This window comes from Dermacentor albipictus, chromosome 8, assembly GCF_038994185.2.
Source record: "Dermacentor albipictus isolate Rhodes 1998 colony chromosome 8, USDA_Dalb.pri_finalv2, whole genome shotgun sequence".
Taxonomy (NCBI): Eukaryota; Metazoa; Arthropoda; class Arachnida; order Ixodida; family Ixodidae; genus Dermacentor; species Dermacentor albipictus.
Genome location: NC_091828.1, coordinates 118044752 through 118116840, shown reverse-complemented (window position 1 = coordinate 118116840; position 72089 = coordinate 118044752). Strand labels below are relative to the sequence as shown.

The 72089-nt window shown below is 42.4% G+C and overlaps 2 long non-coding RNA genes across 2 annotated transcripts; both read left to right on the top strand.

Moving 5' to 3' along the window:
* The first annotated feature begins 5565 nt into the window (after positions 1-5565).
* On the top strand, positions 5566-7939 carry LOC135910281 (uncharacterized). The gene is made up of 2 exons (XR_010566988.2): positions 5566-5777; positions 7753-7939. It is a non-coding gene; the product is annotated as an uncharacterized lncRNA (long non-coding RNA).
* A 28593-nt stretch (positions 7940-36532) lies between these two features.
* Positions 36533-56493, top strand: LOC135910282 (uncharacterized). The gene is made up of 3 exons (XR_010566989.2): positions 36533-36723; positions 55172-55232; positions 56372-56493. It is a non-coding gene; the product is annotated as an uncharacterized lncRNA (long non-coding RNA).
* Positions 56494-72089: the final 15596 nt, after the last annotated feature.

Sequence of the window (72089 nt, the reverse complement as noted above, 5' to 3'; positions counted from 1 at the left end):
AGGGCGGTGCACTTAGCCCCGTGTTATTTAATCTAACACTAATTGCTCTCCTTGAGCACGTGCCAGCCACAGTCAGGCTATCAATGTACGCGGATGACATCTGCATATGGACATCTGCAGTAACACGCCTACAGCTGCGAGCGAGAATTCAGAAAGCCGCGACACAAACTGCTGTCTACCTCCGTAATCGAGGCCTGGAAATTTCCTCCGAGAAATGCGCACTAGTGCCATTTACGCGCAAACCCATGGCAAACTACAGTGTAACGATAAATGGCCAAGTAATACGACGGGTCCGATCGTACAAGTTTCTAGGTGTCATAATCGACAGGGACTTGTCATGGAGCCCACACATATCTTACGTGAAAAAACGGTTGACAGGCATTTGCCACCTGTTCAAATTTTTCGCTGGCAAGACCTGGGGAATGTCGCCTAGTGCCATGTTACAACTGTACAGGGTGCTTTTTCTGGGATTTCTGCGATACAGCTTGCCAGCAATAAACAACACAGGCAAAACGAATCTACGCACTATACAAAGTCTTCAGGGTCAAGTGCTCCGAATCTGTCTAGGCCTGCCTCAGAGTGCTTCAACAGTGGCTGCGATAGCAATCGCTAGAGACCACCTTGTCAAGACCCACATTGAAATTGAAGTACTCAGGACCCATATAAGGCATCTAGCCAGAACTCCTCGTCACCATTTAGCCTCTCTACCAGCGGACAGGCCACACACATATTACAGCCAAACGATAACTGCATATGATGAATCATTGCCAGCTTGTTTCACTCCGGCTGCGAGACCTTCGATCCCTCCATGGTGCCTCGCTCAGCCGAAAATCAACCTCGCAATACCTGGTATCTCGAAAAAAGCTGATCTGTCATCACCAGCCCTTAGACAGCTCACGCTACTATATTTGTACGAGAACTACCGTGACTCTACGCATATTTACACTGACGGATCTGTCCTTCCAAGCAGCTCCGCGGCGGCAATCGTCATACCAGCGAAAGCTACAACAATCAAATTTAAGACGACCCACCCGACAACATCGACAGCAGCAGAGCTCGCAGCGCTCTTTACTGCTCTTCATCACATTGGTGATGAACCGCCACACAAATGGACAATATTCTGTGACTCGAAGGCGGCACTGCAGTCTCTACTGTCACCTTTACGACGCGGACCGCACGAACAACTAATATTCCATATTACAGAGACATTACACCATATAAGTGATGCAGGCCACGACATAACCTTTCAGTGGCTTCCAAGTCACTGCGGGATTGTCGGCAATGAACGGGCGGATCACGCTGCCCGCTCAGCCCATACTGAGGAGCGCCAGGTCCCCATTCCTCTTTCTAGAACTGACGCTGCACGGAAGCTCCGCCTACTTGCTCGGCAGTGCACCGCGTCGCAATGGAATGAGCCACATTTAAGAAATCCGCGACTGCACTCACTTGATCCAACATTAAGTCTTCGAGCGCCATCACAGCTTCGCCGTAGAGACGCCTCGCTTTTATATCGACTTTGGTTGGGCGTTGCCTTTACTAAAGCCTATGCCTTCCGCATAGGGATGACCGACACCCCAACCTGTGACCACTGCGGCCATGAAGAATCAATTGGCCATATTTTGTGCACCTGCCCGCAGTACAGTCCACAGAGGGCATGCCTCAGCCAGGAACTAGACCAACTGGACGACCAACCGCTATCCGAAAAAAGAATTCTGCAACATCGAAAGGACCTACCGTCACAAAGAAGGCCGTGCAAGCGCTTTTGCGCTTCTTGCGATCTACCGGCCTGTGTGAACGACTTTAACTGGAACGCCTTTTGTGTGTGTGTCTCCATGTGTGCGCGTTTTTTTTTGCGTTTCCCTCTCTGTCATCTTTCTAACCCCTATCCCCCATCCCCAGTGTAGGGTAGCAAACCGGAGACTCATATCTGGTTAACCTCCCTGCCTTTCCTCTTCATTCTCTCTCTCTCCGGCCAGAGATTCGAGAGGCAATGTGCCGCAACAGTGAAGCCGTTTCCTTATTAGTTAGAAAGGTGTTTCCGGAAATTGTACGCTGATGGCCTTGAATGAAGCTAGTACGTCTGATCTGCCTACCAGCTTGGTAGTGCTTTTGAAAAAAAAAATCAGATTCATGACCAGTTTCTGTCTAATCTCTTCATGATATGCCAAGTGGAAGGTCGAGTGCTTTCAGAGGGCCTCTTCTCGCATCTCAAAAACCGAACGCAGCAAGCAGGCGCCATGCCGTAGCATGAGTCTTTTAACCATGAGTCCAACTTCTTACACTTTGCCTACGCTGAATAGCTGCGTTTACAAGCAGTAGCATTAAGCTATTGGTTCTTTACGTGGTAGGTTGTGTAGCATACGAACCTCGCACACCACCTTGTGTGTAAAAGAGATTGATGTTCTAATCATTTCGAATTGATGAAGAGTAGTGCAGAAGATGTAATAAGTCCTTGCAGACCTACTGGAATTGAGCGTATGACAGCCACTCTGAAGGCCAGCGTTCTAAAACATCCACCACGATGTCACTTTGCAAAAACTGCCGTCTGGGAAAAATAGAACTTGCTGTCAGAAAGATTTCATGGGCTAGGCGACATGTGGTTATAATTCTGATCATCTATCGCATTATGAATGCTGCCTTTTGTATTAACGTGCATTGCTAACTTGACCTACATTTGTTCCAAACAACGGCGTCATCTAAAACGCTGTCCCTTTGTTGCAGTGAGAATTGTGAATGTTTCAAGGTTAACTGTTGTGTCAAATTTTTTTATTTCCTCGGAATTTCACTTGGGCGAGATGGAGGAAGCTGTTGCATTGTTAAAAATTGTGACGCAACCTGTAACTGTAAAAGCAGTGCAAGTGCAAGTTCGAAAAGGTGCACCGCTAAAAGAAGCAATTTTCACAAAGGTTTATATTTCGTCATTTTGATAACGTCCGACTATTGTGTGCAATATAGCGCTTGCGTCGATAGGACGCGGAATTCCTGTTCATCCACTCTTACTTTAGCACCTTGAATACAATGTTACATGCATATAATTTTATGACGAAAACTCAAGGATTCTCTGAAATAGCTCATGTAGCTAAGTGCATAGGTCTCCATGTCGCAGAGAGTAGGTTAAGAGCAAGATGGGATGAGAAAGAATATACAATGGCGATGAGCGCTCTCTATATTCAAGTTGAACTTACTGCTTCACGGTTTGTGTTAGTAATAGAGGCTCATAGACTTCTCAAGGAATTCAACCTCTCAAAATCTTCGACCGCATTTATTTGAAACTGCAACAAGCTGTCTTAAGAATTCTGCGACTTGCATAGGCACAGCATGTGAACTATTAGAAGTGTTTCCCACAAAAGAAAAAAAAAGTGGTACATGTGTTAGCCAGGCTTCTGTTGTTTTGTACATCGCGGAGCTCACTTTCTTTAGATCTACAAAATGATCTTGCTAGCTCTGATAATCGTCATTCGTAGTGGCGGGTGCGCTTGTGTGTTGAGAACAATATATATGCTCTATCTCGCTGTTTTTCGACTAAAGTTGTTAGTAGCACCTGTGACGTGTATCTACTCCTCTTGTCTGTAATGGTACCTTCACAGCGCATTAGGTCGGTAAAAAAACACCAACTATCCGGACAACAATTCCAGCTTACAGTAATGTCTGGATTTGAAAGACTTATTAATTTGATATGACAAATGCATGAAAGTGTTTATTATATAGAAAACTGATGAAGTTTTCGATACGTGTGTCGAAGAAGACAAAAAAGGCAGGCATTTTTCCCCAGCTAATTGCCTAGCGAAAGTGTTTTGTGTAGTTCGTTTATAGCTGTTTAATTGAAATTCTTGGGTTCTTATTCTCGAAAGAGCTCCGTTTTCAATTCAACAATTTTTTTTGAACTCCTGCTCGGCCCGTGGTTCAGCTGACCGCATTTCTGAAGTGCGGCTATGAAAACCACGTAACATATGTATGGCGTGACGTCATATAGTCGTTATGGCATTACAGATGTTCAGAAGCACACCTTCGAGACAGCATGATGAGGACATGATGCAAAATGAATCATTTCATCGGGCACGTACGTCGAATAAATAGCCTCAGAGCACTGGTTCAATGCGGTGTCGTGTGCAAAAAGCCATGGAGCTGAAAATGTCGAAATTGACAGTGCGGACTTTAAAATACTTGGGCTTCACTTCTTCAGTCAGCTTAAGGTGCAATAAAGCTCAACGAGCGGTCTAATCATGGCACCCCGCGAGAGGCTACGCGACAAGCAGTTGTAGAGGATAGCTGCAATGAATATAGGCAATAGAGGGCAGTGTTTGCTTTGTTGATAAAAGGGCTGAAGTGAGCACTCGTACTAATGTGCGCATGTCTAGCGGTGATACTAAGGAGGACCGGCTTTGTGCTGCACAAGGTTTACCAACGGATAGTAGCCACATGGGCATTGCGCATATTGAAGTGCTGCAATAGCTCATTAAAAGGTGATGTCTGCCTGGGCGACTAACGAGGAGGGGTCAGGAGTGAGCACGCGCGTACGTATGTGTGGTGTGTCGAAGGTTCGCGTGGTCTGAATATTTGAATGCTAAAAAATTACTGAAATTAGTGAGACGCCATGGCCACGACACCAGCAAGTAGTGTTCCCAAAGTATCATTCGTAGAATGGAAGCGATGTACGTAATTCTTGCCGAAATTACAGACACAGGCGCTCTCTTACTTGTCGCTATACTACGTCAATATATATGCAAAACAACGAAAGGAAGAATTGAGCTTGTCCTACTTGTTGTCGAATATTGGTCAATAGCAGCGCCTAAAGCAATATTGCATAATGATTATTTTTAGTTATTCATAATACCCTTAGAGTCTCTCAATCGAGCGTGATACATCTGGGTGGGAGAGGGGGGGTTGAGCACAGTGCTTACGTCCGTTTCTTCTGTCCGTCCACAGCCTGCTGGTCTGCTATTCTTTACATGGTGTAAAGATTACACTTTTAGGATAATTCGTTAGAGATGAGTGCTTTGCCGACTCTTAAAATGGACGAACTGTGGCCTGTTAGTAACCATTCAGCATTACGCTGGCACAAAAGCAAAGAATATGCTTTCCCGTGAATTAGCATAACTGTTTAGTAAAGCAGGGGACAGGGCTAGCTGGTTCCCAGTGAATATTGCGTTGCATTTACTATTACACTGACCGCAGAACTAAGGAAGGAAATTATATCAACAATAAAAATAGGCCATACGTGACACAAGTAGGTGCAGTTTTCGTTTTATATGTTCTTTTTTCACTTATGTGAGCGTACAACGAAGAGCAATACAATCCTGAATAGCACATCTCCATCCAGCACAGGGAAATTTTACCGAGTGGCACTTTTCCTCTCGCACATTGACGTCATTTATGCTCTACAGCTATATAAGCTGTCTTTGTTCTGAGAAATGCAGTATACTTAAATGCAATAAAATGATCACAAAAGAACATTTGGATTTACATAAAGAAGAGCTAAAGTTACACAACTTCCTCTTTGTGCATTGTGATGTTATAAATATATAAAGGCATGACACAGAGAAGCTAAGCTCATCTCCCTCTACACAGCCTTACGATGACCAAGGCATACAGCGTGAATTTTTTTCTGGCTCTTTTGACACTTGTCTTCATTCTGTGCAAAATCAGCGAATCTGGTGGGGTTTCTGTTCTTGCCAAACACCATAAAGTATTTATTGAGGCAAGGGTGTTTGTATTCCGTCCCCCAACCACCACTCGTCGACCTCCTTCTACGACAACACGTCGCCCAGATGGGCTCGGTAAGCAAAAGCTCTTTTCTTTTTTACAAAAAAATTTAATTCCTTCTGTGGCCGCCATGTCGCATGTGTGAATGTGGTGCGAAGTCGCAATACGTACATGATTTAAACAGCAGTGTGCTTTGATTTCCTCCTTACAAAATTAGGAGTTCGAAATTGCTGCCTAATTTTGTTATTCAAACATCCTGGACTTATTTCACTTCTTGTCTCGCTCTTCACCACTAGAGTAAGAAGTGCAGGCAGTATATCGGTAAGCGTTAAGCACGCAAATAAATAGCAGAACTGAATGGAGCACTGATTGATTTTCACACTTTTTTCTTCTTACCCTGTATTTGATTTGGTTTTGCCAGCAGCTTTCAAGCTTAAATTTTCTTTCTTGTGTAAAGACACTGCTCGATTTCTTTATGGCTCTTTAAAATGTGCAGTGCTATTGTTTATGACTCCTAAAGCCATTGTGTTACTGCAATGAGTAACACATATTACATTTGGCACTATTCTAGCTTTCGTTTTGCTTATTAGGTGATGAGCAAGTGGCAAAATTGGCTGCCTATGCCAATCATTAGCAAAAATATCCAGGGACTTAGGACATTACGCAACGAGGGAGAAGAATTTAAAGTAGGGAAAAAGAAAGACGAAGAAAAGGTAGCACAAAATAGCGAACATTAATACCTATGGCAGCTTAGCCTCCTATTGGATATAAAACGCGTTGCATGAGTGGCTTGCCGTGATTAAATCACAATCGAGCGTTACCAAAGCAGCCTCGGCCTGGAATGTCAGGGCACCAACTAGGAAAACACATCGAAGAATAAATAACGCCAAAAATTATGAAAGTTGTCACAGCAATGCATAAAGTAATATAGTGAACGTGTTCAAAAGCAATAACCTTTGAATGAGGTCGCATAAAATCGCTATCGTTGAGAACGTGCCGAAGACATCTGGGATATTGTTTTTTTAATGTCTAGAGAAGATGAGGAATGGTGGACTTTGTCTGGAGTTAAAGGGTGCATATTCACTCTGTTACAGCGGCTCTTCTGGGCGGTCGTATTGGCAATGCTCAATTAGCACATGTTGAAGGTTGAAGGTTGAAGGTTGAAGGTTTATTTCCGCAACTGGTGTTGCGAGGACAGCCAGGGAAAAAGCTGTATAGACAGCTTGAGAGGTCCTGGCTTCCTCTTACAGTGCAGCATTGACGGCGGCGGAGTACAACAAACAAAACGTGAGGAGAAAAACAAAAAAAGCAAAAAAAACACGTACGTTTGGTACAGAGAATGAGACATGCACGTTCAGTACGCACTACATTGTACTTGTACAGTACAAAACTACACGAACATTTGGGGCAATTCTTTCAGAGAAATATTATATAAATCAATATTCTCGTAGCAGTACAAATGATTCAGAAGTGTCGGTAAGGTATGCTGCAACATTTGTTTGCCATAGTTTGTGCGGCATTTCTTAACATTCCAAGGTTCTGTTGTGCGGGTATCATACACAGTTCTGCTCTGCTCTAACCCAGCAAGTCTAAGCAAGGAGTCATCATTTTTCATCATGGCGAGTTTATATTTATAGCACAGTCTGTAGTTATACATGGACTTCATCTGTATAATGTTGTGTTGATGGAAAAGGCCTGCAGTGTGGAAGAAATACGGCACTTTACATGCAATGCGTATAATACGTTTTTGTAAGACAGATGTAAGATGTAAGATGTAAGATTTTTAACAGACACATCCGGTGTGTTAGAGAGGATCTAAGCAACAAAGGATCTCTTCTTGCACTCTGCAAGCTGTATTCCTCGTGGGCTTCTAAGCGAAGTCGATGTGCGAACGTATGAAAGGTGTGATGAATCCGTTGGCATGTGATGAATCCGTTGTTGTATGCAAAATAATTAAAAGGACAATGCTATTCGTGTTTTTTAACGATGGCTGTCTGTTTTGCCAATAACAGAATTACGTAGTTTCGACCTATTACACTTTTCATGCAGGTCGTCGTATCACTGGATATAAACCAGGATAACCCATGCTTTCACGCAATACATGGTCGCGTGAGCCATCAGAAATGCCACTGCACATTACTGGCCTGTACGCCGTCGTGCAAAATAAGGATTCTTCATGTGGTTGATCAGACATATAGCGAACTCTGAATAAACGTGTTTCCTCTCTACGCATCAAGGAGTCGAGGTTTTTTGGTACCTTGATGCCTCTGTCTCGTATTCTATTCCTTATGTTTGATGTCAGCCCCAATCTGTTTATTGTTGAATTGGTGGAAACAGTAAAGTATTAGCTCATTCAAAACGGGGTATGTAAAAGGTAACATAAGAAATGAGCTGATGCTTTTAGGAGAGCTGATTATTTCAGTGTAAACAAACATAGGGCCAATGACCAAGGCAGCTACATTCTGATGTTAAACTTCAGATATGTTAATATCTGATGTTAACTTCGATATAGATGCGCGTTGCAGAAACCAAGGTGGCCGAAATTACTAGGGCATCCTGCACCTATGGTCGGCGTTAGTCAGATGTTGATTTTGTCATGTAGATCCCGAGAATATGGATATTTTGCGTGTTTCCAAATCCCCAAAAGGATACCTGTCTTGCATGCAGCAAAAATAAAATCTACCTTAGCCTACTAGGGCAGACATAAGCAGCTAAATCACCATTTTTGCGAATTATATTACTGTAAATGACGACACTAGGCGGGGCGGAAAAAGTGAGGCTTGCGAGCTTAAACTTAGGAGGCTGCGTAAGTAATTTTTATTGCCCATGTATTAGCCATAAGTATAAATCAATGCACTGACAATGGTGCCTGTAAAATGTAAACCTGATTTATTTAGCCCAAAACCCATGAATGACAAACGAACGTCACAAGTCACAAGAAGCTGCGTCATGCTTCCAAACCAAGTGTCGAAACTTTCAGCTACCAGTCCAGTGGTGCACCACCAGGGAGGTGCAGCGCCAGGTGCGCCCCCTGGAAGGCGGCGCACCTAGAGGTCACCACCTTCCAGGACAAAGCTGAAAAAGACTTAAGGGTTTCCCGCGAAAAACAAGCTTTGCGGAACCGACAGTAGGTTTGTGTCGTGTTGGTGTTAAAGAAAAGATAGGAAAAGCATGGAGCGCTGAAGCGTTGTCAGCGCTTTCGGCAGAGATAACGAAAAATGTAGATGAGAATTGTGCTTTGATATTACTCGGTCGGCTAGCACCAACCCAGTTATTCAAATATCGATTTTCTCCGTGCCTACAATAAGGTAGTTCAGACCTGCTGGAGGAAATGCTGTCGCTATAATTGCCAGGTAACAAAATCAACTCGGCAAAATCAGACTCGTCGCACTAGAAGACTTCCAAGACATTTTATTAGAACGAAGTGACTACAAATTCGATCGACACAAAGCAATTCACAAACATGGGACTAACGCTGTCCTCAAGTTTCTTTCATATTTTTGGGGGCAACAGCACGTAAGTAAAACTCTTGCTTGGGCTAGTTGGTTCATGCTTGAAATAGTAAAGGCAAGGCACAGAAGACCAGGACTTAGGAAGAAGAACACAAACGACAAGTGGCGCCGGTCTTGTCGTTTGTGTTCTTCTTCCTAAGTCCTGGTCTTCTGCGCCTTGCATTTACTATTGCAAGCACGTAAGTGCTTGAAATGCTAGTAGCAAGATAAATTAATGTTTTCTTGTCCTTGCCGTCCGTCCATCCGTTTAGATTCGTGACGCTGAAAGCTGTCCTCATCGATCATGCATTACGATTTTTATCACCGTTAAGCCACCTTGTCATCATCGCCCTCCATCATCATGGGGTGAAGAAAAAGCAACTGTATCCACAACAGGCATACGTGAAATTAGAACCAATGTGCGGCAATGTGAAAGTCGGAGTAAGGCGCGTTCGACGCAGCGCTATCACGTAACTTTATTTCGTGGCACAAGGTAATAATACATGTTTCAGCCTGTGCGAATGCAGACTGGCAAGACATTCATTACGTTTATGCAAAGCAAACTAAATAAAAAAATTCAAAAAATTTCTTCTACGTCACCAGCTTCGCGTCGTCTGTCACCTTAAAGGACTCCGCTATTGTAATGTGCAATTCCACGCTTTCTAGGTACTTTTCCACACAATTCAGTGCTATATGGCCTGGGAACGCTGTCCTCGTCTGGCCAAGGTACATTTAAGAATAAATTCGCAATGACACACGCCATCACGCAACAATAGCGCTGAGCAATGACTACAAGAGATCGTACTCCACGTAGGCTCAGAGAAATGTGGTACCTCTGTGTGCATTTCGGCAGCCAAACAAGCAATAGATTAGTGGTTGAGGTGAGCGTTATCTGTCTCACATAGAAACTCAGCATTGAAGAACGTCAGTGTGTCGACGAGTACTCCTTAGTTGTCATGCTCATGAAAACATGATTGGCTGCTCGAAGGAGGCGTCGATGGGAGTGATGATGCACAGCTTTAATCATGCCAGTTACAAATTAAGCAGTTGGAGGTCACAATAATGAACGCATCGATTGTGCCAATGCCAACAAAGACTTTGCGGCACAAAAACTACGCAGTTTACTCATTAGGGCGTCGCTATGGTGAGGGGGCCCGTCATAATACTGCGTACGCTATTAGACGGTCCCCTTCATCGTTTCGTTGCTAGAGTGAGGGCGCCCCGTTTTATTCAATTGCATGTTATGTGCACTAGGGTCGAGGATTGGGCGAGTTGGTATTGTATTCAAAAACTGGTGCAGCGCAACATAGAAAGAAAGAAGCAAGCCGAGCCGCCCAGTTGAAAACGTTCTGTTCTTTCACCTGGCCGGCTGGGCTTGTTTGGCCCTTCTCACATGGGTCACACAGTAAACGCGTCAAGATGTGTTAAAAATAGAAACTATGTGGCCGCTAAGGCGGCATCTACCTAAGGCACCCACCCCATCGCTCTCGGCTTCACAAGGGACTGCTTCACTCCCATGGAAAGGAGGGATCCGTGTTCAGCACGGTGGGGAAGCAAAGAGAACAAGAACCAGTTCGGCAGAGGGAAAACGATAAATATAATAATGCAGCAGCGTTATAAAAAATGCCACGATGCTATTTGACTAGGGACCCTGCAATCATTTGGCGAACGATTTTCTGTAGCGCCATATAACCAGACGGAAAACTACGCTGCACCAGATTGTGGATTGATTGCTGATACTGCCTTAATGTGTATTATACAAAAAATCAGGGCCGCCTCACTACAGTTCCTTCCTACTCACAAACTCTCCGCTTTGGCCACCGCCAAGGACGAATTATATATAAAAAAATGTAGCCTAATGCCCGCAATTCCCACTGCTCAATTGCTCTCGTGACATCAGTGCTAACACTAAATTCTGGCATTAAATTTGATTATTCCACATCGGGGGTCTCTATAACGACCCTTGAATCCCGGTAAGCAATTGAGATGCTTTTGACACAGCAATCACGTCATTATCTCTTGTCTAATCACTGATTCACACAAATGTTTAATCTCAGAACTGGTTTTAGAAAACTCTATATTCACAGGCCGTTTCAAATACCATGCTTGCAAAGGTCGGTCAGGTTAGTGCTTTGTTGTTGCCCTACTGAATTATGTAAATTGCAAATGTGACAACTCTATACAAGTTCCCGACAATTGTACCTCTGGTCACAGCAAAACCTCTAAACAACAGCAAATGAAATATATGCAAATAAACATGGAGCAAGGTTGTATGAATCTGGTACATTCAAATAGAAAAAATATTTAAAAGTCCAACAAATAATTAACATAGGTCTTTGGTCAAATTACTGCGACTAAAACATACCATAGCGTTATGTAGTTAAAAAGGTATCTACAGCCTGCTCAGAGCTATATGGATTCTGAGAGCCTAAAGTCACCCCAGTACGTATTGTCAACCCCAAAATATGAATTACTATGTCGTAGAGCGGATTGTTTTCCACAGCGATGATGAGGTCGCCATTTACTTATCTAATTCGCAATATTGTTTCAGGTACGCGGATATCATAATATAGATGCAGGGAAAAACGGGTAATGCGGGAGATGGAAATTCAAGACGATGAGCAAAACGTGAACAAGGTGAATGCTGGAGCCAACGTTTCGACAAGTGAACCAGTCTTCTTCAAGGCGACGTACGCTTTCCTCGCCACAGTATATAAAGGTGGGGTTCTTCTAAAGGGGGGAGGGTGTGAGGCGGGAGGGTGCGGAAACGAGGGAAGATGTGTTAGTGTGTCGAATTGAGAGTAAAGGAATCCTGTGCACAAGGCCAAAGCGAGGGCCAATCCCCCCCCCCCCCTCCAGTCTGTCAAAGCGCGCGTGTTAGCCGGCGTGTCAAGGGCGTCTGACACGCCGGCTCAAAAAAAAAAAAAGAGGAATGGAAAGGAAAAAAAGGGGGTGAATAGGCCTAGAAATCAAACTAAGTGTTGTTGCCTATAGCCTGAAGTTTAGCAGAAATCAAGCTAAGTGTTGTTGCCTATAACTTGAAGTTTAGTTTAGTATAGCTAAACTTCAAGCTGTAGGCAACAACACTTAGTTTGATTTCTTGGCGTGTCCCCCCCCCCCGCCTTTTCCCCCCTTTCCAGTCCTCTCTTTTTTTCAGCCGGCGTGTCAGACGCCTTCGACCCGCCGGCTAACACGCGTGCGTTGACCGACCGGGTTGGCGGGGGGGGGGGGGGAGGGGGTGGCCCTCGCTTTGGCCTTGTGCTCAGTGTTCCGTTACTCTCAGTTCGACACGCTAACACACCTTGAGTCGTTTTCGCACCCTCCTGCCTCACACCCTCGCCCCTTTAGAAGAACCCCACCTATATATACTGCGGCGAGAGGCGAGGAAAGCGTACGTCGCCTTGAAGAAGACAGGTACACTTGTCGAAACGTTGGCTCCTGCATTCACCTTGTTAACATTTTGCTCATAATATAGATAGCTATCTCATAAATAGTAAATGTAATATTCATTTTCTAAGCTATTACGTTATATTACTAAACTTTTATGAGACCACACCCACTCTCACAGTCAACCTACCTATAACAACTGAGGTCTTGTCCATTTCCCTCGCATAGTGGGTGACCGGAACTATTTGAAGAAAATACCTGGCAAACAAAAGTGAGATTGTGGTCTTTGCAGTTGGGTGAAATAGGTTAAGGGCTGAAGAAATTGACGTAGTAGTTCTGCGGAAACCCGCAAGGTGGAGAGAAGTAATGAATAAAGGGAGCAATCAGACATCCACCCGTTCATAGCAATTGCTACAAAGGAAACCCAAACGGGTCCCTCGAAAGAAAAGCCTCATAGTTGAAGAAAAATTCATCCTGCTCCGGGACTCGAACCCGGGACCACCGCCTTTCCGGGGCAGCCACTCAACCATCTGAGCTAACCAGGCGGCTAGCAGATGGCTGGGCGAAGTCAAATTGGTCGACAACACGAAGCAAAGGCAAGAGTTTGACGCAGTAGTTCTGCGGAAACCCGCAAGGTGGAGAGGAGTAATGAATAAAGGGAGGAATCGGACATCCACCCGTTCATAGCAATTGCTACAAAGGAAATCCAAACGGGTTCCTCAAACGAAAAGCCTCATAGTTGAAGAAAAATTCTTCCTATTCCAGGACTTGAACCCGGGACCACCGCCTTTCCGGGGCAGCCACTCTACCATCTGAGCTAACCAGGCGGCTAGCAGATGGCTGGGCGAAGTCAAATTGGTCGACAACACGAAGCAAAGGAAAGTACTTTCGCGAGGAGGCCAACCAAATAGCAAATATAATACGCTTCTGTACCGGTTTGAGACCAAGTAGGATATTGCTCCAGAACCACAAGGCACACTTTGAAACATCGGGGTTCAGCCCATACATGAATAACCTTACGTTAAATATAAGCAAAGCTAGCTCGATTTGCGGCCTCACATAAAAATACACAACACATTTCTTAATGCACTGTACTCTGAAGTCAAGAACATCCTTACGCTGTATAGGACGTTATCAAATGAGCTGCTGTCTTAAAATATGGCCCAAACAAACATTTCTTCCACAATTTGTCTACATTACCAACCCCGTGCTTATCAGTTCATCTGGCAACCTCTGCCATATAAAGTACGCGCGTTTTGTGTCAGAAATTCGCTAGACAGTAATGTTTTGTGTCAGTGTTCGCTAGACAGTAATGTGGCGCATATTACTCTTCGATTGTAGTGTGAATACTTTGTGAGTTTTCACACGATTGCTCGACGGTTAACTTTCCATTGTATACTTTATTTTTGACAGGGAGCCAATTGAAATTAAAAGATATTTCTACACTTTATTACTAGTGAAACTTTAGAGAATATAGTTATGTTTTATTACAATATGTATTCCGAAATTCGTGGGCATTCTTGTAATATGATCTTATGTGTTTGTCGGTATGTTTCTGAAATTATTATTCAGTTTGTCTTGTGAATGATCAATAAAAATTTTGAGCTTTTAAGAGAGAAAATGTTTCATTTCAGTAACTCGGCGACTACGGATTACATCCCATTCACCAAGCATAAGTGCAAAAGCTGCTTATGAAAGAATAAAGTATTCCCCACGTGTAAGTATCGCGAATCGCTTCAAACGTAACCAAAGATGTGCATCGAGCTTTCACTATATTGGGAAGAGTACTAGCACTCTGTTCTGAAGGAGTACAAGCACTCTGGGGGAGTAGAAACACGGCTTTGAGTAGTAGAAGCACTCGGTCTGGGGGAGTACTATTACCCCTGTGGGAGAGTATTAGCACTCCCTGTAGGGAGACTATTTGCGCTCTGCGGAAGAATACTAGCTCTCCCTTGTGGTAGAGTAACAAATCTCTGTCAGGAGGAGTTGACCTACTCTCTCTTAAGGAGGGTTGATCTACTCTCGAAAAGAGAGGGAAATATGGGACAAGCAGATACTCCCTCAAAGAGAGTGCCCGGAACTCCCTTTGTTTTTAGAGTGTTTGAGATGAGGATGGCGTGATTATGAATATATTTTCAGCATAACCCTCGTATTCTGCAAACGTCATTTGGCCGGACAGCAGCAGCAGCAGGAAAGTTCTGAAAGGAAGGAGGATTAGTTCTGATATCCCCTACAGATTTCTAATAATTGAATGCTTCATATTTCAGCTCAAGTGCTCAAAAATACAGGCTTTATAGTTTCTTCTGAGGCACTGCATCTGCATATATTTGGTATTGTAACATGATGAATGCTACGCATACAATATTTGCGCAGTTACACTTCTCGGCCAGAGTTCCAAGTAATGCAGATAGCACTTACCGTGATCAATGCTTTCTCAGTGTCAAGGCTGGCTCCATGCTTTTGTTTCTCTGCGCGTATTGTTTGGTACCCAGAGCGTGAGCACGCATTTGCCGAATCTATCACCGTTGCTGCGTAGGTATTACTAAACAAAAAATTTCTGCTTCCAAGACCTGCACCTATGTTGGCACGTGTGAAACAATACAAGAACTCCTTTATGCACATTTGTGATACCACTCTGCATCCTATAATTTGACCAGTGGGAACACACGCATCTTAAAGGAAAATTTGGCACGTTTTTAAACATGTGATTGCATAGCATTGCGCTGGGTTGGAAGCCGAACAAAATAGGGAGACAAATGTTGTACACAATAAGTAACGATTCAAAATAAAATTAAAGGTAGTGTCCATTTATTGAGGGATTGTATTGCCTCATTTCTTCTAACGTTGTTGAGATTGCCCACGTGCGCTGAAAGCTGCCAACGTTACATGTAATATAAAAGCAGTACCATTCAGAAGCACTTTGGTACTTGAATTACCATGTAGTATTAGCACCTGTAGCCTAATTCACAAATCCTTAACTCCGTAAGTGCTATTTACTCCGTAATACTCGGGCAGAAATTTCAAGATATCGTTGAACATTATCTGGAAGTAAAATTTGTTATTAAGATTTTAAGACAGGAAGAGAGCCTGTATGATGAGCGTATCTGTCGCTTCATGCATTGGTGAAGCACGAGCTATGAATAACTTTGAGACAAGTGTGTGCGCGCTGCGGTTGGACGTTTGAATGCCGTGGTTTTTATGGTTGCTGGCACAAGGAATAAATGCTATAAATTGTCTTTGGCACAGGTGCCCCTTTGATATCAGTGGTACCACTCATAACCAGTGCTACTGGTTATCAATTTGATGCAATAAAAAGTAGCATAAAAAGGTGCATCCTGCATTGTAAAACGCTAAAAATTCATAAATTCCTTACAAACATAGCGCTGTTCTTAAAAAAATCTGATTCTCGTAAGCCGAACATGTGGTAAAACTCTAGTTTTGGCCACTTATAACAGTGTTTCGCCTAAAGGCACTCTTAATGCACCAATGAAATCAAGCTGGGAAGAATTCGTTTAGAGTAAATTGCTGTAGTGGTGACTGTTCCAGCAAAATCAGACAGTGATGTCAGTATTCAAGGTGACCGCATTGTTCTTCGTCGAAGTGCGAAGGAATGTTTCAAGTGACTTTAAATTAAGGGAAGCTATAAAGTGAAGCAAACTCTATTTGAGGTTAGAACTAGCAACACTGGATCAGCAATTTGAAGCTAGGTGTACAGAAAATATTCGCATAACATGAATTTGGTGCCAAGCAATAAGTCTTTAAACATATATTCCGCATTGCACCAATATAGCTTCTGCAAGCTTCATGGAAAATTTTATCTAACTTACGGTCCTGATAGCGTTCCTCGGGGACACGAGAATTGATGTCTATCACCTTAATGTAAATAAAAAGACATGCAGTCATCTACGCTAAATTTGAGTCCTTGTGACGTGATACCAAGTGTAATGAAGAAGACTGTCAATGTCGCCTGAACCGTGCACATGCCATGAGTATGCCGTAGTGCAGGAACCTGTGGCCAGCCCTATGCGGTAACCTCGAAAAGACAATGTAGTTCTAGCGAATGCTGCTCACGGTAATCTAGTGCTTTTTGTCCCTGTATTTCTGCACACGTCAAGCCACACCTGTTCACCTAACCAGCCTACGTACCGCCAACCATACTGTCACTAAAGGTACAAGGTTTCTTCTGTACTTTACTTCCACATGTTGATATCGCACTAATTGGTGTCACCGTTACGGCGAACTTGGTGTATTTTACTCAACATACTTAAAGTTTTACAAAGGCTGGACTCGAAAACATGACATCTTGCACAGAGGCCTGTCATTGTAAAGCCTACGCGATGAACAGGGTGCCCCATAATCGGTTCGTAATTGTCCCGTGGTAAATTACTAAAAGAACCTAACTAGTTAACACGTCATCATACACGGAAGTTTGGGCCGATCCCGAAGATAGTGCCATAAGGAAGCATTCAGTCAGACGCGTCTGCTAAATCTCTCAGGTGAGCAGTGACGCCATGAAGTGATAAGGGCATTGACTGCGCCCCTCTGTCACCTCCGACTCGCTGAGGAAGAATGTATTTTCCTTATTTCCTTGTTTCTTTTCGTTCTTTTGCTAAGATATAACAAGGTATGAAGCCAACATGCCTAAATTTTTATATATTTGGCAATGTATCAAGGCAATGCTTGGAAAAAATAATGGAAAGTTGGGATAGTAGCGAAAGAAACATAACTTATTTAAAATTGCCTTGAGCCTTCAGGTTCAGAATTCATCTGTCTCCGGCGTTTATCGCATACATGCACTTTGACATTCATTATTGCGACTTCGATGACGTAGGAAAATCGTATGGGAAAAATGTGAAGTTGGGACTCAAGATCAACAGCTGTCTTTCCTAAGACTTAATTTTTTCCATACACACAGAACAATATCTCGGAGCAAAACACGACGGTTGGATTGAACAAACATTAATAAAGGTGCTGCAGGAGGCACGTCAGCGCGCAGTGGGCGTCTCCCACGCAGGGACCGACAGGGAATACCGCAGGAGGCCACTGCGCGAGCCGGCTGGACGGTACATTACTGGTCTTGTAGGAGCGGGCTTCGTTGGGTCTTCTCCCACTTGTCGGAGGTAGAGTCGGGTGGAGCGTTTCTGCACTCCCAGAGCACGTGTGCGAGTGTCGCCGTGGCCCCACGCGAGGAGCACGCATCGCCACGAGGTGATTCCTTGTTTATTTTATAGAGACGCACCACATTATCAGTATCTTGGAGCATTGTACGATTACGGTTAAGGGGCCATATATAAATATATATATATATATATATATATATATATATCTATATATATATATAAATATATAATTATATATATATATATATATATATATATATATATATATATATATATAACAAAAATAGACAAAAAGTAGTAACAATTGGTACTTCTCTTCCCGTATGTTTTGCATTTTCGCTCAGGCTGGAACTTTTTCTCTCTAGTAGAAAAATTCCCATTATACTGAGTGCAACACAATAACCATGAAATGCTGCACCATGCGCCCCACATAGTTAGGAGCAAAATTAAAAAAAAAACAGATGCTAGTGTTGCGCAACTTGGCAAACCGAGGTAGAGATGTTTACTGTCGTTTGGAGCGAGTAAGGCTGTTCTTTTTTACCACTTCCCCTAATATCCTAATTATTACGGAATATGATTCAACTTCGCAAATGTTATTTTAGAAGGAAAGTGTCAATGAAAAAATTGAATATCATCCTCAAAAATGTGCGATCGACGTTTCAGTTGGTCTACTTTTTACAAGCCTGCAAGACAGCCCGCAAAACACATAAAAGGTACCCGGCGACAAATCGCATGCTTTTGGGATTTGCGGCCTTCCTTTCAGGCTAAGGAAAAAATTATGCAGAACGCATCGAGGAAGCGAAAGGAAGGCTGGAACATTTCGAGGATATGCCCTAATCTTATTCCATTCATACTTGTGCTCTGTATATTACATTGAGTAGTTGAATATTCAATAGTGAAAAATTAATTAGTTGGAATGCTAAAAAATTGTCGGACTTTCTACAAGCGACGGCGAACAATATTACCTTATTTCTGTCGAGCTACATGGTAGCTGCGCATTTAAATTTTGCCGCAATTTACGTGGCGTACGTGGCATTGAGGCGGGCCACTTTTTCTGGCAATAAAGGTGAAATAATCATTTCCTACCAACTGCTTTTTTCACCTGGGCTTACAAGCTTCGATCTAGTAAAACAAATGGAACCATCTGTCCACAGGTAAAACCTATGCGCTCTCTATATCACTTCTTAAGGCAAACGAGACAGAAAAAGAACCATGCTTAGAGCGTTCATTAGAAATAACTCAAACAGCACCATGCACTCTAACATAGAAATATATTAACCACAATACAATAAGGTTTTTTTGTGTGAGCGATTAAAAAATGGTCAGGAATAAAGCCAGGTGACAACGAAGAATACGGAGGCCTGTGAGGGAAGCTTGGGCTGTTCAGTGACTTCGCGACGAGTCATTTCTCTGCTTCAGCCTAACAATGTGCTATGGTGAATTTTTACACTGTAGAGAATTGCCAACCATAATCTAGCATCTATTATGCGTTATAAAGAAATTTACAAAGAAAACAACTTCAACTGTCGCAACAGAAAGTATGCAAAATTCGGCATGAAAGGAACGGTAAAAATATTTCCATTATTCAAGTCGTTCTTTTCCCTGACCTATTTTTTTTCAAATCACTATATAAGCTAATACGCTAAAGGAACATTAAAGCTAATATATCCGCAATGCCGAAGGTTTTTGGGATAACTATTGCCGCTATTTTTGGCATAATTGTTTTTCTTCTGTTCACAGTGCTCGGACAAAGTGATTCCTCGGCTCTTTTTTCACAGCATAATTTCAAAATTGAGGGGAGGATGTTCAAATTTGTGAGGTCTACCACTACCACCCGTCGAACAACTACAACAAGACGTAAGTCTTAGAGAAAAAACTGTCATATTATTGAATTGGTCAGCCGTACCCATGAAAAATGATTATGCTATGAATATAGAGTTATCGCGGCTTGTTTTTTACAAAAACAACGCAGCCACAGAGGAATCCGTTTCTTAGAGAAACTAAACGACCCTTGGTCAGTAAATTTTATTCCAGTGAAAAGCGTATCAGGAAGATCCACAGTGAAAAGTGGGCCAGAAAGAGGCCCAGAATTTTCTGGTTCGTTTGCACTGTAATGGCATTTATTAAATACTTTGCTCACTGTAGTTTGTAGTCAGTTATAATGACCTGTCCATGAGGAGAAAATTGTCCTAGTAGCGTGAATGCTGCACGCAAAAGTGTTCAATTTGTGAGCTCTCCTCAACATGTCTAAGGTTACAGTGAGTTCAAGGAAAGCGTTGAAAGATGACGCCAAGTTTACAGAAAAAGGACTCACGTTGGGTCTCGCTGCATAACTTTTGTGGAAACTGTGCTAAGGTTGCCAAGAAACCAAAAACATAAGAAGTGAGCAAAAATAGAATAGAAGATACGCTCAATGCTACATTAAATGTGTTCACTGGCGCTAAATATACTTTCCAAGTGAGTTTACCAACACGCCTATCAAATGGCAATGATGAAATAATAATTGGCGAAAGCGGTTAAACACTATGCACTAATGCTGCTGCATATTTTCTGCAATGGCAGCACGTTAACGATTTTACGCTCCTCAGGAAAAGGAAGATATCGTAGGGGTTTTTGATCTTTGCAAAAACTAAACAGTAACTTGATAAAAGAATTACACTTTGTATGAGACGATGATATTGGTTTCTTGAATGCGCATGCCACGCTGCTGGATATATGCCAGCCGTACAAATAAGCTGTTAAAAAAGGATTGACGGTAGGGCGAGAAGTCAACCGCTATGATTGTACTTCTTTGTAAACATGCTACTTAGTGCACATGTATATCTAGAATTCGTCAGAAATTTATATTTTTATAGTTCAATTTTTTTTAATATTGTATGCGCCACTGCAAGAGTTTGCGCCAATAAGTACATCAAATAATTAAAGCCAGACATAGCATTACCAGAGGTTAAAATTTCTTTCAATATATCATAAACGAGAACACAAGCCAAACACAATCACAAAGCAGAATCACTAGAATACATAGGTTACCAAAATATGAATATCACAGATTCAAGGGTCCCATTTGAGAGAATGCATAGAAATAATTTGATGCGAAAATTGTTCCCAAGCAGCTCTTGGTTTGACACCTAAACATCACTGCAAATTTAAGATTTGCGAGGAAAAAACAACACTTTTTATGAAATTCTCAAAAAACCAGACCAGACTGACAGTGTCATCCTTCCTATGGATAACGTGGAAAAAGTCCTTTTATGCCATATGCCACGTTTTTTATTATTGTCCTTGCTTGAATTTCCTCATTAACATTATAAGTAGTGTATATATAAACATTTTTGCGAGTTTACTTAAGTTTGTGATATATTTTGATTTCTAGGCAGCGAAATACACGGTGTATTTTTTCTACCGATGTTAACCTTACCTACTATACATGAGTGGCATAGGGACTTGCTGGTTTTCTTGCCACAGCTGTGATTAGGTCGTGGGTAATATGCAATGGCTTTCTCAAAATTGGCATCATCACACAATCAATACAAAAGTCATCGCTGTTATTACGATATTTATGAGATTGTGCAATATTTATTGCTTTTTTAAGGTCGAGAGAGGTTAATCTGAGGAGACAGAAGACAGTGGTCGGTGAAGCCAGGTAAGGTATATTACAGAGAGCAAGGCAAGGGTGTGCCTATATTGCATGGTTGAATGTGCTGGCTGCTGAAATTCTTATTCTAGTGAAATTTTATGTGATTCCAATGCTAGTAACATATCTTGGTTTGCGAAATCTCGGTTTGAAGCAGTAATTATAAAGGTCGACTTCGAAAAGTAGAATCGTTTGCTTCACCCAAGACGCGCCATCGTTTAGTCATGAAGTGAGGCGAACGAATGTAGGCACGAGCGGTGGCATGCGCGAACATGATGCGACGTTTAGTTGAAGTGCCGGTGGTGGTTAGAGTTTCATATTGCGGGAACAAGAAACTGAAATTGTAAAGTTTAACAGCAAATCTACGATGGCAAAATTTCCACAAGTCAAAACTGCATGTCACAGTAATTTTGTAGCTAAGAATTTATATCCTTAGCTATTCTTCTTAGAATTCTTAGCTAAGAATAGCTAAGAATTTATAGCTAAGGCAGAGCTTAGTATTCCGGCCTTAGAGCGTTTAGCGCGCGCTGATGAGAATGCCTAGATGATCAATACAAAAGCTTTTGAAGACTGCGCGCACATGCGATTGAGTGCGATGGTAATCAAGGAGTAGTGCCCGTAGAAAATTCTGAAATAAATGTAATCGAAACATAGATAACAAGGGCCCAATGTTTATTTCCCTATTCGTACTTCGCACGCTTCCACTCAACGCACCCTGCATTCAGAAGAATGGTGCGCCTAGTGAAGTCTTATTTGATTTTTTTTTCTTGTGTCATGTACTTATTTCAACCCTTTAAGCATGGATCTCAGAAAGCTGTTCAAGGACGCGTCGAGGAGGTGCGTCAACAGGTGTTGATTTGGCGCTTACTCTATAATTGGAGGTGTGTGCTTGTATGGGCAAGATTTCTCTCTGGATTACCTCAGTTTTAGGACCAATGCCCCAATGCCTGGAGCATGTGTGCTTTCGCATGTGTTGGAAAATTTGCCTTCTTTACTATAGTGAAAATTAGCTAAGGACGTGAAGTGCAAGTCCGTAAGATATGCGAAATGCCACGCTGATTCCTTCGATGTTTGTTTTGTGCACTAGAAGTTATTGCATTGTGTTTCTGACAGGCCTCATCTTGTGGCCTGCTCTCCAAAAAAAACTAACAATTTTAGTATCGGCATGTTGTGCTCCTAATGCACACTTATGAAAGACTTCGCAATTGCAGGTATAAGTAGAGATTGTACTAGACAGTCGTTATAAGATACCTCAGCGGAAAACACTTAAGAAAGACATGATGAAATATCCAGATCAGACTGAGTACCAAAGGATAAGCTGGTAGACCATCTAGGTATTTAGACAAACATTCGCCAATTGCGTCAATAAATTCTAATTTAATGTAATTTCTTGCTACATACGCGTGCGCAAAAAAGAAATACTTCATAAAATAGATGTGCCAATGGACGTGAGGTAGATCACATTCATATAAAAATTGCACAGTGTCAATACATAGCGAAAGGCCACTTAAGTAAACAATCAGATTGTTTATTCATATAAACATTTAGGTTCTAGAGATGCATGTAGTCTTTAGTTTGTTCGGATCAATGGAATAAAAAATTTGGAAATATAATTTCTTTGGCAAATACACCAACTTCGCGACAGGTACTTCGTATTCAAAGAGGTGTAAAAGGATGCATGTGTATACGAAGGGGATTTCTACAAGTACTAGACCCCTGGAGAAAAAGTGTGCTGTACGCAACTGGTCACCATAATATCAATGAAAATATAGCTTTTTCTTGATGTATTTGTTTTGTACTATCTAAGTAGACGCAATATGAGCGGAATTTTACCCCAGGAAGACGCGGAGAAGTATTTAAAATGCTAAGGTAGCTTTCAAAATGAATAGCAATGTTGGAGAAAAGTTCTAATGCCGTGGCTATAAAATTTCAGCCCGTAATTTGTTATGAGCTTTTGATAGAATGAAAAGGTACGTTTATTGCAGTAAGTAACCGCATGAGTGCGTCAGTGATTAGCGAAAATATAGAAAAAGAAGGGGAAAAAGCACATGTGGCAGACCATATTAGGTAATAAGAGACAATTTATCTATGTTCTACGTACTGAGAATACAAAGAATATTGTTATGATTAATGCCATTTATGATAAAAAAGTGACTGCCACCGTAACTTAGACAAAAGATGAATAATAAATAGATCATATAAACAGCAAGTGATAATACTTAGTGCAGATCCTTCATTGATTTGCCATAACCTTCTGGTAAATATTAACTTTATTTTGCTTTTTCTATTCTTTTGTGCCAGTAACCTAATATTTTAACTGGTCTCGCAGGTACCTTCACGGAATGCAGGAAAGTGTTGTCCTTGTTGGTCGGAACATGACAATGAATTTCAGAAGAATTAAAGATAAGAGAAGAATAAAAAATGTGCATTTGTGCGTCGATTGTACACATTTCGATAATAGTGACAGTTTATTTTTACAGACGTTCACTGTTGGATGCCTATACGTCGTTATACGTAACGAGTTATAATTTCCCACACTTCGTTTCTTATTCCTAAAATATGTAGAGTTACATGTAAAACTGCTTAACTCCATGCTTTCTTCGTTTTACACGAAGCCGCGTTATCTAAATCAAATTTCAATGCGCGTAATACAATGCAACTGCAATGGCATGCATGAAATGACCGTTATTCCGTATTGGTAGCTATAAAGCGGATATCTTAGGGAGCGAGCAACACATACTTAGTAAACCGTGATACTTATGTATTACGATCACTTCACTTGTAATAAGGTCTAAGGTCTTCAGTTTAGAGAATGGCGAGAATTTGGCGCCTTTCTTAATTCATGAAGCCAAGTTTGAATAAAGATTTTCAAAACACTACTTTCTGAGCATTACGCAAAAAATAAAGTCAAATCTTGCTTTATTTTTGAAGTCTTACTTGGAAAATTTCTTGCGCGCTTGGTTCACTTCTGCAGTTTTCACTATAAAATTGTGATTATGTTCGCTCCATTCGCAAGCAGTAGCCTGATAGATGTCATATCGACACCAGCAAATGCGTCCTCCTTTCGAGTAAGGAGGTTCTCTCTTTCTTCGTACTTTGAAACTTCAAGCGTTTTATTTTAGGTTCCGCGCCTTATTTTGTTTGAGCAGAACATATCTGAGTTTTGTGAAATACCATTTAATCTATTGTGTCAATTTGCGGAAAATAAAACAATAGACAAGAAAAAGTACCCACGTAGGAACCGCCTGAGAGGCTGATCCTCTTGTTGTGGTCAACAACGTGCAATTATGGCCTTCTTGCTGTGCTCACCGTGCAGCTGTCGTTGTCTTCCTCATTGATGCTACAACTGCAATTTTTTATCACAGTCATCGTTGAGGAAATTTCGAATCATTATTGTACTTGACCGTAGTTTTACGTTGTCATTCGTTATGGTAGCCACTGTGCCGCTGCATCTGTTGTGACCAGTTTACTGCGGTCTCTTAAGCTCTCTTTTCTCTTGTACGTCCGATGGCGCACATTTCGTTTCTTTCGTATTCTTAATCAACTGTGCCCATATGTCTGCGCATTTGATTTATTCTCATGTGTATAGATAGGTGTTCCAATATGTATGGGAGAGCTTCATAGAGGTTGTATTTTGACACCATTTGCCACTCGCACCAATGACATTATTGTAGTTATTATTGACATTGTATAGCGCAAGGCTGGTAAACTATGTGGACTGCATAGTAACAAATTCAGTTCCCCTCAGGCATGAAAATACAGTACGTCGCGTATGGAAATCACGAGTATATATGAACTGTAGCTAACTCGACGGTAAAGGGTCTACACACACCGCATTATTTGCTCGAAGATTATAATGGTTCCCCGAGAACTATCGTCGCGGCTATATAATACAAAGTGGCTGCTACGGCAAACGGCTCCTGAATACCGGTTTGAAGTGGCTCTTGCGTATTGCAGAGAACAATACGCCTACATTCGGGCAAAGAGAAAAGCAGAAAGCCATGCGAGCAAGTAATATGCGAATACATGTACCCTTAAAATTGTAATAAAATAGTTTTGAAAACCTATAAAGAAAAACAAAAATAATGGATATAAATTAGGCTCATAGGCCAATTTCGCAAACAATTTGGGACCACGCAAGTCAATATTGCATTTACATTGATCACATTAATTTGAAACTTTCACTTTATGTTGGCCGCTTCTTTCGAAGACGACGCCTTATGGTGGCTAAATTTGTCAGCTCTCAATATGAAGATATCCACAGTATTCAATTGAGGTCAACACCCCAGAACAGCTCTGCTTTATCAGGTTTTCTAAGGATCTGTATACCGCTGCAAATAACTTGTTCATTATATTGTTCAGTGGTCCTACAAATTCAGTACACACAATGCGCCCAAAGGTTTGAATGGTGTAAAGTAATCTGTTGCTCAATATTTTTTCAAATTTTAATAAAAATCTAAAAAATGTGGCATGCAGCAAAGTTTATTACTACAATAGAAATGACATGGACATTACAGGCGCATTTCGGTCGTCGCCATCTGGTTCCGTGTAAAGTCCAAGGGCGATAAAATCGTCGTCACGTACTGTATACTGTATGTAAGAGTGAAAGTTTTCGAGTGTTCGGCCAGGCGATCGCAGCTCAATATTGGGCGCGGGACGGAGGAAAGTGGGGTGGAAGCGTCTTCCGTCTCAGGCGAGAATCCAGAGGGATGGCACAGAAAGGGGCCACGTTCTACTCGGGCCCGCCCTGGTCACTGTCTCTTGAAAGCCATCTGCGACAGGGATGGAATCCGCGGCACACTGTGTTGTGGCGCAGCTTTGCTCGCCTTGATGCGAGTCGCAGACTGAAGGTCAATTCGCTCGCTGGTGCTGCCGTGCTTCCTAACTCCAGCGTTCGACATGGAGCTCACCATGCTCATTAATTTAGTAAGTATACCTATGGTCACAAATTATTACGTCCGATCAAACTAATATCTCTACTGCTATTTTCTTTGGCTATCTTTGGCTAAATTTGGCAATCGACTAACGAAATTATGGAATTTTACGTGCCAAAACTACTTTCTGATTATGAGGCACGCCGTAGTGGAGGACTCCGGAAATTTTGACCACCTGGGGGTTCTTTAACGTGAACCAAAATCTAAGTACACGGGTGTTTTCGCATTTTGCCTCCATCGAAATGCAGCCGCCGTGGCCGGGATTCGATGTCGCGACCACGTGCTCAGCAGCCTAACACCATAGCCATTCAGCAACCATGGCGGGTTTTGCAATCGATGCTTTGCCAGCGACGTATTATATGTGTGCTTGTTATTTACTTTACTTTTCTTGACAAACGACCTTCTATTGGTACCCGGCGTCTCAAAACAGAATCAAAGTAAATTAAATTATTTGCGCTGTCATCAAGTTAAATCTAAGAACTCAAACATATAAAATTCTGTGATGGAGCTCAACTTTATGGTCGAAAAGAATACAGGCAGTTTTTAGAAGTCTGCGTTGATATATTAGCGTGTTCGGTTAGACTAATAGACAAGGAACTTATCCAAGTACTATCGCGATCACCTGTCATCTAAGCAGCTTCAGCTGCCTTAGAATACAAGTGTCTTTCCTTGCGCTCTGCTGAATGCTGGGTCAAGACTCACTGCACAAGGGTGCTGTTGAGATTTCAGCGCCGTAAGGTAAGTAACTGAACAATCTAGAACGACCAGTACCAACACTAACTTTCATATGAGAGTTGCTATCGCTTTGCTCATGTATATATTTAGGCTTATGTGCCCTCTCTCACTCTCATTCTTTCACTGCATCATCCTCTCAGTGTAACATAAGAAATTGGGCAGTCTAGTTAACCTCCATGATTTCTCTCACTTTCATTCCTCTCTCTGTCTCTCTCAAGCCTTCTCATCAGCATAATACAAAAATTTAGGGGAATTGCGGAACTGCTCCGACTGCCCTTCCACTCTGCGAAGAAGCATGACCAGCGAAGCTGTGCATGTGGGCCGTTTAATGGCGCACTGCACCTCTGGCGCGTGTTGTCTCGACATTGCACTTTTTTTAAGATCAGCTTATTTATGGGGAGAATTTAACGCCTGCTTTACTGCCACCGTGGGTTGGCTCGGTATTTTACTATCTTTTAGATCGGTCCACGTATGAGAAGCGGTCAACGCGTGCAGGACCTCCGCCGCTGGTCGGCACGGCATTGCATTATCTTCGGGATTTTTCTCTATACGCGGACACAATAGTGGAGAAAGTATCTTTTAAAAGCTTCGCTCTAAAAACCTGTTCAAACAAAAAACCTGTTCAAACAAAGAACCAGTTCAAGCAAAAAACATAGAAGAACCACATCAGAAGAAAAGCCCCGTGTCCTTCCACACTGTGAATATGGATGACCAACGGAGTTATATACGTGGGCCTCTTAATGGCGAACTGCTCCTCCACTACGGGTCGGTCCGGTATTGCACTATCTTTGGGATCGGCCCACGGATGGGGAGTGCTCAACGCTACTTCCCGTCCGCCATGGCTCGGCCCGGCATTGCAGTATCTTCAGGACTTTTTTTCTACACACGACACAATGGTGTGGACTGTAGCCCTTAACAGCTTGGCTGCCATTAGCCGTCATAGAATTGCCCTTACTTTTCGCCTTACCTTCTTTAGGGCAGCCACAAGCGGCGCGCTACAGCGTTCCTGAATTTCTAGCGAAGCTTCCTGTGTTGCTAGCAATAACGCCAAGCACGTATACATAGTCGTGACTGGTGTTTTCTTATGCTAGTTGAATTGCAATAGAAATTGAAAGACGACATGGAGGCGTTGCTGTGCGGTTACTCGTACTATATCATTTGCGAATTCCCTAGAGAGTAAGAGAGAACAACTTTATTAAAAATGCCTGCAGAATCGGTTAGGTTCCCTGCACGCAGGGAAGACAAGCTTTTACCGCGACGCGGCCACTACGCCAGTCTCGTGCGTTGTGCTCCACGAGGTCTTGGTCCCTCGCTACTTCCGCGGGTCCGAGGGGGCCGCCGCCCCCTTTCTGGGGGTGCTGCCCCCCTTCTCCTCGTTTTCGCGCGGTCGCTGTCTCTCCAGAGCTGCCGAGACCTGCCGGACGGCCTTTAGTTGTGTCTCTTGCTCACAGCTCCTCGTTGCAGCCTCTAGCTGCGGCAGGATCGTCATCTTCTCGCTGGCTTCTCGAGGATTTACGCTACAGTCCCAAAGGTTGTGAGCCGCGGTGGCTTCAGTCTTCGCTCAGAGTCTACACACATCACTCGCGTACACACGCGGACACAAGTGCTTAGCTAGCACTGGGGTGAGCAGGGACCCCGTCTGTAACTGTCGGTATAACACTGCCTCCTTCCGGGTAAGCCCCGGGTGAGGTGGCGGCATAGTCTGTTCAGTCTGCACCACCTCACTATTTCGTTGCAGGTGGTAATTTTGTACTTGGCACTGCACCGCGACCAACACTCTGAGTCGGCCGTGCTTGCAGCATTTGATAGATCAGTTGGAAAGACAGAAGCCATAGTAACAACGGGCTGAACATAAGGGTATATGATGTTAACCTGGAGAGATTTCGGAAGTTGCTGTAGTCATTTTCAATCAAAGAAGTTTATAATTTTTCTGACAATATTGCCGTTGGCATGGACGCTCGCTTAGCATTTATCTGTGTTGTTTATGTATCATATTTTCTTATTCAAGTAATTCTCGTCGGACAGTTTGATGAAGCGATTCATAATGATTCATCATTGTAATGAGGAATGCAAAGAGTAATTATACACTTGGTTTGTTAATTTTCATGGTGTTGATTTGAGAACTGCCTATGGAATGTTGGTTGTGCTAGAGATTTACAAATGATGATCATGATGATGTAATATACACCAAGATGAACTGTTTTGCACATTCATATTCAATTTTCATATTGCGTGACGTAAGAAGTGCAGGGCATTAATGAAGGTCCTATGCGCAGTGTTCTACAATGCTTGTGTTCATGATTAGGAGACCATCTACGAAAACAGCCATCCACAAGTGTTTCTTTAGCAAAAACCTATTTGATTAAGAGGGGGGGGGGTCATACATAACTTGTAATGGTTCTCGGTGCATAAGACCAACATAGAAGAGAACAATCAAGACAAAGAATCAATGAGCAAAGTACGTTAGTTGAACAACAACTAGTACAAGCAGTATGCCATGGAACTTAAACCTACGCTTGCCGAGGCGTAATATTCAGGTTCCATTAAACTTCACAAATCACAAGGTTGTGCTCGTTTTCCCAAGTAAGCGCCCTAAACCTTAGAGTACAAATTTTCACATATTTGCATTCCCACCGGTTCGCCTGCCAACAATTACTTATGGGAAACTATTGACTTTTCCAAGGTCACTTCAACTCTACTTCAATCTTTGTTTCATTGTTGTCTTCCCCTACTATGTTCGTAGCAGGCTTGCTTTTTCCGTCGTCTATATGAAGTAAAAGTAATGCTACCGTTCCTACTTCCCCTTTTATTCAGTGTCACTTGAAGCCAATCCCCTGCTCTTCAATTTCATGACGATATTCAACCACTCTTTTGAAACACCTTTCATTGGTGTGGCTTTTCGCAAAGACGATCCGCTTTGATAAAAACGCTTTGTTTGCAGGTCAAGGACGTTAGTGAAACTTCTTGCAGTCGTCGCTCCAAGCACCGAATGGAGCCTAGAGGTGTGCACGCTCAATATACTCTCTATCACGCAGAAAAATATCATGTGCTACTGGCGCCATGACTATGAGACTTAAGGCAAGCAGAGTGAGTTATTTTTAGCAAACAGTCATTGTGATATCTTTCATCTGAAAGGTAGAGCAAAAAATGCACTTATATGTATAATAATTAAGCAAGAAACTGCAAAATCAGTGATGCAAGTAAAATGTATTCCGCCAAAAATGATGTTACCCCCTATTTCCCTGGAAAGTTTTTAGCATTCATGAAACATTTCCCAGCTCCCCCTCGGCTTTAAAATCAAGACATACCTCCGTCTATTTTTTCTTACCGTCTTCAGCTGTCAATACAAAAAATTAATTTAAATCAAACGAATCACATGTGTGAAGGAAGGCGTTCTCAACGGAATCAGAAATATTTGTGCTTCTTTTTTCAGCAACATGGAAGAAATGTCATTCTTTGTTTCAACGGATAACAGAATACAACAAAAGGTCAATTGGACACCGCGGGCATTACAGTCAAGCTGGAGAATAAAATTTTCATTGTCTTTCCTTGACAGACGTTGCATGTCCTAAACTTTCATCAAATCTTACTTATTAGCGGTGCTGTAAGACATTTGAACATATTTGTCTTTCCCATGTTGTAAGATTTCTTTGAATCGACTTTATCTTTAAACTAATTTCAACATGATATAAAAAGAACGTTTTCTTTCTACACACAGCTACGATTTCTAAACTCAGTATCTCTTCTCGGAGCTACTATCTGATTTTAATACTGACTGCACTTTTTTCAATTTTGCCGAAGATTTTGACACCGTTTCACACTAATGACTTTCTCTAAAGCTTGATGATCTAAACCTTGACCAAAATGTTCTTTCTTAATACAAACGCTTTCTGTAAGGTAGAGTTCCCAGTACATAGTCGCTAAGAATTATTCTTCGTTTTTTGAACCTTTAACATCTGGGTTAACACAAGCTTGTGTCCTTTGGCTACTGCTTATTATAAGTTGTCTTACCAGCTTCCCCGACGGCTTACTGTATTTCTCTAGTAATATATTTGCAAAAAACTGTGTAATCTACCAAAAAATAGTGAAAACTGTTGATTCTTGTAAACTACGAAGTAACCGTGATAGAATACCTTGTAGTGCAATAGCTGGAGCATAAATCCCAATAATAAATCTAAATATATGCATGTATCTCATAGTATAAACACGAACAGAATTGCACTTCCTTTTCTCATCAATGGTGCCAGACTAGACTCCGATGTCTCCTACAACCATCTGCCGTATGACTTCACATCTGACCTTACATGGAACGAAGACTTCAACTACGTAAGTCACAATGCCAATAGTGCGCTAGCGTAGTTAAGCCATAACAGTAAACGTTGACCGAGTGAACCTAAACTAAACCTCTACAAGTCACTTGATCGCTCTAAACTGAAATATATTTCAGCAATGTGGGACCCTTCTCAAGGTACTTTAATTCAACTAATTCAAAGCGTTCATAAGCGGGATTCTCGTTTCATATTGTCTTATTAATCTCTTTACACCAGTGTTACGCCTATGAAGCCTCAGTCTACATGAACTCTAATGTCATCCCAATGTGCACAGTTATGTCTTAAGTGGGAATTTCTGAAGCAATTTTTAGCAAAACATTGTATCAAGATTTTTTTGTTACACGCCAGCGGGATATAGACACCGGATGGCTCAACACTGGAAGGTCAGAATCACAAACATAGAGCAACGAACGATTCAGTGTATGGCAGCCTGAGGTGGCAAAGGATCATAATAACTGCGAACATAAAATTCTTAAGTCGCGCATAACGCAATAATACCTGATATCCGTTTGGCATTCATATAAAGCGGTAGCGCAGCACCGCAGTTTTGCGAAACAATGTAATACTCAGTGTCTACAGCAAAATGGTTAACTGGGCGAGCTAATGTTAGGGTAATGTCTGCGCGCTTGCTAGGTAAACGCGCAGAGGTAATAAGGACAGGCGTTCTTTGTTAAAATGTATTTGCCCTTTCGCACTTTTCCTAACAATGAATATCTGTAGCTTTTAAAAGTCAAGGGTCACGTAGAGGTCAAACCTGCCACACAGCAATGAGATAGGCGCAGCTTGTTCATAGCCGTGGTGGCCCACACGGAACTTGGGAAACTTTTCAGCGCGTATACCATATCGCGAACGCACAGTGGTAACAGCGCCAGGTGTCATTGATGACGGTAGAGAAAGGATGTTATAACAAGAAACGCGAAGCGAAACATCATCCATGCGCTGTAAATATATTCAACAAAGCGAGTGTAGAGGACCTGATGAGCACGAAGGTCACTATACGCAGAGATGAAAACGCTGTGAAGCGGGACCTATATTTGACCCTTTCACCAATTTTCAAGTAATAGGGAAACATTAGGGGAGACGTAAGATTGCACTGAAGATAGGAGTGAGCCAACCAATACGTTGAAACGCTTGAATTCAGGAGATGGCTGTGAGCCTATCAGTGGATCCAGAAATGAAGTGTGGAGCTCATCGCGCAGAAAAAAAGGGACGATGCAGAATTGACGAAAATGTTTTGAATGAGGGTCCTCGCTTATCAAGTTATTTTGAATGTTTAATTTGTTAGACCGTCGGAGTATGGGCACTAAATGCATTGAAACGCGCTCCCGTCTCCCGGTCTATAGAACGAGCAACGAGCAAATGAGAGGTATGCTTTTTCCGCATAATATGCGTCCGAAGATGCACAACTGTGGCTGCCACATAGTTGCACTTCACCGACTTTACACGTATTTAGCAGAAAGCTCGAGATGTGTTGTGCGTACGCGAGCATTTTACATTGTGCACGAAATAGATAGCATTTTTTTCAAATTTGAAGTTTATTTCGCAACATTCGCAAAATTAACACAATTGTGTGTACACACTGTGTGGCCCCACAGGCAAGGAACAGTCATGGAGTCATTTACAAAAAGTTACTTGGGACTAATGTCGGTTCTTAACATACGATTTCACATGTATTGAAATAACAAGAAACGTCAATTCAGGGGAAAGTACACCAAAATTTACAACATAAAAGTGGCGTAGACTGGGTATTACTATAAAAATTCAAATAAAATATACAAAGATTTCTGAGAGATATGATGTATAGAAACATATGTTTCGTCAAACTATATTGTGCAACACGGCCCTTCACTCGTGTTCCAAACAACAGTCGAGTCGTCATGGTCCTCACAATCTAAGTAGGCAATCGCGTACTCCGACAGTTAGCTGACAAAATTATGGAAGAACTCATCTCACAATGATTGTCGATGGCGATGTGAATAGGATTCAAGTAAAGCTGCATCTGCATTCCCGAAGATAAAGAAGATCTAGAGCACGCCGACCCTTCGCAATGTCAGTGGGTTTATAGCAAACACTGAAAGACACACTGGCCCACTTATAATGATGCCAACTTTTGATACGGTCGTGTTCTCCAAGACCACACATAAAGAGCAGCCACGTTTTCGCGCCAATTTTTTTCTTCTAGCATGGCATTCATCCTCTGGCTAGAGTGCCAAATGTTCTCCATAGGTTAAATTCTCACAAACACGCCAACAGTTAACTTTTTGGCCTGCATTTGACCTAAGGGTTGAAATCTTGAAAATACATTGCATTTTGATTTACTTAGGTGATCAGACGTTCGCAAAAAAAGAATAAGAAAGTTCCGATGGGCTGTTGCAGGGACACAGCCACAGGGAGGTTCCTAGAAGCGTCTTGTGCCCGCTGCACATGAAGCATGAGCACCGTCACGCAGCACTGATGCAACCAAATACATGTATTGCATTTATTCCCACATTAGAATACCTACATTCATACCTTATGCTGCAGCTAGTTGTAGTCTCATGGTCCGATTTGGCAATACTGCTCCTTTTCTATTCGTATGGGACCCGTTTGCTTTGCATAGAAGGCGGCGGGGGGCGCTTGGGTGCAGAAATTACCTTATACGGATGACACTCGTGACTGCCCAGCGCCACTCGAGCCCGCCGCACTCGTAAATAATTGGGGCGCCAGCGCATTCACTTCCTATGGAGACCGACACATACCATCCTAGCCAAAGGGATCGGGCAAGGCTTCGCATGTCTCTGTCTTCCGGCCCGAGTCTCTTTATGCCATTTATGCCATTTAATGTCGCTTGAACTAGCACAAAATAGCACTAGCCGTTTCATTCTTTCTTATTAGAGTCTTACTGCGGGTATAGCTTCAATGAAAACTAACCTAGCAGTTATTCCACTAGCTGACCGCCGCAAAATCGCCCGTGTTTTGCTATTTCATAAAATTCTTAATCACACCACACTTCACGACGATTTCATGCTGCGGCCTCAGAACAGTTCAAACCGCGTCGATCATTATAGTAAGGCAGACATTGATTCATGTCAAACTAAGTCTTTATTTCAGTCGTTCTTCTCCCGTACATCACAGGAATAGAACCACGTTCCCTGAAGTCTTGTAACCATCACCGATAACAGACACTTCCGTGAATCATTAGCTAACATTGTAGGATCAGGAGAACCATTGTATTAACCGAACTGACCGCACTTGTTTGTTTGCTCTACACTACTACTCTAAGCACTCCCTCCGATTATTGGCATGTTGCCGTGGGGGTATTTTAAATAAATAAATAAAATAGGTATTCTTCCATTGTTACATGTGTTTCGCTATGTGGACGACTTTTAGTGACTTTATAGAATTGTTCCAATAATGACCTTGACAGTGTTGTCACTAATATTCTGTAGTCCTTCTCCCCTCCGGGGCATCGTTAGAATTTCTCCCATGAATTGACTAAGCACAACCAACTCCAGTTTCTTGACCTTAAATTGCAGTTTACCGGTGCCCACGTTTGTTAGTCCTATATTCCAAGCTCTATCAGTGTTAACCATACAAGTGGGCACTTTCAAGACATGTGAAACGGGGCATTGTTATGTCTGGTTGCCTGTCTGCCTTTGAGAAATCTCGTGCACACGCTATATCATCCAGTTTCAAACGTCAGGTTTAGTGTCGGGTGCCCGCTGCCGACCGTCATCACTTAATTTGCAGTAGATCGGAGAGCCTGCGTCAAAAACCAAAATTTACAGAAAGGGCAGAGCAACTATCGAACGAAAAACCACCTTTTGTCGTTTTGTCATGCAATATATTCATTGTTTCTCCGGTAACATTAACAAGGTCGCAGAACGATATAGGATACGTGAAGTTTCTTTCAGGGCCTTGCAAACCTAAGAAAGTGCACCAACTACTGACTAATGTGAGAAAAGAGTATAGCTCATGCAAGAAAAACTATAAGAACAAGTTCACTAAATGCATATCTAATGTTATCTACGACAGAGCTATGTCGTGCGTCTGATACTACATGGACCAACCTGGCCGCTGTTTCAATTAGCGTGCACAGGAACACGAGTGATCCATGTAAACCGGCAAGGGCAGTAACCTCACCGTGCACAGCAAGAGGTGTCAGAGCAAAAGCTGTTCGCTGTATCTGGAAAACTAAATTCATTTCAAAGGCAAAATCAAAAACAGAAAGAGCACTCATCCAGGCATTCCATATCGTTAAAACGGCTGACAAATGCGTTAGCTCAACCTTTATATCTCTTTCAAGGAAGGAAATTCAGTTCTTAGGTGGGCACATTAAGACTAGCCGATGCTCTTAAAGCACATGTGTCCTTGCTATTTTTTCGCCACTGCCTCGTGCACAATTTCATCACGATTGTTCCTTGTTTTTCTATTTTGTAGAAACTCATAAATTCCCTGCCCTCACGAAATAAAGCCAGTGGGATGTCGCACTTTGTGTGTGCGTCTGAGTTTGTGATCACGTCTTGTCTTCTTCGCGCAGTTTAATATATTCTTCACAAAGGTACCCACGTGTAGATTTCTTAATCTTCATTAGTTTTTCTGTAGTGTGGTGATAACGTGTGCTATAAGAACGGAAAAGCGCAGTCGCCCTAACGCATCTGTAGAATTACGTCATCGTTGAACATCTCCTCATCTGTTTTCAAGTGTACATTTTTGCAAAACAATAGCATTGTCCACGTATATGAGCCCGGTGGCTTACCATGTGCATTAGAATATAGGAGGATCTCAAAGGAATAATACATTAGAATGCCTTGGCATGCCCACTCATACACGCCAATGCAATGCCTACAACTTTGCACTAGGCCATAGACGGCATAGAAATAGACCCTTAAGTTGCCCATAACCTTAACTCCTTGTCCTTATTCTGTAAGTCTGTTCATAAGTATTGCATAGTTCCTCTAAGGAATGTGCTTTACAAGAGCTAGCAGTAACGGAACAATTGCCGTCTTGCGGCACATAATTCTAAGAAATCTATCGCTCTTTGAAAATTTCGGTATCACTGCATTTCTCATCGAAAATCTGCACAAATTCATAGTAGGTAAAAAACAGAAATTACACTTCTTCTCTTTAACACTCCATACGTGGATCACTATATAAAAGCCAGGGGAAGCAAATCCGAATGTTGAGAGTTTCTTCATCTTCCAGTTACGATGAAAGATTCAAGCTTCAACGTCTTGGTTGTTTTTGCAATGTTTGCCTTTCTTTTACTAGTCATACAAGAGGGGGGCCAGAAATCCGCGCTTTCAGCGTCAGATGCCATCAAAATTGAGGAGCGAGCTTACGGCCACCGTCCTGCTAGTACTACTCGTCCCACAACTACTACAAAGAGGTTTAACGGGCAATTCAAGGGTGAGCAGAAGCACGCTTTCTTTTTATCAATGAGTTGTAGCCACGTACTAAAATTGAATGCAGCAAGCCTAATGCTATAACGGAGTATTGCTTAAGTAGATGCGTAGTTAAATTTCTCCGACGTCTAAGGCCTACCCCACGAATGTCAATGCAGTAAGTACAAATCTCTCATATCAGTGTGCATTTGATCGATTTGAGCTTGGCGAACCGCTTGACTCAAAACAAGTTTCCCCTGGTGGAGTAGATTGCAAGAATAAATTACGGGGATAGCAGGCCACCACTAAATAAAAGCTGCCTTTATTATTTGCCTGTTCATGCGAGGGGCAATAGTGCAACCGATCCGGTCACGCATTGAAGAAACCTAACAAAAGTTTAGTGCAGCCTAGATGCGTGCCTTTGCCTCCTGTGCTGCACTGCTTGGGGTTCAGGCACGCCAGACCGGCCTTCCAGTAAAGCGCACGTTTACAAGCCGCGCACCTGTATGCGACGCGAGACATCGCATATAAGTATCTGGTATATTTCCCACACAGAATGCAATGAAATGCATTGCATCACGACAATGTTTTCACTTGAAGCAGAAGCTTTTGGAGAGTGACACTCTACACCCGAGAAAGATCCGATAAAAGCGAGCAGAGGTACTGGGAGGTGACGGTAGGTGTGTGCCGTTGGAGCATAGATATTTGTGCCGTGGGAACAAATCGGGAGTAAGAGGGGAAACAAAGACGAAGATTTACAAATGCCAAAAAACAATGAACATCGTGCTCCCCAGTGCCATCAGAGAGTTGATTGGGCCGTAAATTTGTTGCCGTTTAGAAGTTATCGGGCCGCCAGAGCCATGGGCGGCAGTAGCAAGGCTGCTAGCGGCATCACATGAGTTATCTCTATACAATGCTTTTAAGAAAAATTCATTTTAAGGACAACCATCAATGTGCGCACCGTAAATTTATGGTTTTTTTCTTCTGCAACGACTACGTTCACGGTTATGTGGCTACACTCAGTATAAAGCAACACTTGAGTGTATTGTGTAAGACAGCGCAAATATTAGTTTAGCGCGAACTCTGGTTAGATTCTGCGCGACGAGGTGCTGCTACCAGCGCAGTTGCTGCAGTAAACCTCCCCGGAAACAGGTGATTTCGCAAAGGCGAACCCTCTAATGGAGAAAGTATGACTTACTTGTTGTAGTCATGGCTGTCTGCCTGTACCCAGTGGAGAGTAATGTTAACATGTAATGCCTTGTTAACTTAGTGAATCAGCACACAAACTATCAAGTATTTTTTGCATATAGATGTTGGCTTCGTAGACGTTAAGGAATTTGAAAAGCAATCTGAAAAGTTACTGCGCCACTACTTCAGGCCCTACGGAGTCCTCCGTCGCCTCAGTGAGGTCAACTACGACGTACTCATTCAATACACGAGTCGGCGATCCCGACGCATGCAGCCTACAGATGTTGACCATGTTTTCAGGATGAAACTGCACCACTCACGTTGACAAGGCTATTCTCACCTCCACTCGCCTTCATCTCGCTTGTGTGACACTTTCCTCTTCACAAACACTCTCAGTGTTGCCATGTATGTGCTTTCCTTTTTTTTTAAGACTGTTTTGCCTTTGAAACACGGAGACGATGCTTTCTGGAAGGGGGGTAATTCTACGAGCATAACAGTTGGCCGTGTTGTGGGTTTCCTGCTTCTGCAGAAACTGAGGTCGGCGATTAAGACGCACTGTCCGATGAGGTCTGTCTGCTTCCATTAGATTAACATACTAGATTTTAGCATACATATAGTAGCGTAACTATATATATATATATATATATATATATATATATATATATATATATATATATATATATATATATATATATATATATATATACATGAACGTTTATTGTTGCACCCCTGTGTCCATCGAGCCACGATGGTTACGACGAAACAATCTGCTATAGAGTTCACATAGGCTCAATAGTGAAAGACTACGTTCCCTAATCTCATGCATGCTCATAGAGTGCGACAGCGCGATCTCTGGCAATTGAAGTTACGAATCTCAGTAACCCGCGACAATATATATAAAAAGATGCGATTCACAACTTCGCCTCTACCTTTGGTTTATTTACCGAATAGTTTCGGTATGTCGACCAATTGTACTAAAGGGATACAGTAAATTGTAGGATCAGTCTTTTTACGTATTTATGTAGAGAAATACAAGCACGCAAACAAGAAAGAAAACATAGAAAAGTAAGGAAAAGAAAGTAAAAAGCCTGAGAGAGGGAGCCTAGAGCCAAAGAGATTACTCGTTTGTAAAAGAGATATTCACGGCGCACTCGTCACCCACCTCACCATTGGCAGTGCACAGGTTGTTGACACGGTTCGAGTCATGCGTGCTTTTAGACAATCGACGAACACGCCTGCCATTTGGTGGCGTTTTGATCAAATTGAGGAGAATGCGATAAATAGCGTGTGTATATATATATATATGTATATATATATATATATATATATATATATATATATATATATATGTATATATATATGTATATATATATGTATATATATATATGTGTGTGTGTAATTTGTTTTTCAACGCATTCTGCTGTTGTGATAGGAATTTGCATACGTTTCGGCTATGTCAGGCGGCTCTATATTCGCTTTATTGAACGATGAAGCAAAGTGAGATGTCTAGGACTCCATCATCCAATATAGCTGGTCTATCTTTTGTACTGAAATGTGGCTTGAAACTCGTTTGAGATATGTGAAAGTTATGGCTGTGCTTGAGCCACCGCGAAAGTCGAGTAGCCGGCATTCGCTCAACAAATTTCCAGATTTTGCTGTAAAATAAATTGGATACAGATCCACCGGACTTGTTGGCATGGTTAGCTAATCGCACCACTACGGAGTGCTTCGCCTCGGGAAGGAGAAATCCCTTTATCCTGGCTTTTGTCGCTGACTTCAGCTTCTAAGTTCATAAAAAGCTAAAACGGGATGCAAACATCTCTAGATGGTGAATACTGTTTTGTGCTACAAATTTAAGCGAGTAACTCCGCTTTTGCAATAGCCACCATGATATCCAAAGTATTATCCGCATTACCTGGAGAAAGAATTGCCGGAGCTCGCTGATGATTACAGCAATACTTGACAGCTGCTTGCTTAGCAAAATGTTAAGGCGTGAGGTAAAGAGCCAGTTGATTTCCTTGTGAACCTGTTAGCCTATAGGTTGAGAGCATGGTGCACGAATCTAAGTGAACAAATTGGACAAGAGGGCGCATTGAGTTAGAGACGTACTTGTTGCCGCATTCAACATATGGCATGTAGCAACGAGGAGAGACATGTTCGAACGTAAACGCAATATTAAGTACTCGCTTCCCGTTATCGTGGTAGTGAGTACTGCCTATATTCGGAATAACATTCATTACAAAATGAATTATTGGCTTTTCTTGCTGTTTCAAAAAGGGATCATGTCAATTTTTGACAAAGATGAAAATAAAATGCGATCTAATGTTAGTAATGAGAAAAATATCTTAAACATGAGAGAATCACAATAGCTACAACGTGCTCTTGCGTAACCAGTCCGACTTCCTTCCAGGCTCAGCAAAGGATGCTTGCAACTAAAGACAAAACATCCATCAATGAGCGAGTAAGGCTCCTATGCGACAGGGTTTGCACAAAGTACGTCTTTCTTGAGGAACACTGAAATGCGCAGTAGAGGAGGAAATGGTCCAGTGAATCTGTATAACCCCACATGACGCACAAATGTATGATGGTGTGAACGCCACCTACTTAGGTAGGGATTGAATTGTGATATTCAACATCGTAATACGGCAATTGAAACTTCTCATCACTCAGAGTGACCTAACCCGACATTCCAGAGAAACGATAAAGTTCCTAATCCGATGGAGCAAGGAGCGATTCCTTTAGTCCGAGAAATCGACGTTGTCTTTGAAATGTGGTCACCGGCAGCAAGCTAAAGTTATGTATAAAACAACCTACTGACCCACCAAGAGCTGCCTTTGTCAAGCTGTCTAGAGTCTCATTAAGTACTAGCCCACAATGTCGACATAACCACAAAACGTCGCAGTCTCGCCCGAAAGCCGGAGCATTGATTACGATGGCGAATTAGTAGACAGCCATAATAATTAAGTAAGGCTAGTAGCTTTATCGGCCGTATAAATGTGTAAACACTCGCTTACTAAATATGTATTAAGAAGCATGGTGTCAGCGCACTCAGACAAACACGAACACATTGCACTGGATCACTGTGGCCAATGGCTGTCAAAACGATGGCGCGAGGAAGCGCGGGAGCAGCAGCGAGCGAAGTGGCCTTCGTGCTGTCTATCGCTTCAACAGAAATTGAGCGGCGAAACACAGCGCCCGCAAAGCTAAGAGCCGCCTGCCCACCTAGACTGTGCCCCCCGAGCTGATTGCTTTCAAGGTAAAGTCCGCGAGGCTGTGCGTAGCCACGCCATACGCAGTTGCTGCCGAAGAACAAATGCACCCACCCTCCCTGCCCTCCCCGTGTTATGCGCGCGACGGAAGGCGACGCGGTTCCTCCGCACTTTACTTCCTTGCGCGCACGAGATTGAGAAGCGATCGTCGGCTCACCCTTGCATGCTTTCACTCACACATACATCATACGGCCCTTGGCGACCGTGTTATCGCCGTTGGGCTTTCGTGCGGAACATCGCTGTGATGGCGATGGCGAAAATGCATCTGGAGTGTCCATTTTATTGCTACCGCAAGAAAACCAAATTTCTTTAACATGGGGCGATATGAAGAAGTGTAGCGACCGGGGCAGCCGTGAACTATTTGTGCTTTCTAAGGACAACAATGCAGACAGACAGTATGCGCGCAATATTATGAGAGGCGCGTTGTTGGGAGCACTGCATAAGGCCAAGAAAATGGCATTGAATTCAGGTACAAGGATTCGAGTATAATCCGGTAGATAGCAAAGCTTGCAATGATTATGGTATTTCCGAGGAAAGTCCTATTACCCATTCCTCATACTTCAGTGAGGCATCCGTGGGCGCTACCATGTATGAGGGGAAAGCTTCCAGATTATCATTGAAGAGTATGAGTAGTGTCTATTTGGCCATGAGCTTAACAATCTTTGGAAAGACGCAATCAAACTTGCATGTATTACCTTCTCTTATTGAAATGACACATGAAATGGATCATGTGTGAATGTCCATGTTTGCTAGGAGGCTCTCCAGAAACATTACATAGGAAGATGAAATCTAGCCCACATAAACGGTCATTTCTGCTAAAATACTCCGCATAAACACTGCCTGAGAAAGGCTGATTTTTGGCCACACAACATGAAAGAAATGTACCCGTTCTGACACAAAGTGGGTAAGTTGTGCCGGTAACATGTTTGTATGCTCCGAAAAATGTTTTTGCATATTGTAGTTGAAATTTGCAGGCTAAATGTGGTAAAATCGCTACTAGATACAAAACAAATTCGCAACATTCTATAATTACAATATAATTTGGAATATAGCGTAGTAGTATAATAAACAACAGTAGGGAAAGCACTTCCCTCTCAGGTATGCCTCGGGTCTGGGTATTCGTCCATGGAAGAAATCCCTCACCCAAACAATGATATTCGATGGAGGGGTTGAGGCAGACAGCATAATCAGTGAAATGATATTTATACGCAAGTAGCAAACGTTGCTATAATGTACTCTATCGGCTCTCGAGTTTCATCAACCACGTTGTTGAAGTGCTACGCCTGAACAATGGCCGTGTCAGCTTCCCAGAAGGCATGGGTAATTCCTGGCGACAGCAGCATCGGTCAAGAAAACTTACAATACCCATTGTACACGCCAGTTGCTCTGCGTTGAATACATTTACCGGCAACAATGCGCAGCTTCTGCATCGGATCAAGTTAGACCCACTAGCCGGTTCCTGAGTATTTGCAGACAATTCCCCTTCTGCCAAAGAACCTAGCCTCCGGAATTTCAACATAGTGGCTAGCAGCGGCACGAGGCTGTTCTTGAATCACTTCAACGTTCTTTATTTCAATGTCTGCGTCGCCAATGGGTATGAACACAACAGATACATGATGCAAGCCATTGTGAGTGAAATGATGCAGGGAACAGCTGTGGATAGCCAAGGTGACAAACCAGACTCTGTACCCTCTCCTTGCGAAGTTAACAGTGCTTACACCATACAACACTGAAAAATGCTTAAATCTAGCTAAGTTACCGAAAACCTGGCTCATTGTCCATTAACGGGAACAGCAGCCTTTAGGTAGGGAGAAGTGGAATAATATTGAAACAGTCCAGCGATTATCACGCAGCACTTTGCTAATCAACTATTCGCCCATGTGTAGGGTAACGGCGTGTATTTTTTTTTCAGTTGCAGGGATTATATTCTAAAAAAAACCATAATGGCTTCTTTTGTATCTGGGTTCTACACTCCAAGAAATAGTTATGATGCCTTGGAAGATTTTTCCTATTTTTTATAGAATAATAATATTTCTATATGTTTGTCGCCGGTTACTTCTTCCACAAGAACATATAGTGATAAAACCTTATACCATGGCAGCATTTTGCCATTTATACATTTTATTACCATTTTTAAAACATTGTGACACTGAGTGTGGCTTGCCGGCTGTAGTGCATATATTTAAGAGTATACCCAGATCAAAGGCACATTTATCAATAGATGTGCAACTCTGCGGTAGGGAAAGGAAGATGACGAAGCTCCACATTTTTATCGTATGCAAGCAAAACCACTTCGCCATCGCTAAAACCATTTCATTTTCAAATTGCACTTTATATCCCGCATCTGCCTTTCAGTCAAGGTTTACGTGTTTTATTCAGAACCGCTTCACTAAAACTTCAGAGCTCAAAACCAGCTCCTCGCACAGTTTCGTTTCCTGAAATAAAATTCTGTGTGCTATAGTTCCAAGAGCAGCGTTTAAAAAATGGGACCTTAGAGATAATATTCGTACTTTCCTGTAGTTTTATTTTCTGCTCCTGAAAGGTACTTCGCTATACATTGAAGATGCAAGACGGCTTGCTACTAGATTAATAAACATACTTTTCTTATTGACCGAAAGAAACGATCAGAGAGTTTTATTCAAGCGCGAATATTTCTGGAGAAAATCGAACTGGCCTCCCAGTGAAGTAAATGGACAATGTCAAATCCATGTGGGAAAGCACATAGGAAAAAAAGTAACAAAAAGAAGGATTTCATAAGAGCTCACAACAAGGAAATTGTTAGTACACGTGATGTTACATAAAATAAATAATCTGCAACGGAGGTGCTCGCCTATCAGCACTAGTTATAGGTTGTAGCGGTAGGCTCAAGCAGGTCGTCGCTATATCGTAACGAGGAAGCAAGCACTTCTCGTCGTCTTATTCTCGTGCACTAGCACACCAGCTCCATGCCCCCTGCCCAGTGCCTTCCGTACAATCACTCCCCACCGAAAGAGTAGCCATCTTGGCGACCTAAGGACCGGAGAACACAGGGGGGGTCATGGCAGTGCTTGATCTGGGAGCCGTGGATAATTTCCTGGCCCCGACGACGCTGGTCGGCAGGCGTTTCGATTGGCTCGATGAGCTAGTTGACCACGGATGTTTGTTGCAGTACCCGATAAGGACCTTGGTACTTGGAGAGCAGCTTGGAGGAAAGGCCTGGAGGAGTAGAGGGTACCCACAACCAGACCAGCGAGCCAAGCGCAAAGCACGTAGCAGTAGTTAATGAATCGTGGCGAAGCTTTTGGCGCCACTGGTCCTGGGATGTGAATGAACGAGCGAGCTGGCGACATTCTTCGGCGTAAGCAGCCGCTCTAGAACCAGTCGTCCACTCCGAAGCGTCTGGCCGGCAAGGTAGAATCATGTCCATAGTGCATGAAGGTTCGTGTCCGTAAAGGAGAAAGAAAGGGCAGAACCCAGTGGTGCTTTGCGTGGTGGTTTTGTAAGCGTAGTTGACGAAAGGTAGAATGTGATCCCGATTCAAGGGGTCATATGAAGCATACATGGCCAACGTGTCACCAAGGGCGCGGTTGAAACGTTCTGTCATCCCATTAGTTTGAGGATGATATGCTGTAGCAGTGCGGTGAATGATGCTACACTCCTTTAGCAATGCTGAAAAGACGTCAGACAGGAAAACGTGACCGCGGTCGCTCAGTAATTCTCGAGTTGCTCCATGGCGTAAAATCAGGTTTTGAAGGATAAAACTGGCGACGTCTTTTGCTCTGGTAGATGCTAGGGCTGATGTTTAAGCGCACCACGTGAGGTGGTCGATAGCAGAAATAAGCCAGCAGTAGCCGCTTGGAGTGTTGGGAAGCGGAAAGTATAGGTCAATCATTTGATTAATGATTCATATGAATAGTACGTGACGGGTGGCTCACTAGGTGGCACATGAGGCTTGAGGCTTGTGTGGAGGTCAACCGCACGCAAGTGTCGTCATACTAGCAAGCGCAATAGAACTACCCACTACCTGTTTTCTCACGGCTCTACATTAACGGTCTCCTAATGTGCACGCAGGCCGATTACGCTGGTGGCAGACCTACGAACATTCAGCTGAAGGGAGAGAAGTGCCTGAAAGCCAAATTTGCTTCTTTTTTGGCTGACAAAATCCTCCTGCGATTCACGTGCCAAACTCTTATTTTTAATAATGCCTCTACTTTTTTTAAATATTGGTTATGCCAACAAGTAAAAAGAACTGCTAAAATTGGATGGTGGACAAGATGTGAAATAAACATACAACCTGCAACGTTTAGTCGTTCCGTTCAGGTAGTTTACTCGCACTGCACCATTGTTCTTTTTGACAATTTTGGCTTGGCCTAGAACCAGCTGTGATTAAAGAATTGTAGTTTTGCATCATTTCTGTGCTAAACATGCGTCACACTCGAAAGTGACTCATAATTACATTTTGCGTCAGAACATCCATAAAAAATGTCATTTTTAGGTGCAAAATATAAACGCAACTTTTTTGGTTTCTGAGCATGCATTGCGAGCGACAACGCATATAAACTCTTGGCGCCTCGGCCTAACATAATGACTTCGGCGCCTGGCTTCTATGGCGAAGGTTTCATTCTGGGAGGTTTTGGTAGTTTCTGCCACATTAGTCTTTATTTTCTCCACGATGCAAGGAGGAGGTTGGTCTGCTGTTCTTGCCGAGCCCCATAGTGTACAAGTTGAGGAGAGAGTTTTCGTATACCGACCTGTTACTACTACTAGACGTCCAACAACAACGCCATCGCGTCGTCCAGCAACCTTCAAGGGTGGGTAAACGCACATTTTCTTGTTTGAATAAGTGGTACGGTTATAGCAAAGCCACTTCCTCAAGGAAGAAGTAATAACGCAGCAATATTGCAGCGTATATTTACGCATCGATTGGCACCAAATACTCTGCGAAGACTCTCGATCGGACAAATATGCATTGCCGCACAGCCAATATTGGAATACAAAGCAATGTTACCGGCGCAGCCGAAACTGTGGAGTACTGACTGCAATTAGAGACCCCTGATATTTTCACAATTTATATGCCGTAACATCAGAACAATAGCTATTAAAATTAGGTTTATTAAGGAACAGGCCAATCGTATACAAACAATTATTTTCCCATCATTTCGTCTTCTTTATTGAAGAAAAGCTGTAAAAACAGCGCACTATGCTAATGTTTCGTGTTCACTTTTCACTTGAGGTTTTCCAGCACTTTTGTCGTGCTGGTATTTTCCTCCTTCTTTTTCTATAAATGTTCTCTTATAAATGGCACCCTGAAAACTGCATTGGTTGCTCTTTCGTAAATTGTCACTAATTCCAGCCCTTAAGGCTTAGCAACCCATTGTTGCAGTCTTTTTAAAGAGCACTGAAAGAGGTACATTACCTTTAGCAAGAGGTACTGCCACTTTAAAATTTTGGTGTCACGTGCACCGTTGATGCTGTGAGATTTCGTACTTAAGCACTACGCCTAAAAGGCATTTGCTATAAAGGTTGTGCAACAATATAAACAAAGGTCCTTGACGGTTGCGTAATTAAAGCAATGGCACTCGATACAAAAGTTATAAACAGGAATAAGGTGCCTCAGAAAGGCTGGCCAACATTTCGATAGGAGGCCCTATCTTCGTCAAAGTGGCCGCATCATCGTCGGCATGTTAGTTTTAACGGGTTAGTATAGTGACGCCACGTGCGGTTGTTGTCGGCGGTGGCTGGTTGTAAAGGGAGAGACATTTAAGAGAATGAGCGCTGTCGCCTCGCCTCTTTAAGCGTAGTTCCCTCGATGAGGGGCAGGAGCGGTAGCTGGAAGGCAGCGGCTTGGTCTTTGAAGGGACATTAGCCCCAGTAGCTCAACGTAGGCGTCGTCACGGCATCATACAGAAGTGGCGACACCCTGTGTGGTTGAGGCACCGAAAAATGTATCCTGGCGTCTGGGACTTAGGAATGCCTAGGTGAGGGTGTCTCAAAAACTAAAATTAAAAGCAGACAAAGAAAAGAAAAACGAAAAAGGGGGCAACCTAAACCGGAATACCAAATAGGAGGGTCACATGAGTAACAGCGGGCGGGGGCAGGTGCATATTGGAAAAAGTGTCGTACAGTTGATGTATGCATAAAATATGAAAGAGTAATACATTGAGTAGTAGGGAGGGAAAAATTGGAATTGGAGGAATTGGTGAGGCTAAGATTTAAGGGTTACCTGGTGGCACAATGTCTTTTGTACATTGGTTGATGATATGGGAACTTCAGATTTAATTTACAGATCTTATATATTCTAAGTTACCATGTGCCAAATTATTACCCGTTGAGCGTTGGCATTTAAACTAGTGTATGAGGTATGATTCCGCATGTTTCCTCTTTCGAAGTGCACGGAAATTTGTTTGTATTATATACAGCCTTGCTTTGTCGAATACATGACCGTGTTTGTTGAAGTGCCTGGCTACTGCTTTAGGTAAATTATGTTTTGTCCCTGCACGGTGACCGCTGAGTTTTCTGTGAATTCGTTGTCCACTTCCACCTATGTATTGTTTGCTAGCACATTCCAGACAGTAAACTAAAACTACGTTGCTTTATCTGAAGGTGAAACTCGAAGTTACCTCATTTGAGTAATTCGACGCTGTGGTTTTTACTTTATTATTACATTGAATATTTCCGTATGTAGAGCACCTGAGGCGGCCACAGGGACCGGTTCCTAACTTCAGCTTTGTCCTTAGTTTCGTATGTACAAAAATATCCCAAGAATTAGTGTTGCGTCTTTAGGCTACTCTGGGTGGGTCGGCAAATGTCTTATTAGGTTTCTGGTTGCTGGTGAGAATTGGGCACTGTTTACTCAGGATTTTGCTCTCATTTTGGAGTGCGGTTGATAATTTAGTAGTAACAAGAGGTGTTGTTGTTCTTGTTGTCCTCGGGCGGGGCTTGAGGACCCCGGCTCGATAAAGTTTTGTTGCATCGGCGTAGGCTTTTTGAAAAGCACTCTTTGGCTGGTTGCTGTTTGAGAGCGTTTTTTTTTCAGGTGATGGAGTCTATCTATGTAATCTTATTGTACAACGCAAAGGGGGTGCAGTCGTGTGGCTTGGCCTTTAAAGATGCCTTGTTTGCAATGTCCGGGATGGTAGCTCGTATATTCTAGATGCTGTTGTTTGTCACAAGGTTTCCTATACAAAGTTGTATTTAGTGTCTCATTGTCAATGTATATTGTTGTGTCCAGAAATCTTCTGCACTCCGTAAAAAATTCTGATGTGAACTTTATTGTTGGGAGAAAAGAATTTACAAATGCTCCATATTTATCTAGACATTCTTGGCATTGTCCCCCCCCCCCCCTCATGATATAAATATGTCGCCCATCTATCGAAGGTATGTGTGAGGCTTGTCAGTGCAGCGCGATAAGAAATCTATTTCCAGAATCCCCACAAAGACGTTCGCGTAGGTTGGTGCAAAGACTTACCCATACTTGTCCCACGTATTTGTATGTAGTACCTGTCTTTAAATTCGTAGTTATGCGTTGGAACTCATTCAATGAGAAGCAAGTATGCTTCAACAGTGTGGTGCATTGTGTTTAGACGGCGTTCGTTTTATCGAAGATAATCCATCGGCGATTGGAATTTTGGTGTGCAGGACCGCGACGTCTAGTGTTCAGAAAATGACGTTTTGGGGTAGTGTGCTTTTAGTATTAATGCCCTCCATAATTCTCAGTATTTCTCCATAATTCACTTATCATGAACCAAGGCACAAATCACATTGTGCCACGAGCTAACCTTTATTGTTAACCTCACCTATTTCTCCATTTCCAACTTTCCCCAATCTACTACTCAATTTATTATACTCCTGCATGTTTTTACGCATATATGAACTGTACGACCCATTTCCCCATATAAATCAGCGCCCGCCCGCTTTTACTCATGTCACCCTCCTATTTGTTATTCCAGTTTTGGTCTTCCCCCATTTTTCTATTGTTTTTCTTTGTATGTTCTTTATTTTATGTTGTTTTTTGGAACACCCTCACCAACACATTCCAAAGTGCCTGACGCCAGAATACCTTTTGCGGTGCCTCAGCCACACAGGGTGTCGCCGCTTCTTTATACCGCCGTGACGACATAAAGAAAAATAAACTGTTCATCAGGGACAGAGCCATCCGACGCTTGTGTACAAGGGAGAAAGAGACTATAGTTGTTGCTTGAAGAAGGCAATACACAGCACGCTGACATTGGAGCGGTGTTTATTCTATATCACCACGGCTTTCGAGCCAAACGCGCGCTTCGGTCTAACTCGTTTTGTGCAGTGTACGAATCTCTTAAAAAAGGTGCCTCAATCACAGCACAGGCAAACTACAGCCACGTGACGCGTAGCGCAGACATTAACCCATAGTTGCGCCTTTCTAGCTGGTCGGTCGCTGGTTACGTTCTCAGCGACTAGGTTCAACCCGTGTCTTCTGGCAGCGGATATCGAATTTCGGCACGCTTCCGCAGCTGTCCCATAGTACAACTATTAGGCCACAAACGCGTGTGTGCTTCTCTCGCACCAATACTAACTAGCTCTTTAAGATAGTTCCGTAATATAACGCATACCCACATCGGCGGTTCGGCCAAGAAGTGGTTGTTATAATGTGGTGCAAACACCGTATAACTGTTCGAGACTATAGCAGCGTATTGATAATGTCGATGATTTCCGTACTATGACAGATACCCATAATAAGGGATCAGCCTAGAAGCGCGTCCACTTGTTGATTTTAATGATGATTTCCATGCAATCGAACATACCCACAATGGCGGAGGAGGAGGGGTAGGAGGGAATTGGGGACAGGCGTCGCGAAACTGGCGAATAATATTCGGTGGCACCGATTACGCGTCTACTACGTCGGTAAAAAATTATAATTTCCATACAATTCTTTCAATACAATAATTTCCATACAATGATTTCCGTGCGAATATTTTAATATATTCATTTCCATGGGATGATTTCCATACAATAGCACTAGCCGCGTCCGTAGAAGCGGACAGTTCACGTCGTGCTGCTCCCAACGTGCTGTTTTAGAGGATTGCCGCAGTTTTATAATGATTATAATTACCATACCATGACACATAGACCCAACGGACTATTTGCTAAGAAGCGGCGAGTACATTTAAAAAAAAATAAGATGAAATCAATAAGTACCAAACCACATAACAATTCTCACATTGTGTAGCACACTTCAATAGAATATAATATGTGCGCTCGATCCCCCTAGTTCTTATGTTCTAGTGACACCCAAACTTAATGCAAACGCGGGTTGTGAAGATATGGGACCAACGCGAGGAATGGCATTGGGCTTGGGGTCAATTGCTGAACCAGGACCTATATGTAATAGAAACCTTTCCTGTTTAGCGCCACTTAACGGTTTATAGCTGCTGCTGTCTTATTAATTTTACTGCAACTTGGGCCACTGCGTTGTTTCACAAAGCTTATGCCCAGAAAGACAACTTGTGCAAGCAGGTTTGTAATGCTGCGCATGTGCTATTTACTATGTGATCGAATAAACAACTTGAGGCCCTGGATATCTGCAACTGCGCATATGCTATTAGGTGTCTGAACATTGTGCAAGCCCCCAGAATTGGTGCGTGCACACTGGGTATGTGCCTGGATAGAGAAGCGGAACAAGAGGTAAAATCCGAAGATGTCTTCGACAGAAAATTTCAGAAAGCGGCTAGAGAGAACTTAAATTGGGGACAGAAGCAACCAAGTGTATGTACAGAACAACGTTAAGGTAATGAAATGAGACGAGAACTTGCATTGAGCGAGCTAGCATTGAGCAATATAGATAGCTTTGCAACGCTGAGTGCGGCTTGTTTGTTGTGACTCCAGCGCATTTATAAAAAAAATCCAGACGAAAGGCGCATTTACCAACTGATATGGATTACTGCGCTAGATGAAGGAAGATGAGAGCTTATATCCACCGTTTTACATAGCTCTATTATATGTAATCGAAACACTTGGTCATTAGTTAAACTAGTTGACTTTGAAATTGAACTTTAATTCATGCGTCTACCTTTTAGTTAAGTTCTATCTTTTCTTTATTCAAACCTGCTTCGCTAATAATTAAAACCAGCACTCCAAGAAATTTAACTTTAGTGCTCACAACCACTGTCTCATAGATTTTTATCTTCTGCAATAAAATACACTGGGTTATTGTTCCAAGATCATCTTATAAAATGGGACCTCATTGCTAATATGCGTATTTTCCTGGAGTTTATCTTCTGTTCCTGAAAGCTACTTCCCTACAGATTCAAGAAGAAAGACGGCTTCAGACTAGATAAGAACCATAATTATGCTTTTGATAGAAAAGTACGACAAGAGATTTTTATTCAAGGACAAACACGTCTAGTATATCTTGACCTGGCTGCACGGTACTATTCCCGGGGAAGTAAATGAATCATGTGGAAGCCCTGTGGGAGAGCATGCAGAAAGATTAGTAACAACAAGAAGGATATGATAAGCGCTCACACATGATGTGACACAAAAGTAATCACATCACAAGAAGCCAACAAAAAAACACACAAATGACAGGACAGGGCAAATAACATGTACGTAATATTTGAATAAAAGAAATGATAAATAATCGAAAGGAGTTGATGAAAAACCCGTACATGTAATGCCTCCAAAAATAAATAGGGGGGGGGGGGTGGATGGTGACAATCCACTGTCAAGGCCGTGAGCTGTGACCCCGGCTAACACTCACACGTTTGTTTAGTTCTAGTAGGTAAACATAAATGCCTCAGAAAGCAGATGGGAAAACGGTGCCATGGTAGCTGAATTAGTAAGAACCTCGCATGCGTAATCCGAAGACGTGTGTTCGTTCGCTACTTGCCTCTAGTTGTTTGTTCATCCATTTTTATTTTCGTTATCATATAGTTTCTTTATTTCAGATATAAGGTAACATATATTTTCCCTATGCTGTGCTTGGTGTCTAATTTTGGCATTTATGACTAATAAGAAATCCCGCCCTCTGTTTTCTTTCTTCTCGTTCATAAAAATAAATCGTTTTGGTTGTTTAAATTGACTTTGAGAATGGTTTGTAAACCTTCTCAAGTCAGCAAAGGTCAAAGCGTGAAGGGCCTCGGAAAGACGAAGCGTGGTGCATAAAACATTTATCTGCATTATTAGCGGTCTTCAGTATCCTACCACTGATACCATACAAAATTCATGCGAATAATAATATTGAAAGCGCGTTTTGCTTTCTTTCGAACACGTTAAGCTAGAACAACAACTTTTAAAGCTGGACATTCCCCTTAACCCCACTCCCCGGAAGGGTATTATTTTCTTCTGCAATGTAGCTTTAGGTCAAATTGTTCTTGCTTCCGATGCTAAGTCTCCAAACTTGGACTATTTTCTACATGTTAGACGACATGAAATATTGAGTGCAAATTTTGCAATATATTTTTACCACCAGAAAGCGCTAACGCTAATGATAATTTGTTTCTAGAGCTAGAAGATTGACTAGTGAGTGGCCCAAACTGAAGCTGAAAAAAATGAGATGTAGCACCGGCAACACAAGTGCTGCTTGATGTAGACGACGAATAAATTATCGAGCTTCGCGAACATAACAGAAAAAATTGTCCAGACCCCCACACACTGTGGAACTCGACGGCGTCAAAGCACTTTGCAAGCAGCTGGCTGTGCAGCATTGTTCGTGGCGCCCCAACGCGTTAGCACCCTGACCAGTACGTTTGTCTAGATTCATTGTTTGTGTCTAAGACGCAAATTGAGTGAAGTAGAATTAAAGATAGTGCGTGTGCTGGATGACAGCAGTATGACGACGATGGTAACTTCACAAAGATCAATAAGCAGCAACTGGAATCATGACCGAAGCATCCATGGGCAAAAGGAGGTCTTTCACGAACACACAACCAAGAAGGAGACTGAAGGGAAGAATTGATGCCCAAATAGCGTGAAGGATGTGAAAGAACAGAAAGGAAAAAAGAATAGATGCATAAAAGTCAAATTTCTAAGGCCTAAGACACACGCTGCGCTTGGCAGCAATCCAGCGCCCAAAAAGAATAAACTGTGGCATGTCGTAGCCTAAAGAAAACAGCATCGGTGAGCAGCCATGTTGTAAAGGGAGGTATTTCAGAGAAGGACGGTGAGGTATATTTTACCTGAGAGCACTCTGTCACCTCAAGATGAAGACGCAACGTGACAAAATGTGGATCTCCGGCACGTTGGTTGGCAAGTTCCATGATTGCTCGCTGGAGAATTCTCAAAAAAAAAACGACGCGAAAGAAAGGAATAAATGCTTGAAGACAAAATGTTGTTCACTCAATCATACAAGCAAATGGAACGACAGAATGAAACGATGTAAAAGACTGGGCACATCATAAAAACAGAAAAATCTCACAGAAAGCACAACGGTAAACGAGGAAACAAATTTGACACAATAGGAATTTCTCATCGTTCTTGGAAATGGCGAAGAAGGCAAGAGCCTCACTTATGAGGAATATTATGAAGCACGCTAGAGTGTAGAATAAAGTTAGGTGCATTGGGGACAAAACACTAACAATTTTAACAAGCAGGCAGAAGGTCGGCTAGCGTTGAAAAACTAGAGGATCTATGTCTGTAAATGAACACTTATCTGTACGTAGCCTGCAGAGGGGAACAGGCATTATAGCCTTAGGTTAAAGAATCGCATGAACACGTCATCATTGAGATGTTGACGTCTAACTTGAAATATTAGTGCGGTAATTAACAGATCAGTTGGAAAGACAGAGGTCATGGTAACAATGTGCTCAACACAAGGGTATGCGATCTTATACTGGAGTCATTTCGGAAATTGCTGCAGTGATTTTCAACCAAAAATGTTATTTATAATTTCTCTATCAAAGTTGGCGTTGGCATGGAAGCGTGCTTAGCCTAAATCTCTGTTCTTTTTGTATTATATTTTCTTATTCAAGTACATTTTCATTGGACAGTTTCATGAAGCCATTCAGAGTGATTCATCATTGAGATGAGAGATCCAAAGAGTAATAAGCATTGGGTTTGTTAAGTTTATGCGTGTTTATTTGAGAAGTGCCAAAGGAATGTTGGTTGTGTTACAGATTTAGAAATGATGACAATGATGATGTAAAGTTTACCAAGATGAACTGTTTTGTGCAACGGTGAATTTTCATATTGTGTGACGCATGCAGTGCATGGCATAAGTGAAGGTTACATGCTCAGTGTTCAGCAGTGCTTGTGGCCATGACTAGGAGATCATCTACGAAAACAGCCATCCTTAAGCCTTCGTTTAGGAAAAAGTTATTTGATTGGGGGAGGTATCATACTTAACTTGTCATGGTTGTCGGTGCCTAAGACCAACAAACAAGAGCACAGTCAAGATATATAGAAACAAAAAGCAATGTACGTTAGTCGAACAATAAGTACAAACAGTACGCCAACAAACTCACCTTACCCTTGTCCAGGCGTAACATTCAGGTCGTGTTAAACTTCACAAATCACAAGGTAATGATTGTTTTCCCAAGTAAGTGTACTAAACCTTCATGTAGATGGTGTCACATGTTTGCATCAGCGATGCCACCGTATCATAGGACAGTTTGTTTGGCCGTTGAATTTGGTGAGGGCGAGATTGTCACTCTACCGTAGGATGTGGCCACGGTGCACAACTGCGAGCCATAGAGGGGCAAGCCAGACCAGGGAGGTGCAACTAGTACTCACCTCCGCCTTAGGTCAGGACAATCGATGCCACCGATTCGCCTGCCAACAAGTGCTCGAGTGCACCTCTCGACTTTTCCAAGGCCATTTCAACTCTACTTCTATCTTTATTTCGTGTTTGTCTTCCATTGCCATGTTCCATTGCCATGTTGCCATGGTCTACATGCAGTAATGGTAGTGCGGCCTTGCTACTTTCCATTTTCTTCAGTGTCACTTGAGGCCAATCACCTGTTCTTCTATTAATTAACGATATGCAACCACTCTTATGAAACACCTTTTGTTGGAGTGGCTTTTTGCAAAGACGACCCGCTTTAATATAAAGCACTTTGTTTGCAGGTCAAGGACGCTAGTGGAACTTCTTGCAGTCGTCCCCCCAAGCACTAAATGGAGCCTAGAGGTATGCACAGTCAATATTCTATCTCATATCTCGTAGAATAAAGACTATGTCATACTGGAGCCATGGCTATTAATTTCAAGGTAAGCAAAGTAGGTTATTTTTAGACAAACAATCATTGTGATATCTTTCATCTAAAAAGTATTCAAAAACAGCCCTTCTATGTATAATAAACAACAAACTGCTAAATCAGTGACACAAGTAACATATAATCCGCTTGGGAGTGATTTTACCCCCTCTTTCCCTGGAAAGCGCTTATTATTCATGAAATATCTCTCAGCTCCACCTCGGCTTTAAAATCAAGACATGCCTCCGTTCTATTTTCTCTCACCATCTTGAGCTGTCAACACACATGATAAATTTAAATGAAACGAATCACATGTGTGAAGGACACATGTTGACACCCCTATGTTGTCCTTGGTGTCATTGTTTGTTGGCTTCTTATGAAGTAATTTCATCTATGCTTTCCTTGTTGTCAGTGTTTGTTGGCTTCTTATGAAGTAATTTCCCCTATGTTGTCCTTGGTGTCATTGTTTGATGGCTTCTTATGAAATGAATAATAAAAATCGGGTCCCTCGGTTAACCCACTTTCTTCTCGTTTATTACGTAAGGAGGGTCTCGAATCCGCAACATTGATGCATTCAGGTAGCATGTGTGAGTTTATTGACCGTTTGCCTTAACCCGAAAAGATCACGTTCGCATGACGCCTGTGGCAGAAAGGATGTTCCACATCCGCCGCCAAGGTCTGCGAGTGGTGGCCCTGGCCAGCACTCCAAAGGTTCTACTAGCAAACATAAATAAATACCAAAGAAAGTGGATGGGGAAACGGCGCCGCGGTAGCTCAATTGGTAAAGCATCGCACGTGAAATGCGAAGGTTGTGGGATTGTTCCCTACCTGCGGCAAGTTTTTTTCAACCACACTGAGTTCCATTATATTATCGTTTGTTTATCTGATTTATTAGGCACAAGTAACTTCCCCTATGAATACATTGTTTAGCGCAAAACAACAGACACAAGAAAGATGCCAGGACAAGGCGCTTCCCCTATGTTGTCTTTGGTGTCAGTATTTGTTGGCTTCTTGAGCTATGGGTGAAGGAAAGGAATTCTCAACGGAATCTTAAGTATTTGCGCTTCTTTTTCAGCAACATGGAAGAAATGAGATTCTTTGCTTCAGCGGATCACAGAATACAAGAAAAGTTTGGTTGGGCACCACGGGCATTACAGTCGAGCTGAACAATAAAATTTTCCTCATCTTTCGTTGAAAGACGCTGAATGTCCTAAACTTTCGTGAAATCTTACTAGCATTCATGTAAGACATTTGAACATATCTATCGTGTACAATTTGTAAAATTTCTTTGAATGGAAATATTTATTTAACTCCCGTCAATTTGACTCAAAAAGAAGGTTTATTTTCAACACTCGGCTACTATGGCTAAACTCAGTAGCTCTTCTCAGAGCTACTATCTGGTTTCAATTCTCACTGCACTTTATTCGACTTTGCCGAACCTTTTGACACCGTTTCACAATAATGGCTTTCTCTAAAGTTGGATAATGTAATCCTTGACCAAACCCCTCTTTCTTAAAATAAAGATTTCTGCAAAGTTCAGTTCCCAGTAGGTAGTGGCCAACCATTATTTTTCGTCTTTTGAACCTGTATTCTGGGGTAATACAAGGATGTGTCCTTGGCCTCCTGCTTATTGTCATTTTTCTTACCAGTTTCCCCGACAGTTTATGTTTCTCTCTGTTAAATTATTTGCAGAAAATTGTGTTTTTTACCACAAAATTACTAAATCTGGTGACTCTTGTAACCTTCAAAGTGACCTTGACAGAATACCTTCATAGTAGAAGAGCTGGGGAATGAATCTCAATATTAACAAATCTAACTATATGCATGAATCTCGTAGTATGAACACGAACACAAATGCACTCCCTTATATCATCAATGGTACCACACTAGACCGATGTCCCCTACAATCATCTGCCGTATGATATCACCTTCTAACCTCACATGGAACGCACACTTCAACTACGTAAGTCGCAATGCCAATAGTCGGCAATGTGGGAAACTTCTCAAAGTGCTCTAATTGAACTCATGCAAAACGTTCAAAGGCATGGTTCCCGTTTTATATTGTCTAATTATTTTCTTTACGCCAGTGTTACGCCTATGGAACCTCACTCAACATGTCTCATGTCGTCCCAATGTGCACAATTGTGTCTTTTGCATCAAATTTATCATTCAAACCGCACTATAAATGAGCAAAGTATAGTACGTCTATCATGAAATCGTCCCTCTATGATCGCAGCCTTAAGATTGGTTTGCCATTTGTCGTACAAAGATATGCAATCAAGCTTATATAACAGGAGCAAGTGTTGAATACAACCACCTGCTTTATTAGCTTTATCTAGGCTAGTTCCTTCATTTCCATAAAAATTAGTAACTCTACTTCATTCAAACTTAACTGCTGGATTTTTTTTGGTCAGTTACGAATATGTACTGCGTTCATGTTTGTTTGCAGTTATGCGAATAATATCACATAACTGAGTTATTAGCAAGGCATTATAACTAGTTACATTAAATTACATTTTTTTATCTGTCAGATTGCCATTATAAGCGCAAGCCTGCAGCAAATAATTCCTTCAGCAGCACGTCTTAGTCACTGTTAACTGCTGTCCACGACTTTTGACTGTGCGATTATACAACAAAGGTGAGATTCGACGTATTCATTGGTTATAACGTCATTCTAGGCTGGCACTGGGAACAAAAACGCAAGGCATGTAGCTAGGAGAAAGCACGTTACCCGAGATTTTAATAAAATGCGCAGCGAAGCCAGTTCCCTTAGCGCAACCAGGCATTGTTCTGCTGCATAAGAAAACGCAAGTATAAGAAACCTTGCACATGCCCAGTTTGAGCGTGCGAATAATATTGTAGGTTCCAATATACGGGGTCATAAGAACTGTACCTAGTACTAAAAGTACTTTCCATTGTTAATAAAGAGAAGCGTTGCTTTACAGCTCCACAGTAAACCTGCATCTTCACTTATGTAAGCTGGAGTATTGGAGATGCTATCTCATCGGAGGAAACGCGAAAGCACACACACGGTCAAGCTTTATGCTATGCTTTTCTAAGCACGAATAGTTTCATCGCCACGCCAGCTATTTTTGGATATATCGGGACATCTACCACTTGTGAAAAACTGGGTGGAGACTACGTGCACATTATATTGAATTGCGTCGCTATTTTTCATCCAGCTGATGCGCCCATTGTTCAAAAGAGGACAGCCTTACCTGTACTTCAAGTGCAAATCTACAGCAAGCGTATGCAAAGGAAATGGCATACAGAACTCTTACCTGGCTAGATTTCGCGCATATGAAACCAACCATTATTTCAAAACAATGAGGCTGATTTTGAGAAGGCATGCTAAAACCACAGCCTGCTCATGTTATATGGGTAACTAGATGGGGTAGATATACTTTATCCAGCATGCAAGGCCTAACTCTATAGCAATTGCACGCAAATGAAATTCTATACAGGAATCTTACCTGAATTTGTATTGCGCATATAAAACCGATAATAATTTGCAGCTAATGAGGCTGATTTTGAGAAAAGATGTGAAGAATAGTGTACGTTCATCTTATTTGGGTAAATAAGTGGGCTAGGAATACCTAATGAAGCTTATAAAATTTTACTTTACAACAAATGTGTAAGTAACGCGAAGTTGTGGAAGCCATACTCGTCATGCGTGGCAGATGCTTGCCTTAGTTTTATAGAAAATTGCGAAATCGCAGCTGCCACAATTCTGAACAAAATATTGAGGTATTGCTAGTTATGTATCCGTAAGACACGAAGAATCTCCTCACTCTTATTTACCCATGCCTAAAAGAAATATTCAGAGTGGCACAATGAGAAATTACCCTTGGAAACGATTCGGGCGGCATTTATGCTCAACATGCGGGTGATATCTCTATAGAAAGCTTAGAACAAAATGTGCAGAACGGATAAACCCTAAAGGCGTGTTTCAAGATTAAATTAGACATAATGCGTAAAAGTGTTACAGTATACCACATCTTAATCCTCACTTACCCATTTATCACTTAAATAATGCACCATTCCACAGAGTGTCTTCATATAAGTACCTCGGAGTTCGCATCAGTAGCCATCTAGCGTGGGACACTCACATCTCTCATGGTGTCTGCAAAGCTAATCGCATGTAGGGATATCTTCGAAGTAACTTTGCAAAATTGCCTTCGTTTCTCAAACTAATGCTGTATAAAACACCCATTTGCACTAAGTTGGAATATGCCGCTTTGGTTTCGGATCCGCATTATAAAAATTCGGTACATTCGCTTGAAATGGTGCAAAATAATTCGGTCCGTTTTATACTCTGTAATTAAAATCGAATCGCGAGCATCACAGTAATAAAAGCTAACCTTAAAATACCTACGCTTGCTCCTCGATCTATAGTGCTTTGCTTAAGCTTTTTTCACAAATTGTATCATCATCCCTACCTGTGCGATGTAGTAATACTTCCTCCCCATTACGTTTCGCACAGCCGGGATCATGCTCACAAAGTTGGTATTCCGTTGTGTAAAAGAATTATTCCTACAGTCCTTCATACCACGGAAATCAAGTGATTAGAATTGTCTTCCCAAATCGTTAGTTAGAATTTCAGATCATAAAAAATTTGTGACTTCATTAATCAATGTTTTGTAGCACCTTGGTGTATTCGGACACTTCATAGCTATCATTGTATCATTAAAACATTGGACTGCTTCTTTGTATATATAGAATTCCTTGCAACATGTATTCTGCCTGTTCATAAGTCATTCCAACAGGACTTCCTGGGCAAGTTGGTGCTTAGATTTCCTAGGTATACTTTGTGGCACAAAGTACATTTCCTGAAAAGGGACCGAAGAAAGGAAGAAAAGTCTTCCTTTCTTCTGTCCCTTTTCAAGAAATGTATTTTGCGCCACAAAGTATACCTAGGAAACTGTTCGTAAGTATTTTGGTATAATAAGAAACATTGTGCTGCTTCTTGTAGTTAAAATGTTCTTGTTTTTTCTGTATTTTATACCACTCCCCTCTGTAATGTCTGTTCACCGTGAGGGTATAATAAATAAATAAATAAATAAATAAATAAATAAATGAAAGGCAATCTTGTGTTGCATTCTTGCGTTAACACTGCAAAATGTAGACTGGACAGGAGATGAGAAGACGGCACCAAGGGCGCTGATTTTCAAAAACTTTCACTTGAAAGAAACACGGCTTCTTTACCTTTGCCCACACGTGTCACAGACACGTAAATTCACATCATGTGAAACACGCACTTTTTTTGCACTCAAGATGACCACAAGTTTTTTTGGTCAGTAACAAGGCCGTCTCATGTCCCGCCTACGTTCGGCCCTGTCAACAGCAGGATGGGATACCAACAAACCCAAGCTGCTATTCCGACTGATATTGCTGCAGAGGGTTACGTTTGGCAAGAAACCCAGTCGTTGAGAATACTAGAGGGTCAAAGAAACCAAAAAATGAACATCGGTTAGAAAATAGGTAGCCAGCCCGCTGAAGTGCTCACCGATGAACTGTCATGACAACCGACACTTCTTTCACATGCCAATTTCAACATATTGTATTACAGGACAGGGACCAGTCAGACGTAGCAAACAGATGCACTCCTTTTCATACTCTTATTCTTCAGTGGGAAGCAAGCCTCAACACCTTAGATTTATCAGTTCATAAGCGGCCCTCATGACGTCGTCTAAAGCTTTCAGCTTTTCCGGCAGTTCAGGTCTGATACCCATTACATGGGACAACGCACCAATCCTCCATTGCAGGGCCATATGGATCTTCCACCAAGGTCGCGAAAACAACTGAGAAACTAAAAGCCTCTTAGTCGCATCCGCCGTCCAAACCGGCGACAGGCTCCACAGTTGTCGCCTGCCAGTGAAGACATGGGAGAAGTTTATGCTTTTGCTGGTGCCATCGTCACCGGCCTGCTAGCGGCTGCTGCCCTAACATGTCCTGGCCTGATCATGCCTTCAACATGGCATTATGACGGTGCTCTTGCACCACCATCTGTATTCAACGAGCAGAACGATATGTGATTGAAATTTAACATCTTCCCATCAAAACTACAGCAGAAAAAACATAAAGACTAGTTATACTCACAAATTTGGCCCAAGTCGTGAAGATCCTCCGTAAGTATTGTAGTGATCACCTTTTGCCAAGAGAAGTGCATCCTGAAGTGCAGGAGTTCCCATGTATGATTCGAATTGTTGGAATACCAGGTTCATCTTCACAAGGACGCATCCAGACAGACGCATCGAGCCCCCAACATCTAGTGATATCTCCGCTGTCACTCATTCAGCAACACCCTATGGACACATGGCTGTCTAGAAAGGGAGCTCACCGACGTTCTTCAAGAGAAGTTAAAACTCCATGCGGATCGGACCTACTACGTGGTCTCCTAAGCTGCGGGAGCTTTCATTACAAAAGATACTTGTGAGTGATGCACTGACGCCAGCAGCAACCTGTTCATAGGCTCCTGAGCGTAGGCATGCCTTAGCAACGAGCTTTCTCTTCTGCCTTTGTCATGCTGCCCTCTAGACGTCCCGCACCTCTTCTGTAAATGCTGCGCACTGCACCCATCTAGGTACCACAACATGTCAAACGTGGCGTTACACCCATGACGCCTACCTGATAAGAATCCGTGGATACATGGTTCCCATTATAGATCTTCGCTGGATTTCTTCAGACATAAGCATCTATAGTTGCATATATAACATGCATGGAACCGAATGTGCTAAGCTCCACACTCTTCAGCCCAGAACAGTTAAGCCTTGTTGGATAGTTGCCAAGGACGGTCCAGATATTCATCTAAGCAGGAGCTATCGTCATCTGGGCGTCCGGTGTGACACGACTGCAGAAGTCAACACAAAAACGTCTTCTTGTCTGCATATGAAAGTCCTAAACTACCCTCCGAAAAGTGCCGGTTGGTCGCAGTTACACGCAAAAAACTACCTCCGTAAGTTATACGCCGAAATGCACAAGTAATTGGACAATAATTATCGACCATGAGCTGTCTTGGAAGCCACATTTTTGATATATGCAGAAGAGGTTCACTGCAATAGCCCATGTAGCTAAATTTTTATTGGAGAATTCTGTGGGCGAATCTGTGCAATCGATGCTGCAGCAATACGACATATGGCAGTCTGTAGCGAGCTACCATATGGTCTCCTTTCAGAGTTCAGAGTTCTACAAGGGTCGGTAATCTGAAGAACCTGTGACAGGTCGTCACTAAGCACTATTGCATCACCATGACTCTGCCTCGATCACAACCTATGCTGCCGCTGCTGCCTGGTGCATCTCCTTTGGATTGCTTGAATCCCACACTACCAACAACGACAGCGTTTGCTTTCGTAGCCTTTCTGACGAAACCCTTGGCGTATTACGCAGTAAACGTGCAGCGGCCGGACTGACCATGCCATCTCGAGACTAGGGTCTTGCTTTTCGTCCCAATACGCTGGCCTGCACAACCGTACCGAACGGGAAATGGTGAAGCAGCATGAATCAGCAAGGGAAAGAAGGCACAGTGTTACGGGCAGCTCACCGCCACTGCCCCAGTTGCACGCCGTTGGACGACACCGTCTTCTGCGTTGTTCCCCTCAGTGGCCTGAACTCTTGGCAGGCACCAAGAACATGCCAATACGCCTCTACTATGCATGCCGAGATACAGCGCACTGCGCACGGAGACGTCAACAACGCAAGACGACGTCCTCAACGCAAAAGAATGCGCCCTGTTTCCAGACACTGTCAGCCACGACCACCAGAAAGGTATTGTTGCCCTGCGCCATAACACAGACTTGGACTTCTTTAAGTGACACTACGAATTGGTTTACGATAGGTAGCGAGGTACTGGAAGTGGTAAGGGAATACATCTACTTAGGGCAGGTAGTGACCGAGGATCCGGATCATGAGACTGAAATAATCAGAAGACTAAGAATGGGCTGGGGTGCGTTTGGCAGCCATTCTCAGATCATGAACAGCAGGTTGCCATTATCCCTCGAAAGAAAAGTGTATAACAGCTGTGTCTTACCAGTACTCACCTGCGGGGCAGAACTCTGGAGGCTTACGAAAAGGGTTCTACTTAAATTGAGGACCACGCAACAAGCTATGGAAAGAAGAACGATGGATGCAGCGTTAAGGGAATAAGAAGAGAGCAGATTGGCTGAGGGAGCAAACGCGATTTTATGACATCTTAGTTGAAATCAAGCAAAATAAATGGGCATGGGCATGGCATGTAATAAGGAGGGAAGATAACCGATGGTCACGAACTGGTTTCCAAGAGAAGAGCATTGTAGCAGTGGGTGGCAGAAAGTTAGGTGGGCGGATCAGATTAAGAGTTTTGCAGTGACAACATGGCCGCAATTAGTATACGACCGGGGTAGTTGAAGTATGGGAGAAGCATTTACCCTGCAGTGGGCGTAGCCAGGCTGGTGATGATGCTGATGACGAATCGGTAATTATGTACGAGTCTAATAGCTTGCAGTCTCTCTCCATTTTATACTCGCGCCTTTTGCACCTGTTGGAACCGCGTTTCGCAATTGTAGTGGTTGCCCATAGCGGCTCGACTATCGCCTCCAGAGCCGGTGAAGAAGAAGGTGGCCCACGTGGATGTAGCGCGAGAATAGAATACGGTGTCGTGCTCGACCTGAGCGGCCGCGGTATCGGCTGCTCCCGAGATCCCGCGGCATCACGGCTGGCCGCGATTAATAAACCGTAGCACGCTTTATTCTCTTCGCGCCGGCTAGCACAGGTTTATAAGTACACCAAGCACAAAAAATAGCACAAGCGAACAAAAACACATGTAGCACTGACGCGTGAAATAGAGCACGAAACGAAAGCTGCACCTGAATAAAAATATTGCTCCATAATGAGCAGTATTGTCATATTTTTTCGGCGCATGTCACTAAACTTAAAGAACTGGTAAATTTGTGCTCCAGTTTCCAACCAGGTTTCTTAAATTGTTGATAAAACTTTGGCGTGCGTTTCAGATATCGTAGGCATTCACTGTAAAGTTCCACTGTAATTGATCATGCCGCGTGGCTGCCAGAAAGTACTACACAATTCACGTCGTGCTTGCAATCAGATTACAAAACAATCACAAGCCGTGAGAATTGAAACAAGTTCGAAAGAGACCAAACCAAGCAAACCAAGCAAGCGAGAGCAAGAGCTGACGCGAGCAGATGATAGTACGAAGTGAGCGGTCTGGCTGAGATCTGTTACGAGTACGCATCGAGTAGTGGTTGGGCAGGTCCGCATGACACCGGTTTCCCGCGAGAACGTCACTGAAGAGGCCACGTTCATTATTCCCCGCATTAGCGGCTCGCGTCTTTCATATCCCGCTCCGCGTTTGCTCTTTCCTCTGTTGCTATGCTCCTTCGCCCCATAACGCCGCCGACGCTGCCGCTGCGGACGCTCGCCACAAGAGCGGGAGCCTATGAGTTGTTCTCAAAATATGCAGTAGCCGAGTAGAAAGGAAAAATGGCTGGCTGTGGGCACTGTAGCTGCCTCGCTGCCTTAGGTCGCCGGAGAATATTTAGAAGAATCGATCAAAAGCGGGGATGAACGGCAGTACGATTAGTTACAAATAATAGCGCGGAATATATAAAGCTACACCAATCGTACGAATGAACGATCCACTGCATTTTCCTAAATATACTGCCGGTTTATAAAAAAAGACACTCTTCCTCAACACCATACTGTGAAGCTTCGCAACACCTAACAAGAATATGTGCAGAGCTGCTCCTCAAAGGCGCATACCTTCCCGTCGTGGAATGTGCCAGGTGGGATCCTGCGAAAACAAGAGGCAGAATTTATGTTTCGTGGATTTGTGTGCCGCCGCTCAGTTATAGCGCAGTTGAGGCCTCGCTATTCTAACCAAAGAAGCGTTTAGAAGTATGCAGTGCAATTCACGTTGTTCAGTAAATCCAAAGCGAGGTAATGCCGAACTAAACAACAGTAGTTAAAACGATGCTCAAGCACACTGCTTAGTGAATATGCAGGAGACATTCGGAGAACGATGAAGATACACTTAAAATGACCTTGACAATAGCGCAAGATGGACTGCCGTCGAGCTCGTTGAATTTTGGATGATAAATAACAAATAAAGTATAAGATATCACAAAGGAAATGAGAGCGCGGCTGCACTACTCAGAACTAGTCGTTGACAAACAATCTTAGAAGCAAAAGGTGGGTTTAGTCCAAATCCCAAGGTAATCTCTCCAGTTTGCAGTCACCATGAGCTGCACGTCTCTTCTCTAATTATATGTACTGATTATGCAGTATTGTAGACTAATGTCAAATGACATGCCTCTGCTTGCATTTGTGACCTCTGATACATTTGTCAAGTGGTTTTGCAAATGCGCTCACGCTGCCGAGATGACTTTTAAACGTAACACAATCACGTCTTAGCACGCCTTCAATGTAATGCGACATGGACCCTTCTTAAAATGCAAAGCGGGTTTGAATACGCGTCTGTCATGCGCGTATTTTCGCGTGACAGAAGAAATAGTAGAGCAAATCCACGCAGTACAAGGCAAAATATCGAGAATGGTAAGGAAACTCACGCACGATCTTTATTTTGGAGATATGCAGTCCAAATAGCGATTGCAAAGAACTGTATTACGTGGTCGTATCGTAGGACTTTTAATTTTATAGTGAAGAACTTACCTAAGTCACAGTTTGATTCTCTCAATAGTTTAGGTATTCAATTTAATAGTTCTACAGCAACCTACATTGTTACCTCTTACCACAGCTTTGGGAAAGTACTTTTGTGCATAATATATCGGAAAGGCTTATAGCGCGACCAGCTATAGTGGCACCATGAGCATCTATTTATAATTCCTGAATATTTATTCGGAAACGAAAACACTGACACAACATTATGACAGTATTCTCTGAGCATATTGTATACCAATTTCAATCAAGAAGCATTTTTACACTTCAAAAAATTAGATTGACGTTGTTAGAGCACGCTCGCGCATTGAATTAAAAAAATTAGGTATATGTGAAAATAACGTAAATATTTGAAATTCCTTGTTGCTTCGAAAATTCCGTAATAGATGGAACATCGGGCTCTTGCCTGAGAGCACCAATGCTGTCGATCTATTTGGCGAATAGATGTCTCAGTAGGAAGAATAAAACTTACCATCCTGCATGTGGTTTAAAACACGAAGGTATGAATTAACAAATACCCTTGGAACGCAAGCGGTAATTGTGACGCAGAACTCGCAAATCGATGCAAGGAAACAAGTAACAAAAACATCGGTTGCAGACATTGATAGTTTCAATAAAAAACAAAGACCCATGCTTTTTTTTGGAGTGTTACACAAAGCAAGTCACCCAGCTTTCGCTTCTTGCGATCTGTATAGTATGTACACGGGGTAAAAGTAAAGTGTGAGATTTTCACTGAAGTTAACTCGCTTCGTAGGATAATGCTTGACTATAACATCGTTCCCTTCAACAATTTTGGCCCTCTCAACAAATACCATTTTCACAAAAAAAGAAGGTCTCTTGGATCTTTGTAAAAAAGGGTATGTCATAGAAAGTTAATGGGTTGTACTGAATCTAGCAAAGTATCAATGACAAATCTCAACAAACAGCAGGCGAACAATGGTAGGGTCATTGCTCTTGCGTCGGCGCCTCGTCGCGTATGTAAACGCCATTGGCTGCGCATGTAAAACAGCAGCACCCATCTTACTTTTACCACAGTGAACAATGATAAAAGTGTCCCGCTCGCCTATTTTGATCTTCCTAACAACATGTATTCTTATTCTGTCTTCAATGCAAGATAAGGATAAGGTGTTTGCTCGTGTAGCGTTTCCACGAGCTAAACAAGGAGGAGTACTTTCCCGGACAAATTTCACACGCAAACCAATTAGCACAACGCCACGACGTACGCCAAGTCCATACAGTGAGCAAACACCTTCCTTGAGTTTCTTATAGATGTTATCTATATCCAGCATTTAGCATTGTCTCAATTATTACTGTTTTCGTAAACTTCTATTACGAACCCATTTAGAGGCACAATATTGAGGCCATTCCTACAATATGGTGTCTCTAAGTACATGGGTGAGACAGGGCTTCCTTCGCACGTGCTTGCTGCTTTCAATAGTCTCGTGGCGACAAAGCCGATGAAGGCGTTTCAGCATGACCATGAACGTCTTCTTTTGATATGTTGTGTTTTACACAATATTTCAATAATTCTGTTCCTAATCGTGCAGGGTCTGTCATACATAAGACCTTCTGTGAGGCCACAATTTCGTCATTTAGAAAAAAGACAAGAAAGATTAAATTGTACATTCGGTGGAAATGTTGCCGCTCTCAATGAGGACTTTAATTTGAATAGATCTTATGAAAGTAAGACTGAACGTAATCCAATTACCCTGCGCAAAAGCCACAATTTTGACAAGGTCGTTAGAGCGATTAGCGTAGTTTTCTTCATTCCGTGTTTCTTTAACCGTGTTTCCGTGTTTCTTTAACGGCGCTCTTTTTCAAAGTGAGTAGCACTCTCAGCCAACTTCGCCAACTTCGGCATGCTGCTGCAGTTTGCTGTATAGTCTCTGAAACGTCGTTCTTGCAGGGGAAACAATATACTTCATGTCCGACTGAGAAAAGCGAGACGGGTGCACCTCAAAAAAGACGCATATGTGAGCGTACGATATCTGATTCAAAATCAAATAGGTCGAAGCCGAAATTTAAAGTGCACCTGCACAGTACTAGCTGCGTTAAACAGGCTGCGTATTGTTAGGCTTTTTCTGTGACGTTCGAATGTGTGGATGCCGCCATCTGTTGCTGTGGTAACGCATGTAGGTGCGTGAATGATATTATGCCCCCCTTATGTAGTGTCCCTGAAGGAACCCTTAAGGGAATAATAAATTATGATGATGATGACGATTAACATCCTTAGCCTCTTTCTCCAGGTATATGTAGAACACTGGATTGTTTAGGAAAATAGTATGTCGCTACATCCTTGAACACCAGCCTAATTAACGCGGAAGTCATTGTGTAGTGGCTGCTGCTTGAATTTTCAATTCGCCAGAAATATATGCAAGCTTCTGCCGGCTTACGGACTGTCGCTTATATAAAGGAAATGTGGGCCGATGCCAAAGGCAGTGCAGCTGAAGACAGCATTGGGAAGAATGCGAGAAACGAACCACGTGACGCACCTGATGCATGCTCCTAACATTCAAAACAGCGACTTTGGAACGAGATAGACATGCGTGCGTTCGTGACATAATGTTCAGTATGTCGGACTCTTGTGCTGGGAGGCAGGAACATCAGTCGCGTAATTTTTATGGCTTTACCAGCTGATTTCATTCATTTTGGAGGTACGTAACAGAAAACTCCAGGCCGTATGCTCGAACGCGGGTGTGTTAAAGTTTTTTTAATTCCCACTGCTATCGAATCGAACTTGTTCTGGACAGTCCAGCCGTCCATGCTACTGTCATTGTCAATGATGAATGTTTGTTTTACTTGATTCTGCATAGCCATTTCTCTGTAGCGGGAAAATCATGCTTTAAGAAAAGCATCATTATCTTCAGAACGTCAGTGGTATTTTTACGGGAACTAAAAGAGTATTTTAGATGTCTGTTTTAGTACTACAGTTATGTGTTTCAAGAAGTAGCTGCTTTGTGTATTGCTTGATTAACCACACATTGTTTTACAAGAGACACAATAAGATTTAGAGGTGAAATCACTTATCTAATAACAGTTTTTCTTCTTAATACGGCTAGGGGCAGTTTTGTCACTTGTTGTACAGCTAGTGATATTGTTACTGTGGCAAAAGGGGACAATGTCGACGACGGTAAAGACGACGAAGTGCCAACAGCCTCTCGCTATTCTCAGCTGCTGTTTACGTATCTCTTGTAAATACTTCGTGTAAATAGCTTGCTAACCGAGACATTTTGGTGGACGTGCGGGGTACGGGTCTTCGCCACGGAGCTCCGCAGCGGACGTCTCACCCGGTCTGGGAACATGCTTGCAGAAGAAGGCACCGCGTCTGCAGCTACATTGCCGATGGTGTTGGATGTAGAATAATGGTGGAAGATGTATGAGTGCATCAGCAAGTTCAGCAGGCGGGATCCGACCCTAATGCTGACCAATGTTGTGTTCTACACCGACCGAACACCGCGAATGTTGTTTTAATCAACAGGAAGAGCTAACCAGTTGGGAATTGTTTAAAGAGAAGCTGTCCAACGTTTTCGGTAATCCGACTGGTCGATAACAATCCGCGTAGCAACAACTCACCAAGCGAGCCCAAACTACTACCCAGTCGTATCACTCCTACATTCACGACGGCCTCACCTTGCGTAATCAAATGAACATGTCCATGCCAGAGGTGGAGAATGTTGGACACATTATCAAAGCATTGCGGACGACTCATTCAACCTTCTAGCTTTTACAAACCCATTGAATGTCAATGTGATCATGTATGAGTGCCACCATTTCAACACAGTTTCGCTCTTCATCGCTCTTCGCAGGGGGGAAGGGCCCTGTTTTTTTAACCACATCTACAGCAACCTATTTATTCATTTACACTACCGCTGTAGGTCATTAGCGTAGGGGGGAATAACAGCCTTCAAAACACAAATACATGCACATAAAAACCACGCAGATTGATAACATTTAGTTACACGATAACTATTCAGTGAACAAGAATAACAAATTGTTGGTAATAACAATGTGCAACAAATCTGTAGCTGAATATGCTGAATATCAGTCTCTTGAATATTAATGAAAAGGAAAGGAAGAACAATCACGAGCAACGCTGACGAGGTCTACTGACATGAATATTCTGAAACCAGCGTCAAAATGTCGACAAGGAATCACAGGCAACTTTCTGGGGAAGTTATTCCGTTCGAAAAGTGTTTCCTAAGTTTCATTTGTTTCTATTTCATATACCAATCTTGCATTTTAAAATAAATATCACATCTTAAAATAATAACAATTGCTAATCTCTTGCAGGAGGATGAATGAAGTACATATATGCAAAATCAATGTATATATATGTCCAAGAGGATGTATTGAATGCATAAATTCTTGCAAAGCACAATGAACTTTGTTGTCAGCGAAAATACTGCTGCTAAATATTGTTGTGGAACATAGTTTATTTGAGTATTATCAAAGAATAAAAAATTGTGGAAGTTTTCTCCGTGATACATGGAAGTGTCTTCTTCATTAAATGGGTGATGTATTGCCCTGCAGAAATATATCTTCGGCCTATCAAATGTTTTTGAGCACAATGTATGGAAGACTTAATGTATTTCCAGAAATTTTAGTACATGCAGGTTATTTATTGTCTAAAGCAGGAACTATGAAATGCAGACATGAAAGACAGACGTCTCCAATGTGTCATGTCATCGTTAAAGAGAAAAAAATATGCTCACTGAGAAGCAGAGAGGTTGGTCAGGGCTATAGCTTGCTCTTGACTGCTACTCTACACTGGTAGTTAAGCCTACGACAGATGAATGACCGATTCAAGAAGTACGACGTACGTTGGTAATACAAAGTATATTACGCACTAATGAGCTGGTAGGCCAGCCTTTATTAAAGCAGTGTAATATGTGACAAAGGCTAGTCCACCAGCGGAAACGTCTTATATAATAAACTGCAAATATACATATATATATATATATATATATATATATATATATATATATATATATGCCGTTCCAATTGACTACCCCGCCGTTTCTAGTGTCGCAAATTACAATGATTGATCCCCACTTGCACAAAAAAATCAGGTTAAGACGGTGTGGTCTCAGCCGCATTTGGGCACCTCAGCAAGGCAGACAACAATGTTAGTATGATGATGTAGCTTTGACGATTATCTAATTTTAGAAAAGGTGCACGTCTGAATGTGCAACCCAGGCTGAAGTGGCTAGGACACTGGGACACTAAGGTCGTGGTCGCTGAGCGTACTCCCATACTCACGACACAGAATAGTGGGTTATGATTCATATCGAAGGTGCTAATGTCGCCGAAAGAAGAATAAAACTGGAATGACGCAAATTCGTTAGATTTACGCACAGAGTGGAAGCAGTGAAGAATGGCGAAATCATAAAGTACGTTATAGGGATTAAATATTACTTTTAATGTAGGTCTGAAAGAAAAATAGCAGTTCTTAGAGACGTCACAGCATAAGTGCGTCTTTTTGTCTCTCAGGGACCTTATTCTGCAATTGTTTGGCGTACAATATGCATAGAACCTTTAGGCGAATGTGGGCCGTGGTACTGAAGCTGGGTATATTTATTTAAATGAAAAGAAGTATTGCAGGCCACTTCGCTGTCGCACAAGGCTGCAAAATAAATCAATAAAAGCTGATCTGAGCAAAGGCTTCACACTTCTAAAAGATATTGTTCAAGTCAAGTGATCAAAAGCAAAAACAAGGCCTTTTCGTGGTAGGCGCTCTAGAATCTGCTGAATAGGAGGCTAGAAGATTGCAGAAGCACATATTCCACATATTTCACAACTCGCGACATGAGCGCATACAATAGGAGAAAACAGCTACGCGGGAGCCCGCGACGTCGCGGAATAGTTATGTAATGAAAAATTGTCACCCATCCGAAGACTCATGTGCTTATTTTTAAGCTGTTTGCAATATTTTATGCAACATGTCCATCAGCCGAAGTATTGAGATAAGCGGACACATCACTTGTGACAAATCATTTATTGAGTGTAAATAATTATGAAGTTCTCCCAATTACGCTTATGCTGGCTACCTTTCAGGCATGCATGTATAATGGGTATCTGGCGGCGGTCAACTCCTCATGCCATTCCATCTTGTGCATTCTAAAGTT